We start from the raw sequence: 72,089 nt of genomic DNA, 5'->3' as shown, positions 1-72,089 counted from the left end.
TTAGATATCATGTTGGATTTCACAACAAAGCCAACCCCAGTTAAATCTGTGTTTTTCTTCCCTATCAAGAAGGTGTGTCCTGCACCAACCTCATTTGGCTGATCCTTTTCAGCTAAATGGATTTCCCTGAGAGCAGCAATGCCAGTATTATTTGTTAGTTTCTAATTGATCAACATGCTTCTTTCAGGACTACTTGTTAAGCCAATGTCCTGGAGTGTTTTTACATTCCAACCTGCTATATTTAAGTGTTTGGTTCACTTTGGCAACTTACCAAGGATTCCCATCAGCTGTAGTAAACTGGCCAGGATTTCAAGAAGCAGGTGATATTTTGGACACTTTTTCTAGCCCCTTCCTCATGCTATGAAGCTGAGCAATGCAATCCTAAGAGGTCTGGCCTCTTTAGACATGAAAGGACTTGGATTTTACAAAGACCTTATAAGTTTTGGAGAGGAAAGGAAATGCTAGGAATTAAAGAGCTTTTTGGAAGCAGCTTCAGCATTGAAGTAGATGTAGGTTCATTTGAGATCATTTAAATATTTGGCATCAGAGAAGATAATGAGACCAAGAAGATCTAGATGAAGAAAGACTAACAGTGGAACTATCAAAACCATCAGTAAGAGCTGATAGCTGTTTGTTAGACTTGAGCGATGTGTAGAAACTGGTCTTGACTTTCCACTTTTCTGCCTACCAGCCCACAGTTATCTGTCCATTGACCTTAATGGTCAGAAAATCACACCCTGGCGAGTACAGAAGCAAAAAACCCTTTGCATTATGTCTTGCAAATTGGTACTGTTCTTTTATTGTTCCTTGAAGGATACTGAGGAATTTAAAGTTTACTTATTCAATTATTCCATTGTAAGAGGAATATTGAAGACACAAAACCTAAAGGAAGTTGGATGTAGAATGAAACCATCATCCTAAGTATGAAAATGGTTGGATGATATGCTAAGGTGGACACTGGTACAGAGCAGGAACAAAGTGAGTGAAAGAACAGAGCATCATAAGGAATGCTTAAGTTTTTAAGAAAAGAAAGAACTAGATAACTATGAACATAATTATGGTGGAAGATCATTATTTTGTAGATTATTTAGAAATGCATAGTACCAGACCTTTTGAGATATCAAGGTTATGACAAATGTGACCAAAATTATTCATGAACTGAGTTCCTAAGGCATGTAGTATAGGATAGACCACCAGTGTAAGGGCCATTTTGAAAATTACTGATGATCATGGAATAAACAGAACCTTCAATTAATTTGAAAGTTAACAATAACTTCTACAACTTCAGAAAGCACAGATGTAAGGACAATATACTTGTAGTTAAAATATATATATTAAAAATATAAGAGTGATCATGTTTCTTGAGGATAGAATGAACATGAACAAATACTACCTATTCCTAAGAAAGGTGATTGCTTACTCTTCAACTAAGAGAAACTGAAGTGAAAGAATAAGGGTGAGTCAGTCTAAGGAACATATATTAGAATTTAAAGATCATCAGAACTTTGACCATGTGGTTGCATTTGATAGCTCTATTATACATGATACTACAGTAAAAACAAAGGATGAAAAGGCTATTTAAGTCTCTATTTCATGTTCCTTTATTTAATAAAAATGCTCCCATAAAACAGCAATTTCAAGGGTCAATGTGGCGCAAAATATTCTCCTCTGTACTACCTTCAGTTTTTGTTATCAACAAGGCTTTACTCCCTACAGAAATATTCTCATTAAAAACGTCACTGGTTCAAAAATTCAACAGGCAAAGTTGTGTTTCTTGTTATCCAACAATGCAAAAATATAATCGGCATTGAAAGCTATATTAAACTGTAAAAACATTGTTACCTATCTGTAGTGTTCATTGTATCAGTGTTGTTTTAATCTTCCCCATGCAAAACATTCATTTTCTTTCTGAAGCAATGCTAAATTACAAATAATGCTGGGCAAATTGTTGGTAAATGCATTGACAATTTCTTAGAGCAAACACAATTGCTGGAATGAGTAGTAACATTAGTGTGTATCAACAATGGGTCTGATACACATTTCAGCAACAATTTAACATTTTAATTTTTTTCCAAAGGGAATTAGGTGAAAATGATATCACTTCTATCCAAGAAAGTAATTGGTTACCGTACAGATGGGCGGAAACCTTGTAAGTCTTTTATTGTATTTATATCCATGCATTTTGTTTTGAACATGTGTAGTACTAAGTTGTATAAATCAACTACAATGTTAGTGAATTGATGAAAGAGTTGGAGGACAATATGTGTGGTCAACAATGGTGCCCATTTACAACCAACTGGTACTGTGGCTCCTTCTCATGGATGGTGTTAGGCATTTTGTCGGTTTAATGCTTAACCAAATAATGCTGCTGAGGAAGGGATTTATATGTATACTACTTAGACAGATAGTTGGCTGTCTTGGGAACGCAGCAGTTCTGCTTCAACTGGCAAAATTGCAGCCAACATTTACTAGGTTGAAGTTGAAGGTTAATTGTTGGTTTAGGTGGGGTAAAACAATCTGGGAGTTCCAGTATCATGCATGAAACTGTGAGTGGGAGTGAATGAGAGCTTCAAGTTTGAAGTGCATGGCAGGTGTGAACCTAGGAAGGAACTAAAAGGTCAGAGGTGAGGTCTAAGGAGAATGAAACCTAGGATATGGTGTAAAAAGAGTCAAATGAACAGAACCTTATGCTGGAGTGAGTAGTGGCTGCTGCTCTGTGAGAAACTGGAGAGATGGTGTTGTGAAGGCAGGTATGGCAATATATTGTACCGAGTTAACATAGTGCACTTTGCATTATTACTTAATGCGTAGTTTGTGAGCATTATGTTCCTGAGATATAGCTTCTCTGATCTTTGATTCTTGGTCACATTTTTGGACTAAAGTTGCAACCTTATGCTGAATTTAAACTTGGTTTGAGTGCAGGCTTACCAGTCGGAAGTTGCAGTATACTTGGTGAATGGCCAAACTTGCTGTCGATCATTAAAAAAAATCCTTTGTTTATTCCCAATTCCAAAGTTTTGAAATGTTGGGAACGGAGCTGAACTGAAGCCTCCAGATCTAAAGAGAGGCATACTTGTCCAGTGAAACTTCTTGGAGGCATTTCTAACGCACAATGGCTAACTTTATGGGAACATTTAGATATTTTTTCAGATTTCTTTTAATGTTCCTCATGTTATAAATTTACTGGTTAATAATGGAATGGGTGAGCAAACGATATATATCCTTATATAGAATTTTTAAAAAGTTACTGATTTTATGACTTATGTTTTTTGAGACCTATAACTTAGTTTATTGACTTATAAATTGATGGAAATCCGCACATCAGAAGTCATTGCTTTTTATGGATATTGGACGTATCTTTGCTGATAAATAATTTAGCAAATTAGTGTATTTAAGTTGTTTATTTGAGCCAGTAAGAAAAAAGCGACATCTGGTTTTTTTTCTACCATATTAAACAGGATTAATGTGCCACCAATATGTGACCAGTTCAGTGGTTCTCAAACTTTTTTGGTTGAAGGACCCCTTTTCCAATGATTAACAATCATGCTGCCCCACCCACCACCTAAATTATATTGCTATATAATACTCATACAAAAGTGCTGCATGTGTAGAGTGTATTAATAATGCTTTTAAGGCAGCGGTTCTCTCAAACTGTTTTGCTCTGAGTCATTTTGAAATGGATTAGTAATCATGGACCACCCGCATCTAAATTATAGTTGTATATAATTCTTGTAATATGAAAGTGCTGCATGTAAAGAATGTTTTAATATTGCTTTTAAGAAAACAGGTACATACTTACAGATATCAGTGAGATGGGTGTGTCTGCTTACTGCTGAGTCTGTCTATCATTCTGTCATTGTAAAGAGCATGTGGAAAGCAGGAGCACAGAGAGAGCAGGAGCATGGAGAAAACATATGGGGAGCAGTGAAGAGCAGGAGGTCTTTGGAAGCACAGCATGGCAATAGTAGAGCCTGGACTGAGCATAAGCCCAGAGAGAGCAGGAAGCCCAGGGAATGGATTAGGGCAGCAGGAGGAGAGCAGGAACCTAGAGCAAGCAGGGACCCAGAGAAAGACTTAGGGAAACAGGTGGAGAGCAGGAGCACTGTGGAAGCAGAGTATGGATAGTACAGGAGCCCAGAGAAAGCGGGAACCCAAAGTGAGGAGGGCACAGGGAAGGCAGAGTACAGAGAAAGCAGGAACCCACAGAAAGCATGAATCTGAAGAGAGCAGGAGCATGGAAAGCGCAAGAGAGCACAGGGCAGGATGGGGTGAGAGACTTCAGAAGCATGAGGGCGCAGGAGCATGGGGGGGAGCAAGAGCATGGCGGGGGGAACAGGAACTTGAAAAGAGCAGGACCACGGAGAGAGCAGGGCACAGAAAGAGCATTAGAGGAGCAGGGGAGAGCAGAGCACTCCTCCAGCCACTGCTTGCCCGCTTACATTTGATCACGTCACCCAGCCGTAGGGACTGCCCTGCATTGTGGACCTGCAGGTAGGTCTCTCTGGACCTCCAGGGATCCGTGGATGTCAGTTTGAGAACCATTGGATTAATCGATCTCCTGTTGAATTTTACGTAGAGAGTGAAGACTAATTGTACTGTTCAAGTGAAGCAAGTTCAGAGGGTAGTGTATAATTCAGCCAGGGCATGCAGGCATAATTCAGTCTCCATTGTAAAGTCATACGTTCTGTCCTTAATTTTATATAATTCTTGGATTTGATATTATTTGTAGCTAAATTGCAAAGCCTGTGTTAATTTGGAAAGCAGAGAAGTAGAGTTATTTGTAGAAATATCTCTGCAATACAATCTCAAGAGCTGGGAAAGTAACCTCTGGCGGGACAAATTTGCATTGACACATTGCATTATAAATATGGATACAGGAATTTAAAATGGAAATGTACACAAATGTAAAATTTTAGTATACAATGGATGTATTTAGTGTGTTTAAGTTGTTTATTTGAGCCAAGTTATAAACATTTTGAACAATTTCATTGGTTGCCTTCTGCGTGGGTTTTCTCCGGGTGCTCCGGTTTCCTCCCACAAGCCAAAAGACTTGCAGGTTGATAGGTAAATTGGCCATTATAAATTGTCACTAGTATAGGTAGGTGGTAGGGAAATATAGGGATAGGTGGGGATGTTTGGTAGGAATATGGGATTAGTGTAGGATTAGTAGAAGTGGGTGGTTGATGTTCGGCACAGACTCGGTGGGCCGAAGGGCCTGTTTCAGTGCTGTATCTCTAATCTAAAAAAAAAATCTAATCTAGTGGTTGCAGTTTATACATTGGCTGAGTTCCAGTGAAGGCAAAACTAGAGATAGTGAAAAAACAGTTCTGTAGTTTGTGTTTTTTGGTAAATATGAAATCTGAGCAATCAGGATACTTTTTGGAATATGATCATCTGGGTTAGGATGGGGAAATTGTAATGATAGTGCATGTGTGGGCAACAGATTAAAATGGGAACGCAAATATCTGTTACACACTTCATGGTTGAATAACCTGCCATCAACCACCGTCAGAGCTTACATGATTAATGTCAACTTGAGTGAGGTATTAGAGAATTACCCAACATCCACTGGACCATACGTCTGCAAAGCTTCACTGCCTTCAGAAGGAGAAAATCGGTGATTTTTTAAAAAAAATTCACACAGAATGAATGACTATTGCAAGTTGAATGATAACCAGATCTGAAGCCATTTCTAGATATTGTACAATACTAAAGTCAGTTATAGAATGCAAGGATATTGTTTGTAATGAGAATCTTCTTCTTTGGCCTACTTGTCTCGAGAGGTGGTCACTGGTTTGTGAAGCAGCGCCTGGAGTGGCCATAAAGGCCAATTCTAGAGTGACAGACTCTTCCACAGGTGCTGCAGATAAAATTGGTTGTTGGGGCTGTTACACAGTTGGCTCTCTCCTTGCGCTTCTGTCTTTTTTCCTGCCAGCTGCTAAGTCTCTTCGACTCGCCATGTTTTAGCCCCGCCTTTATGGCTGCCCGCCAGCTCTGGCGATCGCTGGCAACTGACTCCCACGACTTGTGATGAATGGCACAGGACTTCATGTCGCGTTTGCAGACGTCTTTAAAGCGGAGACAAGGACGGCCGGTGGGTCTGATACCAGTGACGAGCTCGCTGTACAATGTGTCCTTGGGGATCCTGCCATCTTCCATGCGGCTCACATGGCCATGCCATCTCAGGCGCCACTGGCTTAGTAGGGTGTATATGCTGGGGATGTTGACCGCCTCGAGGACTTCTGTGTTGGAGATACGGTCCTACCACCTGATGCCAAGGATTCTCCGGATGCAGCAAAGATGGAATGAATTGAGACGTCGCTCTTGGCTGACATACGTTGTCCAGGCCTCATTGCCGTAGAGCAAGGTACTGAGGACACAGGCTTGACACACATGGACTTTTGTGTTCTGTGTCAGTGCGCCATTTCCCACACTCTCTTGGTCAGTCTGGACATAGCAGAGGAAGCCTTTCCCATGCGCTTGTTGAATTCTGCATCGAGAGACAGGTTACTGGTGATAGTTGAGCCTAGGTAGGTGAACTCTTGAACCACTTCCAGAGTGTGGTCGCCGATATTTATGGATGGGACATTTCTGACGTCCTGTTCCATGATGTTCATTTTTTTGAGGACGATGGTTAGGCCAAATTCGGTGCAGGCAGCCGCAATCCTGCCGATGAATCTCTGCAGACACTCTTCAGTGTGAGATGTTAATGCAGCATCGTCAGCAAAGAGGAGTTCCCTGATGAGGACTTTCCGTACTTTGGTCTTCGCTCTTAGATGGGCAAGGTTGAACAACCTGCCACCTGATCTTGTGTGGAGGAAAATTCCTTCTTCTGAAGACTTGAACGCATGTGAGAGCAGCAGGGAGAAGAAGATCCCAAACAGTGTAGGTGCGAGAACACAGCCCTGTTTCACGCCACTCAGGATAGGAAAGGGGTCTGATGAGGCGCCACTATGCTGAATTGTGCCTTTCATATTGTCATGGAATGAGGTGATGATACTTAGTAGCTTGGTGGGCATCGAATTTTTTCTAGTAGTCTGAAGAGACCACATCTGCTGACGAGGTCAAAGGCTTTGGTGAGATCAATGAAAGCAACGTAGAGGGGCATCTGTTGTTCACGGCATTTCTCCTGTAGCTGGCGAAGGGAGAACGGCATGTCAATGGTCGATCTCTCTGCTCGATAGCTACACTGTGCCTCAGGGTAGACACGCTCAGCCAGCTTCTGGAGCCTGTTTAAAGCGACTCGAGTGAAGACTTTCCCCACTATGCTGAGCAGGGAGATTCCACGGTAGTTGTTGCAGTCACCACGGTCACCCTTGTTCTTATAGAGGGTGATGATATTGGCATCGCGCATGTCCTGTGGTACTGCTCCCTCGTCCCAGCACAGGCAAAGCAGTTCGTACAGTGCTGAAAGTATAGCAGGCTTGGCACTCTTGATGATTTCAGGGGTAATGCCGTTCTTCCCAGGGGCTTTTCCGCTGGCTAGAGAATCAATGGCATCATTGTGTTCCGATTTTGTTGGCTATACGTCCAGCTCATCCATGACTGGCAGAGACTGGGTTGCATTGAGGGCGGTCTCAGTGACAACATTTTCCCTGGAGTACAGTTCGAGGTAGTGTTCCACCCAGCGGTCCATTTGCTTGCGTTGGTCAGTGATTGTATCTTCTGATTTAGATTTGAGGGGGGCGATCTTCTTGATGGTTGGCCCAAAAGCTCTCTTAATGCCATCATACATTCCTCTGATATTTCCGGTGTCAGAGGCCAGCTGAATATGACTGCATAGGTGTTGCCAGTAGTCATTTGCACAGCGCCTGGCTGTTCTTTGTGCAGCGCTTCTGGTTGCTTTAAGTGCTACGGATGTTAACTCGCTGGTGGCTTTCTTGTAGTTCAGCAGTGCAATGCGCTTAGTGACGATGACAGGTTCCAGCTCTTCAATGTGAGATTGAAACCAGTCTGCATTCCACTTCACACGTTTGCCATAGGTGGTCATTGCTGAGTCATAGATGGCGTCTCTGATGTGGGCCCACTTGGTCTCAGCATCCCCTGTGGGAGTGTTTTGAATGGCTTTTTCAAGTGAATTTAGAAACTTACGTAATAGCTGTGGATGAGAAATTCTGCTTGTGTTGATGCGCGGGCGGCCCTTCTGCTTGGAGTGATGCAGCTTCTTTGGTTTGAGGCTAACCTTGCTGAACACCAGGGATTGGTCAGTGTCACAGTCTGCACTGTGGAAGCTGCGTGTGATTTGAACGCTGTTTAAAGAGGCTCGCCTTGTGACGATGAGGTCCAGCTGGTGCCAACTACCAAGAAACCTGGTGACAGGGTTCAGTGTGAAAGAATGAGTTGGTGATGCAGAGATTATGATAGGTACACAACTCAAGCAGTCTCTGTCCATTCTCATTCATCCTACCAATGCCATAGCACCCAAGGCAGGAGAGTCATGGTCGGCCCCAACCCTGGCATTAAAGTCCCCCAGCAGTAACAGGTGTTCGGTGTTGGGGATGCTACTAATGATCTTATGGAGTTCCTCGTGGAACTGGTCTTTAGCTTCAGGTGGGGAGCAGAGTGCTGGAGCATAGATATTGAGTAGGTGTACTGGACCAGAGGCGGTGAACAGTTGGATGGACAGTAATGAGAATATTTAGTAGATAATTGTCTGACTTGAAGCTCCTCTGGGAGAAGACCTGTCTACAGGGAGCGTATATCTGAAGTACAGGAATACGTGACATGTGATTTCCCAAATATTTAAAAGGAGATCATATAGAGCGCACTCCCTAAATCTTGATATGTACTCTGGGTAGGTAAGGCTGCCCTGGAAGCACGAAGTCAGAAAATTACTCACTATTGTTTGTTGCATGGATTTAAAAAGATCCATGCAAGTGTTTTAGTTTGCCTTTGACAAGCCTCGGTTTAGTATAAGTGTTTTCATCAAACATCATTTGACAAAATTGTCACTATTTGTAGTAATTCTATAAGTATGTTCTTGAAGATCTCCTCTGTTTAGTATTTTTAGAAAATGGTGGTGATGATTTTGCAAAAATGCAGATTGAAGAGATCTTCCTGAATGTGGTTCTACGCATAGCAACCACAGAAATTATCATCCTATATAATTTGTTTAAATCGTCCTTCTCAGAAATTGATCAGTTTGATTTTTAGTATAGAAATTGATATTTTAATTATTCAACAAACTGTTTTAGAGATCTGCATGGAAATCAACTTGATACACTACAGAAGGATTCATTTGAAGGGCTCATCTTAGTAAAGAAATTGTAAGTAAGCAGTTAACTCTTAAACAGATTAGTTTCAATTACTTATTTCAAACTTCTCATTTTGCTAATTGCCGATAATATTTCACAGTTAAAGAGGCCAGATGTAAAATAAAGGTGTAAGTTTTCTAAGGGAATTAAACGTTTTCTCTTAAAACAACTGCTTCTAGAATTCCTATGCCAGTGATTTGATGCTACTTTCCTAGCAGTATAAAAGGAGCATCCAGGACAAAGCAGCCCGCTTGATTGGCACCCCATTCACAAACATTCACTCCCTCCACCACCAATGCACAGTGGCAGCGGTGTGTACCATCGACAAGATGCACTGCAGCAACGCACCAAGGCTCCTTAGACAGCACCTTCCAAACCTGCGACTTCTACTACCTAGAAGGACAAAGGCAGCAGATGCATGGGAACACCACCACGTGCAAGTTCCCCTCCAAGCCACACACCATCCTGACTTGAACTATATCGCCGTTCCTTCAATGTCGCTGGGTCAAAATCCTGGAACTCCCTTCCTAACAGCACTGTGGGTGTACCTACCCCACATGGACTGCAGCGGTTCAAGAAGGGCAATTAGGGATAGGCAATAAATGCTGGCCTAGCCAGCGACACCCACATCCCACGAGCGAATAAAAAAAAAAATGGGGAGCTGTGTCAGGATGGCTCCCCGACGCATTCCCACTGCCTGGGAACTTTGCAATTGGCGGGCTGTGAAATGGATCGGCTGTCCGCTCCACAGATATGGGAAGCTAATTTGCATAGTTAAGGCTCCAATTAGGGGCAATTTTGTGGGCCTCTCCGCCATTTTGCCGGCTCAGTGGAGACAGCTTCCTTGCGGCAGGCTTGGGATTCATCAGTCAGAGGCTCCATGCAGCTAATAGGGGGCTATGTGCACAACATGCCGCAATCATGGCTGAAACTGATGCAGCAGAGGGTTTCCCCTCCATGACGACTCACCTACTAGTGTAGATTGCGGCTTTGTAATATTTCATGTGTGGGCCAGAAGGGCGCCTCCATGTTGAGATGGTCTCGCGGTTCCTGACCTACCGTAGCAGCACCCACCTCTCCTGGTGGTGCTGCCAAGGTAGTATAGCTGTTGGCCCTCAGATGGGGCCAGCAGCATCCAAATCCCACCTGCCGTCCTTAATAGGAGAGCAAGTTCAGAGGTGGCCAATTTGGAGGCCCTCCTCCCAAAGATTGCGGCAATGGCCTTGCTGCAGGCAAGTGTGTGCTCGGTGGGGGGCCCCCATTTGGTCTCAACATTGGGATCTCAAAGCCCTAGGGAAAATTCTGCCCAACATTTCTTGGGAGTACTTAATATAATACAGACTTATACATGCAACCATCATCCATTATTTTGGGTGCAGGTAGCTCCAGAAGGTACAAGGTGCAACAACATTTGCAATACCATTGTGTATGATGCCATAAGTATGTAGTTACCATTATCAGGCTCGCTGGTTCTTTCCAATGGGACAACATAGCTCTTCTATCTAGAACTTTGGAAGTGACTTCAGTCAGATCAAAGGTTGGTAGATATATATTCTTGCTATGACCATAGCTTTGTCTAAAGTAATAACCCACATGAACTTATCACAGAATTATATAATGAGTGTGCACTGACTGTTATGGAGCATTTTTGGATTTTCTGGTGCAATATTATTGAACAGTTTGTTGTTATTTCAACATAGGAATCTTTCTGCGAATGTCATCACGAAAATTGCAGGGTATACATTTCAAGCTCTACCTTTCCTGGAGACTCTGTGAGTTCTAGTATGTTTGGAAATATCTAAGAATCTAGTACAGTATTGAAATTGTCATGTAATCTTTGAGATTCCAGGAGTATAATAGTCCAACCCATTTCTAGATCCTAATCTGTGCTACCTTGTTCTTGAAATAGTTATGTTTATTTGCCTTTGGCTCAGACAGGGGAATCACTGAGTCTTCATTATGAATGAACATAATAGGCAGAATTTTCCGGACTTAGAAAATTTTCAGCTGTTGGGACCGTTTTTGGGTCCCAACCCCGTTCACAGCAGCCTTCCGGTTCAATCTTCCGGAAGATAACCAATTAAGACCCCACCTCTGGGACCATTGTCCAGTTAGGGATGACGGGTGGCCTGAGGAGATGGGAGGTCAGTTTGGTGCGCCCTATTTCAAGAGTGGCCAGTAGCCTTCACTATATCAGAAGTGAGAGTGCTACTGAGGGGAATGCAGCAGGAGCAGGAGGGACACAATGGAGACATGATCAGTCTGATGGGAACAGTTGCTATTGCATCACCCCCAGCACTATCGGAGGCATTAGTCTGCAGGAGCTCCTCACGCAATGGCAAGTCTCTGCAGTGGAAGACATCAGCCTAGCTATTTTTTTGCTGTTATTGGTTAGAAAGCCTGAACTCACATGGCTGCACCGATCTCCCAGTGTGCACCCACCTCATCTGAGTTGCCAAGCTGCTGATACAAAGTGGGGCCCATGCAATGTTGGTGTAAGATTGCAGTTAATTGCCTAATTATCCATCTCAATTGGCTCCCCTCCGCTGCCAGGTAGGTTGCCGATATTGGACTGAACCCACCTCTGGGAAAAGAGGTCGGAGGCATTTTTCTGTAATTTTGCTTGCCCCTCCCACCTCCAAACATGCCTCCAAGGGCCTGGTAAAATCCCCCCCCCCCCCATTGAGTCTGTTGAAACAATCACAGTTTTTCTAAAATGGTTATCATTTACAGAATATATTTTTATAAAATGTTTTTGAGTGATTTTTCGTTCTTATTAAAATGAGAGACAGCAGTTCTGACTACATTGGCACACTATTGGTATCCAGGTCTGGCATACTATAGTTTAGATGCAGAATAAAACCCCCCTTTATTCTCCTCAACAGTATGCCCTAACTCCAATTTGAGGAGCCTACTCCCCACAAAGTTTTCCATTTTTCACACCTTGTAGTCTCTCTAGGGTCAATTTTAACTCTAGGGTTGGCTGTCTAGTAGAGAATGCCAACAACCCACCCACTCCTGCCACAAAGAGGCCGGAGTTATTTTGAAGCCCAAGCCTCATTAAATACGATCAGTATTTAAGGTGAAGGTGCCAAAAGGCATCCCAATGCAGTTCATCAGACTCCAGCTGGCGCAGTATCAGGCAGCCAGGAAGCAGCCCAGCCAGCAGCAAGGTGAGTCCGGTGATGACGAAGGGAGCACTCCTGTTCTTCCTGGTCCCACAACAACTATCTCCTCAGGCCCTTTTCAGTTCTGTCATCAGTGAAACAGGTTGTAGTTTGCAAGATATGCTCTCCGACCAGTTCCATCTGAAGTGGCAACTGGGATCCTCGGTACGTAATGGGGCCTCAGCGTGCATATTAAATGGGGCTTGCTGCCTGAAACAGAATATTCATCAAATGAATCTGCATGGACTGGATTTGAACCCAACCACAGAGTGAAAGGACATTCTTCTTTGAGAATGCATTTAATAGTGTTGTATTTTCACCTTACTTAACCACAAAGATGAGCAATCTATATCAAGGAAAATTTTGTAATACTCAAGGAATTAAAGTTGTTTTCGTTTTTTTGCGGTTTATTGCACAGCGATCTTTCTGACAATAAGGTGGCAACGCTACTCGATGGAACATTCAAATCCTGGCATGGATTACGTTTCTTTAGACAATTGTAAGTGTAATATCAGCAACTTCAACCATTTCTCCAACAAAAAGGCATTCTGTTTAAAATAAAAGGATGCATTGTAACATAGTAGTCGCAGTTCTGAATGCAATATTCAAAATTTGTAATTTAAAATTTACTGTATCAGCTAGTGGTAAAGAACCTAAATATTTTCCTAGAACTTTTTCTGACACTATTTCTTGCATTTTTCCTTTTGTTTAACAGGAATTTGAAGTCCAACCCATTAGAAGTAATACAGAATGATGCATTTGATAAATTGCCCTCAATGCAGTACCTGTGAGTATCTAGAATTGAAATAGCCGTGAGTAACAAGACAGCTAAAACAATCTCCATGGCTTTGGCGAAAGGATTTTCCTGGAAAATGTAATTTACACCTTTCGCCTGACTCTGTGTTCACCTTCATGGGGCAGGTTTGTAAAGCCCTACCAAATGATTTCCAATGCAATTTGCAAATGTCATGCCTCGAATCCACTTCTTTTTCAACAGGCTGGGACCGGGATTTTATCCTGGTGACGGGAGGGCGATGGGGGGGGGTGCGTCTCCACGTCCGGAAAAAGCGATGCCGAGAACCCTGGGTCGCCTCTTCCTTGGGAGGCTCGCCGAATCGAGTACCAATTCAGCACTTAAATGGACAGTGGCGGGCCTTCCATGGGATCATGGATTCCGGCGACAGAGGTCCCAACCTCGGAGAGTTGCCGGCCAATCTGAGTCTGGCAGCTTGTTCACTGAGCAGCGCCACCGTGGAGGTGGTGGCTGTTGCCGGTGGAGCACCCACCCGAGGCCCAGGAGTGGCGGTGGACCCAGGCCACTAGTCGGTCAGGATGGGAGGGGTCTCACAGGGTGGGGATCGTGGGGGAGGGGTTGTGTAGGGGGGGTCAATAGCAAGAACAGGGGGAGTGGCTCTCAGTGGCGCCCCCCCCCCACTTCCCGATGCTGGGTCCCTCGTTCAGGCACTGTTCCTTTTAATGAGGGTCTCCCCCCCGCCCCCCCACACCCCCACCCCACCCCCGGAGCCAGAAAGCAGCCTGCATGATTTTTTGTGCCGTGCTTTTTGTGCGGCAACAGGGCTGCCCACTGCATGGCTAATTGAGCCGGCAGCGAGATGAGGCCCTTAATTGGGCATTAATTGCCCAGTTAAGGGCCTCAATTGGCAGAGGGGCAAGAAGGCCATTCACAGGCCTTCCAGTCGTGGACCTAATTTTGCCAGCACTGGGAAGGTGGCCTGGTCCCACCCCCGCCACCATCCTACCTGATTTTATGCTCTCCTTGCTCCAACCCTGCCGCAGGGGAGAGCATAAAACTCCCCCGTGGATTTTTGAAAACTTCTTGAGTAAGTTTCTGCTCTTTTCGGCACCTTGCACAGCTACAGTACCACGGGGAGTCCTGCAGTAGCAAATATTGCAGAAATAATTTCTAAATGTAAATTAAATTGTATTAATATGGAACTAATAGTAGAAAAATAAAAAGAACCAACTGGTATGCATCTCAAAAAGTTAGAAGAGGTTGTGGAAAACATAGTGTAGTCACTAATTAAAAGTTATTTGGAAACAGACATTGCACCAAAGGGATGGAAGTTGGCAAATTTATGCCCCTATTCAAAAAATGGGAAAGGAATAACTCAAGACTTGAAATTCTATTTTATGAAGGCTTTTAACAAGGTAAAAACGTAAAAGAAAATTTCCGCTGGTCAGTGAGTCAGTAACTAGAGGGCATAAATTTATCGTCACCTAAAAGACTGAAGGAAGAAACGGGGAATTTTATTGTGACAGAATTCTGGTGGAAATATTGGTGCAAACAGAATCTCTAATAGTATTTAGAAAGGAATTGGATAAGTATGTGGAAATGAAAAAAAATAGAAGTGTATAATGAATTGTCAAGGGAAAAGGGACAGGGGAATTGTGCATTCCTTTTTTTTTTCTAAAAATATACTTCAGAATTGTGTATCTCTTCCAAAGAACTGGTACATGGTGCAATGGGCCAAATTGCCTCCTTCTGTGCTCTAAAGGTCCATGGCCTCAATATTAAACACACCCCGCAGCGGTTAGAGTTAAAAATGACAAAAAACAGGGAACGCATATCCAACACGTACATGCCTGTTACCATTTATACGACGGGTAGATTACGTGGCACCCGAATTTCCGGTCATGGAAAGATGTTAAACTTCATTAATATATTTATATTGTGCTCCCACAGTACAGTTGTGAGCCTGATTTAAATTTTACAATTGCTGCTCGGGTTTTCTAGGGGTCAGGGGTCCTGCTACCTAAAGTAAGGGACTTTTACAGCGCTCCTTGTGGCTAAGAGGAGCAAGAGTTCACCCCTCTGTCCCCTTATGAAGGCCTACATCCTCCTCCCATTGAATGCAGCTTCTCTCTCTCTCTGCACCCTCCCCCCTCCTCAATTGCTGCCTCCAACCCCAGACCTGATACCTCTCACCTCTCTCTCCAGCCTGTTGATAGCAGCCAAACCACCCCCTCATCCCTTTTTTGGGGGACAATGCCCAAGGCTGTTGCCTCCTACCACTGGGTTTCCTACCTGCCAGCTGGCAAGGTTGTCAATTTAGCGGGCTTCCAGGAAGGCAACAGAAGGAAAAAATTACGATGAGCAGTACTTTGATTGCATCAGAGTGATCGTTGAAAATTTTGGCTCACACAGTGATATGCAGTAGACCCACCACTGATTTCCATTCAGAACAGGGTTGGATGCTACTTGCCTTTTACCATGACGTACCCTGTTGGAGCTGCTCATTATTGGTTGGGCTTGTTTCGATCTGTTGGCCCAGCACAGTTATTCTGATTGGTCAAGTTGATTACGATGATAGCTCCCATTTCTGTACAGTGTTGCTGGTGTTTCAATGGTTCTGCAGTTGAGTGGTTTCATCATTTTAACAGAATACCCTTAAGCAAGGAAGTAAAGCACACACAACAATTAAAAACACTCACATGCTGTTTTCCCCATACCATTTTGCCACCAAACACACAAGGTTAAAGTACACATGCATGTGCTATGCAAATGAGTATTGAGATCACATGCCCAATGACTGTAACTATTCATTTTTTATTTACTAATCAAAGCTGCAATTAGCTACATTTAGATTTCCATTTAACCACATATGGCTAGTGGTTAATGTATTGGATAACACTGAATTAAAAAGGTATGGGCTACATAAAGATAGTCAACAGGATTTGCAAAGTGTTTGACCAATTTAATTGAATTTGTTAAGGAAATTGGACAGTATAGATAAAAGATATGTGATGGGTGTTGTATATATGGATTTTTAGAAGGAATTTGAGAAAGTGCCACATACAAGGTTTGTTGCGAAAATAATATCACATGCATTTAAAGGAAATGTGGCTTCGTGGATGTCGAAATGGCTAGGGGACAGAAAGCAAACAGTAGGGGTAAATGGCTGTTTTTTGGTTTGGTGATGTGTGTCTGGTAGCTTGCCCTAGGGATTTATGCTGGGACCTCTTCTCTCCATTGATATAAATAACTTGATCATAAACAAAAGAGAAATTTGCTGGTGATTCCAAATTAGGGGACATGTCTAATTAAATTAGGTTGGCTCAGGTGGTAACTCTCTAACCTCTAACCAAAACAGGTTAACTGGTTATTGCTATTTATGGATTTTGGTGTGTGCAATTTTGCTATCATATTTACTTACATAACAACTGAAATTGCTAGTAGAACAACTACAACAGCATAACTACCAACAACGAACTACAACAACGTCACTTCAAAAGTAACTTGTGTGAAGTAATTTAAGATGTTTTGTCAGAGATGTGATATGGGTGCCTTTCAAATGCAATTTTTTTTTTTCTATGGCAAATTGAGGATGATTACAGGAGATTTGAGGTGGACATAGGTTATCAGAATGGGCATAAAGGTAACAGATGCAGTACACTTAGGGAGAAGAAGCACTGAAATTACATGTACCTAAACGTGGAGGAACGTGGTGATCTGGGGTATGGTGCACAGATTTTTAAAGATGTGTTTGCTGGTGGGTTGCATTGTTTAACATAAAGCATTGAAATGTAACAACAAAGAACTGATCTAGAATTTATACAAGGCAGTGGTCAGGTAACAGACAAAGTTTTGTGTACAATTCTGGGAGTCCCATTATAAGAAGCACATTAAAAGCATGAGAAGTGTACAGTGAAAATTCCCTAGAACAGTATCGGGGATGAAAGGTTATAGTTATGGAGAAAGTTTGAAAAGTTGCTTCTTTTTGTCTATTTAAATAGTGAAAGATTAATTCCACTAGTTGCTGAATCAGTAATAAGGGGGCATAGACTCAGAATTGTCACTAAGATAATGAAGAGGTTGGAAGAAACTTCTCATGCGTCGTTTGTAGACTTTAGAATACTTTATCAAGTTGTTACTGGGGTAGAAAATATAAAACAATTTAAAAGAGAATTGGCTAAGTATTCGAAAAGAAAGTATGTAAACAACAACAGCATGTATTTATATTGTGCCTTTAATGCAGTAAAATGTCCAAGGCACTTCACAGAAATGTTACCAGATGAAAGACCTAAAAGGATATGGGGAAATGATTGAAAAGTGTAATTCGTGTTCATAGCTCTACTTGGAGAGTTAGCAGCAGCATCGGTCCAGTGGACCAAATTGCTTTTTTTCTGTGCGGCAATATCTGCGGGCTATAAATTCAGTTCCATAGCGCAGCTTGTGATGGCATTATAGAGGCATTACCTGGCTTACCGGGTGCGGCCTGTGCTGCCTGCTGCTTCTTGCACAACATGATGGCAGAAGAAGAGCACACAGAGGTGCATCTCCTGCGTGCGCCGGAACAGCTTGATCCAACGCTATCCTGATGTCAAACAGTGGAACTGGCTGATGTGATGCCAGGATTGGAAACTTCGTTCACAAAAGTCCAGCCCACGAATTTGTGCATCACTCAGCAAAGCTCAGGTGTGCAATTACAATGTGGGTCCTGAACCCATGCAAATTAAAGAGCCACTCGACAAGTTGCAAGTGAGCTGGTTTTAGTAACATTTCCTTACTTGGTAGCTCTGTGCTGGCTTCCTAGAGATGTTTTATGCCACTTCAGGATAGCTGCCAAGAATGACAGATGACTACCTGACCCAGGGTGTGGCCAGGTCTGCAACAGCAGAGGCCAAGCCCTGTGAGGAGGGAGGGAAAAGGAGGTACAGGAGAATGTAGGGAGGAGGCATCCTGGACTCTGTGTAACTGGACAGAATGTCACACAGTCGATTGTCAGGTTCCGCTTCCACTTCAAACAACTTCCCCACCAATCATCACCTTCACATCCATTTCACACTCCACGCCACAATATCCCCTTGTCAAATATTTAGCAATAAAAGCTACCATCAAAAACCTTACAAAATATTTTTATCCAGCAACACATCTAGTTATACAAGTAACAATGAACTATTCACCCTTATGCATTCCCTTAGTACCTGTATTGCAGGTGCCCTTGCCTGTCCTAGTGCTCCTGTGCAGTGCTATCATATCACATTGTCTGCTTGGTCAGAGTGCAAAAATAAAAGACAAGACAAAATACACTTTTCAAATCAAATTTATAAACTGAATCATGCCATATTCTATACAAAATTAAACTAATCACTCATATGCATCTTTCCCTTAGTGCCTGTCTTCTGTGTGCCTTTGCCTGTCCCAGTGCTCCTATGCAGTGCTACCCCAGTGGATGCAGCATGGCTGGTGGAAGGTTGCTGAATTTCATTGGTGGAGACTGCTGAAGGCCATGGATGACGCCCTCGAACCACACGGGGCCTAAAAGGCCTGGCTTCGGACTGCACTACCTCAGCAGGGGCAGTTGGCTGGCTGAGGGGTTACAGCAAGGGCACTGACGGAGTGGTAATGGTGAGAGCATGAATGTTGTCATCCTGAGAGGGGACAGCCGACTCGTGCTCCATGGAGCCTTTGCCAGTCCCATGGGGTAGCGCCTCAGCTATCCTAGCACAGATTGCTGGACTGCTGCGAGAGCCTGCATGCCCCATTGAGCACTTTTAGATCTGCATCTATGATGGCAGCAATCTGAGCCTGCATGGCAGAAATCATGGATTTCATGGCCTCATGACAGTCGAAAATGAATCTTTCTCCATCCTTAAAACTTTCCCTTCGTGTTCTGCCGAAGGCATTGGATCCTAGCTGGGGTTTCATTGTCTCTGGCAGTCCTCTGGTATGTCGTCAAAGCAGCAATTCTCCATATGTGAACCTGGGCAATAAGTGCTAGCAGAATAATGTCACAGAATAGTCAGAGCTGCTCATTATTCTGCTATTAATACTCTCTCTGGACTAACACTTTGTCTTGCACTGCAAGCATTAATACACTCTTTGCCTTTGTCCCAGGACAGCTTTGTTATTTAATCTCTCCTGCCCTGAAACACCTTCCTCTTTGTTCTCTCCCCCACCACCCCCCCCCCCCCCCCTCCCCTTCACTTGCTTGAAACCTGATTCTTTTCTAACCTTTGCCAGTTCTGATGAAAGGTCACAGACCTGAAATGTTAACTGTGTTTTTCTCTCCACAGATGCTGCCAGACCTGCTGAGTATTCCAGCACTTTTTGTTTTTATATGCTAAACCTGTATCGAAGCTTGGTTAGACCACACCAGGAGTGCTGTGTACAGTTCTGGTTACCATATTATAAACAGGATATAGAGACACTAGAGAGAGAACAAAAATGATTTACGAGGTTGTAACTATCGGCAAGGATGAAAAGGCTGGGACTCTCTTCTCTTGAAAAGGGAAGGCTAAGGAGTGAGAATGTGGAACTTACTACCACAGGGAGTTTCTATGCTGTAAAATTCTATGTAATTCGATAAAACGTTCACTGCCACAATTGAAAAGCTCTATTTTAACTTCTCATGCTTCCTAAATCTCATTTAATTGTGTTGTGTAGAAAATTGTAACTTGAAGATGAATTATGGGGGAAAATTTAAAATAATCATTAGAAAAGCTTAAGGTTTACAATCTGAATTGTAGGCAATTAAGAGGGTTTCTTATTAAAGTATATAAAATTCTAAATGCTACAGGTAAGGTGAAATAGTGCTACTTAAGAGTACTGCAAGAAGGTAATGCCAAGAACGTAAATAAGAAATTGGGGAAAAATAAATCTTGAACAATCTCTATTCAAAGAGCATTGTAATTTTGGAATAATCTGACAAATAAAGTAATAAAGTGGAATACTGTTATGATCAGCAGTTGTAGTAATCAGTGGCTCATAATGATTAAAATCTTTTCTCCAGACCATAACCCATCTGATATCACCGGCTGGATATTAGTTCAGAGAGAAAGAAGTAATGTGGGAGGGGTGGGGGGGGGGGGTGAAGCTGTTTTGAGGACCGCAGCCCGCAGCACATAACCAGCAATGGGCAGGTACAGCTGCATGTCCTCGCCCTGATGCAGGAGACGGTGCTCGCCATCATTGGAGCAGCCATGACTGAAGCCGTGGTCAACGGCGGAACTGAAAGCATTGAAGATGCCGGGATGCTCATGCCTGATCCTCCTCACATCCCACTAGCCCCTCATCACACAATTTCTGGTATACAATACAATCCGGTCTAAGCATGCACTTCATGGTTTTCCCTACTCCCCTCACCACATTCCTACCCTTGTGCCTTTCTCCATTCAGATACCCAAGAACTACTACAGTGATGCAGGAGGAAGGTGTGGAAGAGGAAGAAGAGGCTAATGATTAAGTTTAGTTTAGTCTAGTTTAGAGATACAGCACTGAAACAGGCCCTTCGGCCCACCGAGTCTGTGCCGACCATCAACCACCCATTTATACTAATGCTACACTAATCCCATATTCCTACCTCATCCCCACCTGTCCCTATGTTTCCCTACCACCTACCTACACTAGGGGCAATTGCGAATGGCCAATTTACCTATCAACCTGCAAGTCTTTGGCATGTGGGAGGAAACCGGAGCACCCGGAGGAAACCCACGCAGACACAGGGAGAACTTGCAAACTCCACACAGGCAGTACCCACAATTGAACTCGGGTTGCTGGAGCTGTGAGGCTGCAGTGCTAACCACTGTGCCGCCCAGCTTCCATCACAGTACAAACAGAAGCTACCCAATATCTGAGTGCAATAGTGGAAGTTCGGACTGATGTCATGCAAGCTCAGTTTGCTACCACAACTGCTCAGACTGCTGCCATTATGGCTGCGGATACCAGTGTTCAAAGGGGTTTGCTGCTTCTCACAGCTGTCCAGCAATTTGTCCTCCAAAAGATTGCTAGAATCATTGATGCAAGGCTGGGAAAAGTAACATGAAACATGAACCTGCTATCCTCTCTCTGGGTGGCATCATTAGTCCTCCCACTGCTGCCACTCTGCCAGTGCCCTTGTTGTCTGTCAGCCAGCCAACCCAGAGACTTTGCCCATGCCGAATGTGTACAGCTAGAAGCTGGGCCTTCTAGGGCCACAGCTGCGTGACATCATGCTGCAAGGCCATTTGCAGTCTCCACCACTGAAAGTCAGCAGTCTTCCATCAGTCCTGCTGCAGATACTGGGGTAGCACTGCTTAGAGGCGTTAGAACAGGCAAAGGCACTAAGGGAATGTACAAGGGGGATTAGTTAATTTTTGTATGGGATATTGGGTGGTTTGATTGATAAAGTTGGTTTGGAATGTTTGTTTTGTGTTGGCTTTTATTTCAGCATAGTGACCAAGAGGATGCTGTGATGGTCAGTAACAGAGAGAAGGCAAGGGTAAGGTGTGAAACTGTTGCTGAATGGGAATTCTGGTTGCATTCACTTGAACCACAGTTGGATGAGGTGATCGCAGACATTCCCAAAAGGAGCTGTGTTGGTTGCCTCCTCCCTTCCTCCTCCTCCTTCTCCTCCTCTTCAGCTGCTTGCCCTATACCTGATGGCCAGGGATGTGCCCTCACGATGGTAAGGGTGTCCAAGATGCTGCAGAGCACAATGAATCGTAACACGCACTCTGGAGAGTAATTCAGGGCCCTTCCAGAGCTATCCAGGCAGTGGGCGTGTCTCTTAAGCACCCCAATGGTCAGTGCAATGATATTTCATGTGGCAGTATGGCTCTGCTTACACGAATTCTATCCACTTATGCATGGGTGGTGCACCAGAGTCATAAGCCAGTTGGTCAGCAGCCATCCTCTGTTTTTTTTTGTGGTGGCTCAAATGCTGATGGTGCAGTGGATTGGAACAGAATAAAGGCATCATGGATAGGTGTAGCATCAGCGGATAGCTATTGTCATCAGCAGCCACCCTCTTTTGTGGTGGCTCAAATGCTGATGGTGCTGTGGACTGGAACAGAATAAAGGCACCTTGACTGCTGCTAGGTTACCCAGCACTGACCTGCAAGATGCTCTGAGTATGTTCGCACACCAGCTGCACATTGAGGAATGGAACCCTTTGCAGTTGTGGTACATCCCTGAATTTACATGTGCCGCCAAAAGCAATGTGTGTGCATTCAGTAATACACTGTACCATAACCTTGCGAAGCCAAATGCTCGCTGCACCTGCTTCTCTCTAAAAAGAGAGAATGCAATGTATTCCCCTCTTTGCATAAAAGCAGCAGTGACTTCCCTTATACAGCAGTAGATGTCAGCTGTGAGATATTGAAAGTATTGCCTGCTCGTGCCTGGAAGGAAAGACATTGAAGGCTATTGTTGCTTTTACAGCCATCGGCAATGCCTTCTTTGCCTCATAGGTCTGCCTGCAACAGGTGGCAGATCTCAGTGAGCACATCCTTAGTGAAATGGAGTTGGGGCACGCACTGTTCCTCACTGAGGTTGAGAAAGGACAAATGCTTCCTGAAGACCCTGGGTCGAATTTTGTGTCTGCAGTCTAAACCAGGAAGTGTAAGTTAGAATGTAAAGAAAGCAAAATAAAGAGGGGGAAGGAAAGATGGATTAAGAGATAAAGAGAGAGATAGAAAGAAAATGTTGAAAAAAATTATTTTAATTTTCAATTTTTTAAATATCTCAGACAATAATTCAAATCTGAAGGAATAAATCTTCACATTTGTAAAAATTCTCAGTGCCAGAGACTTACCACACCATTAAACATTCACTTAAACTTGAATGGACAAGCCCTAATTTTTTCTGGCGTGTTTAGTGGATATCTAGTAGGTAAGCAACACAACTTCACACCTTCATGAGTTTGAATGCCAACTCTTTTGGCAAGTTACCGGTATAGCTCAACCTGTAGAGGAGGAGGGCAACTTGGACTGGCACTTCTTGATTTCTGTGTTTAGCTGTGCATGTGCGGACACTGGAAGTTGCTGTGAGATTTACTCCATCATAATGGTGAACACTGATAACCTCACCACCATTTCCACTGCAAAATCCAGACCAGTTTCAGGTGAGATCCTTTGTCAATTACTGTATTTTAAACATCCGAGCAGTGTTTCAAGCAGAATACCAGTCTTAGGTTGAGAGCAATGAATGGGACAAGAGTAAAACAGTAACATGCATTTCAGTGAGTTGCCAACTCTCCCAAACTGTCTGGTAGTCTCCCAGAATTGAGGATCTAGGCACTGCTGCTGGAGAAAATGCGGAAGTAGAGTTTACAGTTTGCACGCACGGGATTTCTCACCATTTTGGGCCAAGAGCCATTGATTGTGGGCTCCATTATAATTAAGTAAATGAGCTGTCAAAATTAATCCTGTTGTTGATTGGCAACTCATCTAATCAGGGCCTTCAATTTCTGACCTTTCTGGCACTGTTTAAAGGCAGCCTGCACCTCTTAAAGGGAGGTCCACTTTGGCTGCAGGCAACCTGAAGGCAGTTCAGGAGATGCAGGTACTTAAAGGGCACTTTGCTTTTCCAAAACCTAATGGAAATTCCACTGGAAGAACTTGGCAGGAGGAAGGGTGCGCTCTTCCCACAAGTGGCAGGTAGGTATCCCACCAAGCTGCTTGACAGCAATGGACACGTGTGCAGTTAATGAGACCCTGCACCTGAGAAAATCCAGCAATATAGGCAAATCTATGAGCTTTCCCCTGATCAGCGGCTTGCATGGGAAGAGGGCATCTGTCATCTGCTTGATGGCCATGCGGACAGCAAACTGACTCTTGCTGAAGTCAGCTATTAAGCCTGGAATGAGCTGTGGAAGTTGAAAGCTACCCTTCACAGCAACAGGCAGTTTTGCACTTACTCTGGTGTTTGGCTCCAGTTCCTACTGCAACAGGTTACATAGGCCAGTGATTGCCTGCTGAAGCGCAGCCTGCTCATGCACTGTTGCTTGATATGTTCAGGTGCAATATCCTCTTGCGGAAGAACCACCTCCTCGGCTCTTAGCTCCTTCTCTGTCTTCTTTGACCCTCCGCAGATCTTTACTGATGGACTTGCTGTTGCTGTTCTTGGCACTGCATGGCAGCTTCAGTCATAATTCTAGCAATGTTCCGATCTTTTCAGGTATTCCTGCAGTTGTCAGCAGTCTTGACTGTGAAGTTTGTACATCCAGTAGAACAGAATACAATAAACATATGTGTAACTACTAAACTGCTCTACTCTTTTATTTTCCATTTAAAGCAATTAATAAAATTAGGAATTATCAACAAATTTTTGTTCAACTTCAACAAACTTCATTTGAAATAAGTTTCAGTCAACATAACATCTTTTTATTTCAATAACTACAAAGATCAACATGTATATTATTCAATTAAAGCACATAGGGGATAAAACTGGACGAATGATGTTCTCTTTTGCTAAAATAATTGCTGTAATATGTAGTACACAATTCCTATGTTCTAAATTATGTATAGTTACTTGGACTGATGTAACTTCTAAGCTTTCCAAAAGAACACACCTAAAAATGTGAGGTGACCTTACAAATCCTGCCATTACCGTCGATAAGATGGTTCCAAAAATACCCAGACTTCATGACAATCTACTTTTACACAAAGTTGACTTGAACTTTTATGTGCAAGCAGTGATATTCAAACTACAGGGACCCAACTTTTATAAAATAAATGCAATAACATTTTTAAACTGCCATCAAATGCCACATGATCAAGCCTTCAGGAATACATCGAACCAAAGTTGACAACCCTCATCAGTGGGGCTAGGCTGACCAGCAGGTAAATGTTGAACAGTGCTACTCAGTTGTGCAGGACACTCTGGGGAAGATGGGATCAGCAAAGTGGTCGTGTTTGACTGTGGGCAATGTGTGTACAAGGTTATGTCAGGTCATAGGGAATTGGCCTGGCTCATGGGAATGGTCCTTCGTGTGGGCATGAGAGACATAGCTAATGAGAGCATGAAAGTTGTAATAGTCACATCCTGTACACCTTGAGATTACTGGGAGAAATCAGAAATGACTGCAATATTATGATTTGGTGCTCTGCTCAGTTACATTACACAACAGTTGGCATACTGTGTAAGCTACTTCCTGTGTAAGCTACTTCAAGCAGCCAGAATAGTGATCGCAATAGATCAGTTTATACTTAGAAAAAAAGTACATTTCAGATTTCCAGCATCTGCAGTATTTTGCTTTTATTGCAGTGAATTTCTGTTCACTGCCATTTTATGCACAGCAAGGTTTCACAACCAGCAATGTGATGAATGACTAGATTTTTTAAAATTGTGTAGGTTAGAATCAGAGAGAGCTTTATGATTGTGAAGGAAAGCTTATTTTTTCTGTATGACTAGTGACTTTTGTTTAGGATTATTGGCATAAATTTCTAATTTGCAAGATGATAGAAATTGGAGATGAGACATTTTCAAAATTAGTATTCGCATCTGCAATCCTAACACTATAGAAGTAACAAAAGCATTTGAAGAAAGGATACTCCTCATTTTTTAAAAATTTATTTTTCATAATACAGTAAATCTATATGCTGTACATAGTTTGATTATCAAATATCAAGGCGGCATTGGTATGCTGCTATGCTGTACTGTAGAATTAATAGGCTGGAGGTCTATACCTAGCCTGTGCTTTGAATTCACAATCTTTGCTGCTTTTGCAGGGGAGGTAATGATTAGAGGGTAGGTATTTATCCATTTACCTGACCAAGCCTCAAACATCTTAGTGTAGCTAACTTTAGAGTGACATTAAAGGGGTTCACTCTTAGATACAGAATGGAATTTATGCAGGGAATCTAAAGACACATACTTTTATTCTGATATTGTATTCTTAACAGTCATTTCTGCTTAACTAACTTCATTTTCAGAGACTTACGTGGAACAAAGCTCTCTGTTCAAATGATGTACCCAGCTTTTATGGCAGTTCCAAACATTGTACAGCTGTGAGTGTTTTTCCATTCTATACAAAGGTACTTAATTTACATTACTTTCCTTATTATTTGATTACTACCTTGTGTTGCTTCATTACTTTTACAGTGATGTGCCTGATGCAGTGAGGTGCTGTCTTTGCTATGTTGCTCGAACTGTTGAAATTCTCTTCAATACTGTGAAGATACAGTGTTCAGATCCGTGTGCTAATGACACCTCATGTGGTAGGTCATGTCTGCATATATATATACATGAATTTCAACTGTTAAGTGTTTGTATGTACGAGCACCATTTGAGTCATAATGCAATCATGCCATCTAGTGAACATTAGTTACTAATACAGTTAGTAAAAAAATTAAATGCCTCCAGCTGCCTGAAGTAAACAGTGAAGTTCTGTTTCCTGTCAGCTCATTGATCCATTAAATGAAACCGCTAATAAAGTCCATTTTTTAATATATCAAATTTGTTTGTTAGTTGAAACCTATAGTGAAGTCATAGTTGGTGTTTTAAATGACTTATTTTAAAGGGATGGTTCTTAAAAGCAAAAAGAAGTAAATTTGCACTGATTAAATAATCTGAATATAACTCTTTTTATTAATTCAGGGTTCTAAAGGGTTTTGTTTCAGAATTCAGCAAAGGAGGACAAAGGGATTGATCAAGAAGGGGAAAATAGAGTATGAGAGTAAGCTTGCAGAGAACATAAAAACTGACTGTAAAAGCTTCTATAGATATGTGAAGAGAAAAAGACTCGTGAATTAGTGGGTCCCTTATCGTCAGAAAGGGGGAATTTAGAATGGGGAACAGAGAAATGGCAGACCAATTAAATACATACTTTGGTTCTGTCTTCACAAAGGAGGACACAAATTACCTCCCAGAAATGTTGGGGAATGTAGGGTCTAGTGAGGAGGAGGAACTGGATGAAATCAGTATTAGTAGGGAAATGGTGTTAGGAAAATTGATGGGATTGAAGGCCAATAAATTCCCAGGGCCTGATAATCTACATCCCAGAGTACTTAAGGAAGTGGCCCTAGAAATAGTAGATGTATTGCTGGTCATTTTGCAAAATTCTATAGACTGTGGAACAGTTCCAACGGATTGGAGGGTAGCTAATGTAACCCCACTATTTAAAAAAGGAGGTAGAAAGAAAACAGAATTATAGACCGGTTAACCTGATATCAGTAGTGGGGAAAATGCTAGAGTCCATTATAAAAGGTGTAATAGCAGAGCACTTGGAAAACAATGACAGGATCGGACAAAGTCAACATCGATTTACGAAAGGGAAATCATGCTTGACAAATCTACTGGAGTTTTTCGAGGATGTAACTAGTAGATTAGATAAGGGAGAACCAGTGGATGTGGTGTATTTGGACTTTCAGAAGGCTTTTGTTAAGGTCCCGTATAAGAGATTAGCATGCAAAATTAAAGCACATAGGATTGGGGGTAAGGTACTGACATGGATAGAGAACTAGTTGGCAGACAGGAAACAAAGAATAGGAATAAATGGGTCTTTTTCCAAGTTGCAGGCAGTGACTAGTGGGGTACCGCAGGGATCAGTGCTAGGACCCCAGCTATTCACAATATATATTAATGATATAGATGAGGGAATGAAATGTAATATATCCAAGTTTGCAGACGACACAAAGCTGGGTGGGAGTGTGAGCTGTGAGGAGGATGCAGAGAAGCTCCAGTGTGATTTGGACAGGTTGAGTGAGTGGACAAATACATGGCAGAAGCAGTGCAATGTGGATAAATGTGAGGTTATCCACTTTGGTGGCAAAATCAGAAAGGCAGATTATTATCTGAATGGCGATAGATTGGGAAAGGGGGAGGTGCAACGAGACCTGGATGTCATTGTGCACCAGTCGCTGAAAGTAAGCATGCAGGTGCATCAGGCAGTTAAGAAGGCAAATGGTATGTTGGCCTTCATAGTGAGAGGATTCGAGTACAGGAGCAAAGATGTCTTGCTGCAATTATAGAAGGCCTTGGTGAGACCACATCTGGAATATTGTGTGAAGATTTGGTCTCCTTATCTGAGGAAGGATGTTCTTGCTGTGGAGGGAGTGCAGCGAAGGTTCACAGACTGATTCCTGGGATGGCAGGACTGACGTATGAAGAGAGATTGGGTCGAATAGGCTTGCATTCGCTAGAGTTTAGAAGAATGAGAGGGGATATCATAGAAACCTACAAAATTCTAACAGGACTGGACAGACTAGATAGATGCAGGAAGGATGTTCCTTATGATGGGGAAGTCCAGGACCAGGAGTCACAGTCTAAGGATAAGGGGTAAGCCATTTAGGACTGAGATGAGGAGTGATTTCTTCATCCAGAGAGTGGTGAACCTGTGGAATTCTCTACCATGGAAAGCAGTCGAGGCCAAATCATTAAATATATTCAAGAAAGAGTTAGATATAGTTCTTAGGGCTAATGGGATCAAGGGATATGGGGAGAAAGCGGGAACAGGTTACTGAGTTTGGATGATCAGCCATGATGGTATTGAATGGGCCAAATGGCCTACTCCTGTTCCTATTTTTTCTATGTTTCACCGCATTCAGTTCCCTCTTTACATCAATGGCACCTATTTGTCATCTACCCTTCAACATCCTTCAAATTGTACATGTGTGTGCTATTAATCTCCATTGCCCTTGCAGAGCAGGAATGAATCATTGCATCTTGGCATCTTCCATTTTCTTCAGTGAGAAAATAAAAATATTTGCTATTCTTCCAGTTCTTCTCGCCTCATTTCTTTTAATCTAACAATATTCTAGGCCTGGCTGTCCCTACTGACCTCAGATGGAACTCTTACATCTCCTTTGGCTTCATGAGCTCAGATTCTTCTTTTTTGTAACCTTTGTTCATCTTTTCTGCTCAGTAGCTCTTAACTCAGTGAAGTCCAGTTATGACAGCACTCTGTATATTGCTCATCACTGAGAAGGCTCGCCTAGTATCTCCTGGATGGGATAATCAAGTAAGATTGTCATTATATAAGTGATCCTTCTCTAGCTTCCTATTTTCTCTCTCACAGCCACTTTTGTCTTTCTCTATTTTATTGATGTATTATATTCAATGCTCATTTAACCTTTACTGTTATTTTCATGAAGCTGGAAAGATGTCATCCTAAACATTCTTCTTCCTACCCATGCCGCTCTTGTGTTCTAATCAAGATGCGTACCAATATCAGGTCTTTAAAACTCACACTTGGCATTACTTCATCACAATTTCCACATTTGTCACTTTTTTTTTTACTGTTTTCAATTTTGTGTTCTGCACAATGGACTGTAGGCCATAATTTTGGTTTCTCAAGAAAAATAAACAAAATATCATACTTACCAGGAATATGCTTGTTACAAAATTAATGTATGGAGATGAATTGTTCCTAAATACTGTTTTTTTCAGTTACAAAAATCAGTAGAATACTGTTTGCTAAAATATTTAAAAAGCAAAGCATAGGCAGTGTGGGAGTTATATACTGGTCTTTTGGGACTGGGCTTGAATTCAGACTGGAGTAGTAGGATAACATCTCATCAATCTGCTTGCTTTAAGGCTACATAAAAAATGTTCTAGCCATCTTACTGTACATCTAGTGGACAGAGGTCCAAAGCACAACATTCTCCCAACTTCAGAAGTAATTGGCAATCTTACTTAAAGAAACTACAGCATTAAAAACTGTCAAGAGTGCTGCAGCAGGAGGTTAAAGCTCTGGGTCTTTGTAGGCTGAGAACAGTTCCCTTAGTGGATTGATGTAAAATTGTATCTTTTCAATATTGCAAAGTTTGAGTGCACCAAATAACTAGTAATTCCACTTGTAGTGCTGTTACTGAATTAAATATAGCCATGTGCTATGTTACATCAATGCTTCCAGAATAGTTGATATTCACATATCTGGAATATCAGATATCTAACAAGCAGCAAATATATCAGAAACATTTCTCCAGCAGATGGAATAAAATCCCATTTGGTTAAACAGGGAGAATCCTGAGTACTGGCACAGGAGAAGCCAACGTTTCAGTTTCCACATCATTTTGGTATCAAATTAATATCGAGAATTGTTGCCTCAGGGTAGTAAGTTTCATGTTAAAATAAGTAAGTTGCTTGTTTATGAAGCCCTTTCATCTTAGCAATCTTCAGCATTCCTGCAAGGATTGTAACTGATGCTTAGGCTCACAGTTGAATTTTCATGACCGAGAATACATAGCACTAGAAACAACAACATTCCACACCTTAATTCAGGCATTTCCAGAATTTCAGCTGTCCTCAATATTTACCTATTCAATTTCTTTGAAATGGGTTAGCATTCAAACATTATCATTAACATTCAAGGACACAATGGGATGATACTTAATTGATTTGGAACAGATCACTGCTTACTTTACTGACAACTATCATAACCATTTTTCATATATAACTTAGAACAAAGCTACTTTGGAATCTGACTTTAAATCTTAACAAAATGCATGCAACCACTTCCAGGCATCTGAATCTTATTGGCTGGAGAATTTCAGAAAGGAATGTCCATTGATACTTGCGAAATGTAGGAGCATAGAAATTTGATGGCACAGTGATGGAACTTCTCTGCACCCTCCTGTCTTTGCCAGATCTTAGTGACAGGATCATTCACATATTCTCGATGGGTACCTGTGTCAGTGTCAAGTCACTGGGTTGCCCATCTCATGGAACTAATAGGATTTTGGAACAGCACTATACTGCTTTGGCGGGTGGAGGCAAGTGGGTGGGACACACGGGCCAATCTGTCCAAAGATTCCAAGGCTATAACCTTCTGCTGTTCCCTTGTTGATACGCCCTTAATTGATGTACCAATCTCTCTGGGATTAGTTGTTGTTCAAAAATGACTTTATGGACCGTGCAGGCAGCATATAAGAGGCAGGATTACTGGGAACCCAAGGATCCTTCAATGTACACCCCCAAAAATGATGTTGGAATTTTGATCAGAATATGTGATTTCTCTTTTTCATCTAAACTGCCATTGGGTATGAGTCCAATTCTAGTGGGTAGCCTCACATTACTTCAGCTTTGCAAAGCCTTATATTGAACTTCACGACAAAGGTTTTAAAAGAACCTCGGCCTTCATTTAAGTTTTTACATTTAAAAATTAATTGATTATTTCATAGGCTTTTTTGTGATATAGAACACCAGAAGGCAGTTGGAGGCCAGTGAGCAGAGCCCTGGACATACCTTTTAAATGAATTTGTGCAGGAACACTCAGAAATCGAGTTTCTTTGGATGATTGTGACTGATGCTTAGGCTCACAGTTGAGTTTTCATGACCAAGAATACACAGGCACCAGAAACAACAACATTCCACACCTTAATTCAGGCATTTCCAGAATTTCAGCTTTCTTCTTTGTTGCCCATGACAGAAATAGCCATTGCCATCTTGAAACCAAACAATGTAAAATTCCTATAGTCTGTAGTGGAGTATCAGTGATTGTTTTGGTACAAACAAATAAATAAAAAAAAATCTCCATTCCTGTGGAAGAGCATCAATTTCTCCTGAAGAATGTAAAAAGGCGAAAAAAAAGGGTTGTATGGTTGGCCTGGAGGTCAAAATCATGTGGGAAGGAGGGAAATAGGAAGGCCTGGAGGTCAGGACTGGGAGGGGAGAGAGATTGGGTGCCTGGAGGTTGGAATTAGTGAGAGGGAGATCGGGTGGTGTGGTGGTTGGAGGTTGGGATCTTGGGAGTGGCAGCAAGCAGAATGCTGATTTTAGTGAGTACCGACATATCTTTTATTTAGGCAATGCTTAATGTTGGTTTTCCCTGGCGCTGGCTGCCTCAGAACAAGCCAAAGTTGCAGAAAGGACCTGAAACGGGTGTTAGACCCTTATTTGCAAATGCAAAAAGCCTAACGCCTGTTTCAGACATGGATAAAGGATGCCTCTTGTTTGTCCTTACCCAGTATGGCAGACAGCACACTTCTAATCAGCGCACTTCATGTTGGAAGTGTGCACACTTCCTGCCTGCTCTATGAACTTAAGAACATAAGAAATAGGAGCAGAAGTAGACCTTGCGGCCCCTTGAGCCTGGTCCGCCATCCAATACTATCGTAGCTGACCTTCGGCTTCAACTTTCCCATCCGTTCCCCATATCCCTTGATTCCTTGAGAGACCAAAACTCTGTCTATCTCAGCCTTGAATATATTTGGCAATAGAGCATCTACAACCCTCTGGGGTAGAATTCCAAAGATTCACAACCCTTGGAGTGAAGAAGTTTCTCCTCATCCGAATCCTAAATGATTGGCCCCTTATTCTGGGACTGTGCCCCTGTGTTCTAGATTCCCCAACCAGAGGAAACTCTTAGTGTCTACCCCTCAAGCCCCTTCAGAATCTTGTATGTTTCAATGAGATCACCTCTCATTCTTCTAAACTCCAGAGAATATAGACCCAATTTACTTAGCCTCTCATCATAGGACGACCCTCCCATCCCAGGAACCAATCTAGTGAATCATCGCTGTACCATCTCCAATTCAAGTATATCCTTCCTTAAATATGGAGACCAAAACTGTGCACAATACACCAGGTGTGATATCACCAAAGCCCTGTACAATTGTAGCAAGACCTCTTTATTCTTGTACTCCAATCCCCTTACAATAAAGGCCAATGTGCCATTTGCCTCCCTAATTGCTTGCTATACCTGCATGATAACTTTCTGTGTTCCTTATAAACTCAAGTTCCTCTGAACATAACGTTTACACGTTTCAGGCCTTTTAAAAAATATTCTGCTTTTCTATTCTAACTAACTACCAAAGTGAATAATCTCACACTCCCCCATATTATACTCCATCTGCCATCTTGTTGCTTACTCACTTAACCTGTCTATATCTCTCTGCAACTTCACAGCTTGCATTCCCGCTTATATTTGTATTGTCAGCAAAATTAGATACCTTTCTCTGTCTGCACCTAAGTCATTATTATAGATTGTAAATAGCTGAGGCCCCAGCACCGATCCTTACGGCACTCCACTAGTTATAGCCCGACGACTTGAAAATGCCCATTTATCCCTACTGTTTGCTTCTAGTCCATTAATCAATCCTCTACCCATACTAATATATTACCCCCAACTTCATGAGCCCTTATCTTGCGGATTAACCTTTTGTGTGGCACCTTATTGAATGTCTTTTGGAAATCTGTTCACTACGTCTACTGGTTCTCCTTTGTCTACCCTACTAGTCACATCCTCAAAAAAGTCTAATAAATTTGTCAAACATGATTTTCCTTTCATGAAACCATGTTGACTTTGTCTGATCATACTATGATTTTCTAAGTGCATTGTTAAGACTTCCTTATTAATAGATTCCAACACTTTACCAATGCCTAATGTCAGGCTAACTGGCCTGTAGTTCCCTGTTTTCTCTCTCCCTTCTTTCTTGAATAACATTTGCTAAGTTCCAATTTACTAGGATCATTCTAGAATCTAGGGAATTTTGGAAAATCAGAATCAGCGCATCTACTATCTCTGCAGCTACCTCTTTAGGAACCCTAGGTCGTAGGCCATCAGGTCCTGGGGATTTGTCAGATTTTAATGCCTTAAGTTTCCCGGTACTTTTTCTCTGTTGATATCAATTACCTTAATTTCCTCACTTATTAGTCCCTAGGTTACCCTCTATTTCTGGTATGTAACTTGTGTCTTCTACTGTGAAGACAGACACAAAATATTTGTTCAGTGTCTCTGCCATTTCCTTATTTCCCATCATAATTTCCCCTGTCACTACCTCTAAGGGATCAATGTTTAACTACTCTCCTTTTTATATATTTGTAAAAGCTCTTACAATCTGTTTTAATATATCTGTCTGGTTTACTCTCATTTTTTTTCCCTTTTTCTCAATGTTTTGATTGCCCGTTGCTGGTTTCTAAAGCACTCCCAATCCTAAGGCTTATTACTATTCTTTGCAACATTATAAGCCTTTTCTCATAATCTAATTAAACTTCCTTAGTAAGCCATGGATGGATCTTTCTTGCTGCGTTTTGTTTTTTGATGGAATGCACTTTTGTTAAACATTTTGAATTGTTTTTTTAAATGTTTCCTACTGTTTATTTACCGCCATACCTCTTAATCTATTTACCCAATCAACCTTAGCCAGCTGTATCCCATACCTAAGTAACCGGCTGAATTACAGGCGATATGCAGCAAATTTAACTCCCATCACCTTTACGACTTCAGTTATTCTGCTTTTCTTAGATTATATGAAAATTAAATTATCTCATTCTAATCATGTTGATTCTGCTACATACTTCCCTGATCTTCGTATTTATACATTCCCCTCCCCCTCTACATAAGACTGTCAGGAAGTCTGTAGACAACTTACACCAGAATCTTGCATTCTCTACTGTTTCTTTGTTCTGCCTGTAGTTTCCACTATCTATCATTGTCATTCATCCACCTACATAGGGGCTTGAGTGGCTCCTTTATATTCATCATCAATCTGCGACGGCACTGCATTTGGAGGGACATTACAATAAAAAGATGCAAGTCAATTAATTAAAGGAACATAAATGCTCAATTACTGTCAGTTTTTAGCTATGTACCTTAGCTCATCAGAAACAGTAGGTAAATATAATGGACTTTTTAAAGATTAGCTAGATTAAAGTTCGGGTCCGATATACAGGACAGTGTTTTTGCTCACAATTTTAGACAGTCTCCACAAAACAGCATAGGCTGAATTTTAAGTGCTCGCCGCCATTCTCGTCAGCGAGCTTGAAAATGTGTGCAGCGCACACACGAGCCGTGCACCGTGGAGCTGCTGCGATATTATGCGCAGGGGCTCTTTAGCATGGAGAGGGCATAGTGCCCGCCCCCGATGATGTAAAGGAGGCGGGCACTCCATCCCCGGCAACGGCGTCCGGTGCCACCGTGCAGGCACCTGCGCCATTTTTAAAGGACTTCAAGCCCTTCAGTCTCATTTAAATTTTTAAAGGTCCCATTTCAATAAAACCTGCAGAAAAATTTTATTTCAACTTTGATTCCCCTCTCCCACCCACCTCCCCCCCCCCCACACCCCACTGAGTCCTGATTTAATAAATTGACATATCCCTTCAAAATAGCAACCTTTGACCCTCAACCCCTTCCCATCATCCCTACAACCAATGAGTCTTCCCACTCCCCCACTCCCGTCCTGGAAATTTCACTCGTCCTCCGTCCCCATCAGTGTCATGCCTCAGATCTGAAGCTGTGGGAGATCCGGCCACCGGCCAGGATATTGGTGTGGGATAGCCGTAGGGACAAGGTATGTTGGTTTGAATTTATTAAAATTTATTTACATATTTAATTGAAGGCTCCACCACCGAGTGGCAGGTGGGGGATGGGGCCGCACTGAGGTCTCGCCACCGCCAGTAAAATGCGACGGAACCTTATCAGTGTCAGGGTCATGGTGTGCCTCTCCCAGAAGTATTTTCCAGGCCCCCCTCCATGACACCCACGTCGGGGGGGGCTGGTAAAATTCAGCCCCATGTTTCAATATTTTGCCGCAGTATTAGACAACTTTCCTACTGCTTTGTATCATTGGAATTTTAAATACTGCAGCAGTATTAATAATAAAATTAAAAATGATTAGGAGATGGAATTTAAGGGCAGGACATGACTCTTTTGCCAGTACTTAATGGTGAGGCCAAAAATGATATGTATCGATTGTTGTGACATTTAGGGTATCATCCTGAGGCTCGTCCTCACCAATCTGCCTGCCACAGATGCATCTGTCCATGACAGTATTGGTAGGAGTGATCACCAAATAGTCCTTGTGGAAACAAAGTCCCGTCTTCACATTGAGCATATCCTCCATTGTGGTGTGTGGTACTACCACCGTGCTAAATGGGATAGTTTGCGAACAGATCTAGCAACGCAAAACTGGGCATCCATGAGACACTGTAGGCCATCAACAGCAGCAGAATATTACTCAACCACGATCTGTAACCTCATGGCCTGGCATATACTCCACAAGTGCCAGGCAATGAGCATATCCAACAAGAGAGAATCTAACCATCTCCCCTTGACATTCAATGGCATTACGATCACTGAATCCCCCATTATCAACATCCTGGGGGTTACCATTGACCAGAAACTGAACTGGAGTAGCCATATTAATACTGTGGCTACAAGAGCAGGTCAGAGGCTAAGAATCCTGCAACGAGTAACTCACTCCTGACTCCCAAAGCCTGTCCACCATCTACAAGGCACAAGTCAGGAGTGTGATGGAATATTCTCCACTTGCCTGGATGGGTACAGCTTCAACAACATTCAAGAAGCTCGACACCATCCAGGACAAAGCAGCCCGCTTGATTGGCACCCCATCTACAAACATTCACTCCCTCCACCACTGACGCACAGTGGCAGCAGAGTGTACCAACTATAAGATGCGCTGCAGCAATGCACCAAGGCTCCTTAGACAGCACCTTCCAAACCCGCGACCTGTACCACTTAGAAGGACAAGAGCAGCAGATGCATGGGAACACCACCACCTGCAAGTTCCCCTCCAAACCACACACCATCCTGACTTGGAACTATATCACCGTTCCTTCATTGTCACTGGGTCAAAATCCTGGAACTCCTACCCAACATGGACCTCAGCGGTTCATGAAGGCAGCTCACCACCACCTTCTCGAGGGCAATTAGGGATGGGCAATAAATACTGGCCGAGCCAGCGATGCCCACATCCCTTGAACGAATAAAAAAAGGGAGAGATTCAAATCATGGCCTTCTGTTTTATCTGCGTTACACCGCTGATTTTTATGTTGTGATCTGCTGAGCTTGAAGTGCGCTACGCACCATATTGTCTCGAGCAACGTTGAGTCATCCAGGCTGACTGCCTGAAAGCAATATGGGCCTAATAAATGTATGTAAATTAGGAGTAAAATGGAAAGTGCTGGAAATACTCAGCAGGGCTGGCAGCATCTGTGAAGAGAGAAGCAGAGTTAACATTTCAGGTCTGTGATCTTTCATCAGAATTGGCAAAGGTTAGAAATGTTATAGGTTTTAAGCAAGTAAAGTGGGGGTGGGGGGAAAGAGAACAAAAGGGAACGTGCATGATAAGACAGAGGGTCGGAGAGATTAATTGACAAGGAGGTCATGGGCATAGGCAAAGAGTATGCAAACAGTGTGGTGAAAGACAAAGCATTAGTACAGAGAGAGTGTTAATGACAGAATAATGAACAGCCCTAGCCAAAAGTGCAAACATGAAAAACCCAGTTTAAGGCACATGGTAAACAAAAATGATGAAGCAAAATAAAATAAAATAATTTAAAAAAGGAGCCAGTCATGCTCTGAAATTATTGAACTCAGTGTTCAGTCTGGAAGGCTGTAGAGTGCCTAATCGGAAAATGAGGTGCTGTTCCTCGAGCTTGCATTGATGTTCACTGGAACACTGCAGCAGGCCAAGAAAAGACAAGTGAGCATGGGGGGGTGGAGGGTGGAGGGGGGGGGGGGGTGCGGCGCGTGTTGAAATGGCGAGCAACCAAAAGCTCTGGAACATGCTTTCGGACTGAGCGGAGGTGTTCCACAACGTGATCATCCAGTCTGCGTTTGGTCTCCCCAATGTAGAGGAGACCACATTGTGAGCAGCAAACACAGTATACTAAATTGAAAGAAGTACACGTAAAATCGCTGCTTCACCTGAAGGAGTGTTTGGTCCCTTGGATGGTGAGGAGAGAGGAGGTAAAAGGGCAGGTATTACGCCTCCTGTGATTGCATGGGAAGGTTCCGTGGGAAAGGGATGAGGTGTCGGGGGTAATGGATGAGTGGACCAGTGTAGCGCGCAGGGAACTATCCCTTCGGAATGCTGACGGGAGTGGAGGGAAAGATGCGTTTGTTAGTGGCGTCACGCTGGAGGTGACGGAAATGGCGGAGGATAATCCTTTGGATGTGTAGGCTGGTAGGGTGGAAAGTGAGGACAAGGGGAACCCTGTTGCATTCTGGGAGGGAGGGGAAGGGGTGAGGGCAGAAGTGTGGGAAATGGGTCAGACACAGTTAAGGGCCCTGTCAACCACAGTGGGTGGGGTGGGGGGGTGGAATCCTCAGTTGAGGAAAAAGGAAGCTCTGTCGTGGAAGGCTGCATCAGCAGAACAAATGTGTCCGAGACGGAGAAGTTGGCAGAATGGAATGTAGCCCTTACAGGAGGCAGGGTGTGAGGAGGTGTATTCGAGGTAACTGTGGGAGTCGGTGGGTTTTTAATGAATATTAGTGGACAGTCTATCCCCAGAGATGGAGACAGAGAAGTCGAGGAAGGGAAGTATCATTCCCCACCCCCCCGCCACTAATGTGGCAGGGGGATGGGAACCAAATGAGGAGGTCAGTGGACAGTAAGGAGGTAGTAACTAAAGCCTGTAAGGAACTAGATAATGAAGTCAGCGTGACTAAGGGAAAGAGTAGACAGGGAGCAGATGATGAACGCAAAGGGACTGGTGGTCTGAGGTGCATTTGTTTTAATGCAAGAAGTGTAGTAGGTAAGGCAGATGAACTTAGGGCCTGGATTAGTACCTGGGAGTATGATGTTATTGCTATTACTGAGACTTGGTTGCGGGAAGGGCATGATTGGCAACTAAATATCCCAGGATATCGATGCTTCCAGCGGGATAGAGAGGGAGGTAAAAGGGGTGGAGGAGTTGCAGTACTGGTCAAAGAGGATATCACAGCTGTGCTGAAGGAGGGCACTATGGAGGACTCGAGCAGTAAGGCAATATGGGCAGAACTCAGAAATGGGAAGGGTGCGGTAACAATGTTGGGGCTGTACTACAGGCCTCCCAACAGCGAGCGTGAGATAGAGGTACAAATATGTAAACAGATTATGGAAAGATGTAGGAGCAACAGGGTGGTGGTGATAGGAGATTTTAATTTTCCCAACATTGACTGGGATTCACTTATGTGTTAGAGGTCCAGATGGAGCAGAATTTGTAAGGAGCATCCAGGAGGGTTTTCTAGAGCAGTATGTAAATAGTCCAACTCGGGAAGGGGCCATACTGGACCTGGTGTTGGGGAATGAGCCCGGCCAGGTGGTTGAAGTTTCAGTAGGGGACTACTTTGGGAATAGTGATCACAATTCCGTAAGTTTTAGAATACTCATGGACAAAGACGAGAGTGGTCCCAAAGGAAGAGTGCTAAATTGGGGGAAGGCCAACTATACCAAAATCCGGCAGGAGCTGGGGAATGTAGATTGGGAGCAGCTGTTTGAAGATAAATCCACATTTGATATGTGGGAGACTTTTAAAGAGAGGTTGATTAGCATGCAGGAGAGACATGTTCCTGTGAAAATGAGGGATAGAAATGGCAAGATTAGGGAACCATGGATGACAGGTGAAATTGTGAGACTAGCTAAGAGGAAAAAGGAAGCATACATAAGGTCTAGGAGGCTGAAGAAAGACGAAGCTTTGAAAGAATATCGGGAATGTAGGACCAATCTGAAACGAGGAATTAAGAGGGCTAAAAGGGGTCTTGAAATATCTTTAGCAAACAGGGTTAAGGAAAATTCCAAAGCCTTTTATTCATATATAAGGAGCAAGAGGGTAACTAGAGAAAGGATTGGCCCACTCAAGGACAAAGGAGGAAAGTTATGCGTGCAGTCAGAGAAAATGGGTGAGATTCTAAATGAGTACTTTGCATCGGTATTCACCGAGGAGAGGGACATGACGGATGTTGAGGTTAGGGACAGATGTTTGATTACTTTAGGTCAAGTCGGCATAAGGAGGGAGGAAGTGTTGGGTATTCTAAAAGGCATTAAGGTGGACAAGTCCCCAGGTCCGGATGGGATCTATCCCAGGTTACTGACGAAAGCGAGAGAGAAAATAGCTGGGGCCTTAACAGATATCTTTGCAGCATCCTTAAACATGGGTGAGGTCCCGGAGGACTGGTGAATTGCTAATGTTGTCCCCTTATTTAAGAAGGGTAGCAGGGAAAATCCAGGTAGACCGGTGAGCCTGACGTCAGTGGCAGGGAAGCTGCTGGAGAAGATACTGAGGGATAGGATCTATTCCCATTTGGAAGAAAATGGGCTTATCAGTGATAGGCAACATGGTTTTGTGCAGGGAAGGTTATGTCTTACCAACTTAATAGAATTCTTTGAGGAAGTGACAAAGTTGATTGATGAGGGAAGGGCTGTAGATGTCATATACATGGACTTCAGTAAGGCGTTTGATAGGGTTCCCCTTGGTAGGCTGATGGAGAAAGTGAAGTCGCATGGGGTCCAGGGTGTACTAGCTAGATGGATAAAGAACTGGCTGGGCAACAGGAGACAGAGAGTAGCAGTGGAAGGGAGTTTCTCAAAATGGAGACGTGTGACCAGTGGTCACACAGGGTCACACAGTGACCACACAGTGGTCACCCTGTGTTCCACAGGGATCCGTGCTGGGACCACTGATATTTGTGATATACATAAATGATTTGGAGGAAAGTATAGGTGGTCTGATTAGCAAGTTTGCAGACGACACTAAGATTGGTGGAGTAGCAGATAGTGAAGGGGACTGTCAGAGAATACAGCAGAATATAAATAGATTGGAGAGTTGGGCAGAAAAATGGCAGATGGAGTTCAATCAGGGCAAATGCGAGGTGATGCATTTTGGAAGATCCAATTCAAGAGTGAATTATACAGTAAATGGAAAAGTCCTGGGGAAAATTGATGTACAGAGAGATTTGGGTGTTCAGGTCCATTGTTCCCTGAAGGTGGCAACGCAGGTCAATAGAGTGGTCAAGAAGGCATACGGCATGCTTTCCTTCATCGGACGGGGTATTGAGTACAAGAGTTGGCAGGTCATGTTACAGTTGTATAAGACTTTGGTTCCACCACATTTGGATTACTGCGTGCAGTTCTGGTCACCACATTACCAAAAGGATGTAGATGCTTTGGAGAGGGTGCAGAGGAGGTTCACCAGGATGTTGCCTGGTATGGAGGGCGCTAGCTATGAAGAGAGGTTGAGCAGATTAGGATTATTTTCATTAGAAAGACGGAAGTTGAGGGGGGACCTGATTGAGGTGTACAAAATCATGAGAGGTATAGACAGGGTGGATAGCAAGAAGCTTTTTCCCAGAGTGGGGGATTCAATTACTAGGGGTCACGAGTTCAAAGTGAGAGGGGTAAAGTTTAGGGGGGATATGCATGGAAAGTTCTTTTTGCAGAGGTTGGTGGGTGCCTGGAACGCGCTGCCAGCAGAGGTGGTAGACGCGGGCACGATAGCGTCTTTTAACATGTATCTAGACAGATACATGAATGGGCAGGAAGCAAAGAGAATCAGACCCTTAGAAAATAGGCGACATGTTTAGATAGAGGATCTGGATCAGCGCAGGCTTGGAGGGCCGAAGGGCCTGTTCCTGTGCTGTAATTTTCTTTGTTCTTTGTTCAGACCGTGTAAAGGTGAGAGAAGGGTGGAAATTGGAAGCAAAGTTGATGAAGTTTTCCAAATCGGGGCGACAGCAGGAAGCGGCACCACTACAGTCATCAATGTACCAGTAAAAGAGTTGGGGGAGGGGTCCTGAGTAGGACTGGAACATGGAATGTTCAACATCCCCCATAAAAAGACAGGCATAACTAGGACCCATGCGGGTACCCATAGCAACACCTTTTATTTGAAGGAAGTGAGTGGAGTTAAAGGAGAAATTGTTCAATGTGAGAACAAAGTTCAGCCAGGCGGAGGAGGGTGGTGGTGGATGGAGACTGGTTGGCCTCTGTTCAAGGAAGAAACGGAGAGCCCTCAAGCCATCCTGGTGGGGGATGGAGGTGTAGAGAGATTGGACATCGATAGTGAAGTGGAAGCAATTAGGGCCAGGAAACTAGAAATTGTCAAAATGACATAGAATGTCAGTAGAGTCACGGATGTAAGTGGAAAGAGACTGGACCAGGGGAGAAAAGATAGAGTCAAGATAGGAAGAAATAGGTTCAGGCTGAAATGATGAGTCTCCCAGGACAGTCCCGTTTCTGGATTTTGGGAAGAAGGCAGAAGCGGGCTGTCCAGGGTTGCAGGACTGTGAGGTAGGATGCTGTAGAAGGGTCTGGTCCCTGGTTAAGGACCCATCTGCCAAATTGAACTTCGGGAGTGCTATATTACTTCACTCTAAAATCCTTGGTGGCAACAGTTGGGAAAGTGGCATCATTCATAGGGGTCCTCAGCTGCATTGAGACATTCTATGCCATCAGCTTAGATTGCCTGTGGACTTTTAAGCCTATTTTTGACTGTGTTGGCTGCATTAGCTGAGTTCAAAAAATTGTGAATAACAATTTTTTGAAGATGTCGGACAGTTTCTACCCAGGGGCTTGTGTGCAAAATTACTCTGCCAACATGGGTATGCTGTCTGGTCTGCCACTGGGGCTGAGGATGACGAGGAAGAGGAGCAGCAAGTCAGAATCAAGAGACCTACAGCTGCTGGGAGAGGAGGGCGAAGCAAGGAAGGGCACAGGAGGCCTTGCATAAAGCAAGTGCATTGGAACAGAACATCTTGGGGGAAAGATTAGATATTCCCTAGAAACAGGTGTGGGGATCACCATGCGTGATTAACCTGCACCTCTTCCTTCTGATGCAGGCAACACACAAACTTCATGCTGCCTGCTCATTACCATGATTGTACTGTGCAGGCAGCACTAAGCACACTGTTGAATGGCTGCATGCCTGAGCAGAGGGTACAGATTGGTGAGAGTCTAGCACAAGTTCACGCTAACCTGCTCCACTTAAAGCCAGCCCACACCTCTTAACAGGGAGGTGCATTTTGACTACAGCAAGTGCTGGAAGTCATAGAGTCGTACAGCATAGAAACAAGCCCTTCGGCCCACCGCGTCCATGCCGACCATAATATCTATCTATTCTAATCCCACCTGCCTGCATTAATTCCATGTCTCTCTATGCCTTTCTCATTCAAATACCTGTCCTGATGCTTCTTAAATGTTGCTACTGTTCCTGCCTCCACCACCTCCTCTGGCAGCTCATTCCAGATACCCACTATTCTTTGTGTGAAAAATATACCCCTTTGATCCCCTTTAAACCTCCTCCCTCTCACCTTAAATCTATGCCATCTAGTTTTAGTCGCCCCTACCATGGGAAACAGACTCTGGATATCTACCCTATATATGCCTCTCATTTTATATACCTCTATCATGTCCCCTCTCAGCCTCCTTCGCTCCAGGGAAAACAGACCCAGCCTATCCAATCTCTGTTTAGAACTCAAGCCCTTCAAACCAGGCAACATCCTTGTGAATCTTTTCTGCACCCTCTCTAGCTTAATCACATCTTTCCTTTAATGCAGCGACCAGAACTGCACACAGTACTCCAAATGCGGCCTAAACAACGTTATGTGCAACTGGAACATGAGGTCCCAACTCTTGTACTCAATGCCTCGGCCGATGAAGACAAGCATACCATACGCCTTCTTCACAACCCTGTCTACCTGTGTTGCCACTTTCAGGGAATTATGTACTTGCACCCCAAGGTCTCTCTGCTCAACAACGCTCCCCAGGGCCCTGCCATTCACTGTATATATCCTGCCCTGGTTTAACTTCCCAAAATGCATCACTTCACACTTGTCTGCTTTAAATTCCATTTGCCAATCCCTTGCCCACTTTCCCAGTTGATCTATATCCTGTTGTAACCTTAGACAACCTCCTTCACTGTCTACTATACCACCGATTTTGGTGTCATCTGCAAACTTACTAATCATGCCCCCTACATTCACATCTAAGTCACTAATATATATGACAAACAACAGAGGGCCCAGCACCGATCCCTGCGGCACACCACTGGTCACCGGCCTCCAATCTGAAAACAACCCTCTACGACCACCCTCTGCCTCCTATCACCAAGCCAATTTTGTTTCCAATTGTCTCGCTTACCCTGGATCCCATGTGTTCGAACCTTCTGGACCAGCCTACCATGCGGGACCTTGTCAAAGGCTTTTCTAAAGTCCATGTAGACAACATCCATCGCCCTGCCCTCGTCAATCCTCTTGGTCACCTCCTCGAAAAACTCAATCAAATTCATGAGACACGATTTCCCACGCACAAAGCCATGCTGACGATCCCTAATCAGACCTTGCCTTTCCAAATGCATATAAATCCTGTCGCTCAGAATCCCTTCCAATAACGTTCCCACCACTGTTGTAAGGCTCACCTATTCTATACGTAATTTTGATCTGGGCACAAGAATGCCACACCATGGCAGGTAACGTGCTGCAGTGTTCTCCGATGCAGCATTGGAGGCCTTGATGCAGGAGGTGGACAGGGTAAGTGAGGTCCTCTATCCACACGGGACCAGGAGGCCCTGTAGACAGACAATGTAAAGGCAGTGGGAGCCCTGAGGACCAGGATGCAGTGTTGCAAGAAGTTTGATGACCTCACATGAGTGGCCAACATCAGTGATTGCATCTTCGTATGCCACATCCCACCAACTGCACCACTGACCTCACACACTGCTCAACTCACCACCACCTCCCCTTCACTCACCCACTAAGAAACGCTATCAATTCGAACCTAGACTTCACATTCACAGCGACACCTCACCATCACAAATGTAGCACCGCTGCAAGCCTCAGACCCACATTTCACAACTTGCATACAAAGAACAGTACAGCACAGGAACAGGCCATTCGGCCCTCCAAGCCTGCGCCGATTTTGATGCCTACCTAAACTAACACCTTCTGCACTTCCGGGGCCCATATCCCTCTATTCCTTTCCTGTTCATGTATTTGTCAAGATGTCTCTTAAACGTCGCTATTGTATCTGCTTCCACCACCTCCCCTGGCAGCAAGTTCCAGGCACTCACCACCCTCTGTGTAAAAAACGTGCCTCGCACATCCCCTCTAAACTTTGCCCCTCGCACCTTAAACCTATGTCCCCTAGCAACTGACTCTTCCACCCTGGGAAAAAGCTTCTGACTATCCACGCTGTCCATGCCGCTCATAACTTTGTAAACCTCTATCATGTCACCCCTCCACCTCCGTCGTTCCAGTGAAAACAATCCGAGTTTTTCCAACCTCTCCTCATAGCTAACGCCCTCCAGACCAGGCAACATCCTGGTAAACCTCCTCTGTACTCTCTCCAAAGCCTCCACGTCCTTCTGGTAGTGTGGCGACCAGAATTGCATGCAATATTCTAAGTGTGGCCTAACTAAGGTTCTGTACAGCTGCAACATGACTTGCCAATTTTTATACTGTATGCCCCGACCGATGAAGGCAAGCATGCCGTATGCCTTCTTGACTACCTTATCCACCTGCGTTGCCACTTTCAGTGACCTGTGGACCTGTACGCCCAGATCTCTCTGCCTGTCAATACTCCTAAGGGTTCTGCCATTTACTGTGTACTTCCCACCTGCATTAGACCTTCCAAAATGCATTACCTCACATTTGTCCGGATTAAACTCCATCTGCCATTTCTCCGCCCAAGTCTCCAACCGATCTATATCCTGCTGTATCCTCTGACAATCCTCATCATTATCCGCAACTCCACCAACCTTTGTGTCGTCCGCAAACTTACTAATCAGACCAGCTACATTTTCCTCCAAATCATTTATATATACTACAAACAGCAAAGGTCCCAGCACTGATCCCTGCGGAACACCACTAGTCACATCCCTCCATTCAGAAAAACACCCATCCACTGATACCCTCTGTCTTCTATGACCGAGCCAGTTCTGTATCCATCTTGCCAGCTCACCTCTGATCCCGTGTGACTTCACCTTTTGCACCAGTCTGCCATGCGGGACCTTGTCAAAGGCTTTACTAAAGTCCATATAGATAACATCCACTGCCCTTCCTTCATCAATCATCTTCGTCACTTCCTCAAAAAACTCAATCAAATTAGTAAGACACGACCTCCCCTTCACAAAACCATGCTGTCTCTCGCTAATAAGTTCATTTGTTTCCAAATGGGAGTAAATCCTGTCCCGAATAATCCTCTCTAATAGTTTCCCTACCACTGACGTAAGGCTCACCAGCCTGTAATTTCCTGGATTATCCTTGCCACCTTTCTTAAACAAAGGAACAACATTGGCTATTCTCCAGTCCTCTGGGACCTCACCTGTAGCCAATGAGGATGCAAAGATTTCTGTCAAGGCCCCAGCAATTTATTCCCTTGCCTCCCTCAGTATTCTCGGGTAGATTCCATCAGGCCCTGGGGACTTAATGTTTTGCAAGACACCCAACACCTCCTCCTCATTTAGCACCTCGCCCATTTCCTCTGGCTCCACACATAGATTCCCATCTCTGTCCTTTAGTGGGCCAACCCTTTCCCTGGTTACCCTCTTGCTCTTTATATATGTATAAAAAGCCTTGGGATTTTCCTTAATCCTGTTTGCCAATGACTTTTCATGACCCCTTTTAGCCCTCCAGCTATTCACCGTGACAGGTACATCACCCAAACACATTGCATCGCACTCACTGGCACACTTCCCTCTCCCTTGCAGGACAAGATGACACACGATCACAGGTAGCAGCACCTAACCGGTGGGGACAGGCATGGCTGCATGTCCTCACCCCGATGGAGATGACAGTTCTTGGAGGAGCCATGAGTGAGGCTATAGCCAGCAGCAGGGCTGAAACCATCTGAGATGCATCTGCCCATGCATATGCTGCAGATGCATCTGTCCATGACAGTATTGGCAGGAAGGACCACCACACAGTCCTTGTGGAGACTAAGTCCCGCCTTCACATTGAGGATACCTTCCATCTTGTTGTGTGGCACTACCACCACTAAATGGGATAGATTTTGAACAGATCTAGCAATGCAAAACTGGGCATCCATGAGGCGCTGTGGGTCATCAGCTGCAGCAGAATTGTACTCGACCACAATCTGTAACCTCATGGCCTAGCATATCCCCCACTCTACCATTACTATCAAACCAAGAGACAAACCCTGGTTCAATGAAGAGTGCAGGAGGGCATGCCAGCAGCAGCACCAGGCATACCTCAAAATGAGGTGTCAACCTGGTGAAGCTACAGCACAGGACTATCTGCGTGCCAAACTGCATAAGCAGCATGCAATAGACAGAAATAAAAACAAGAAATGCTGGAACCACTCAGCAGGTCTGGCAGCATCTGTGAAAAGAGAAGCAGAGTTAACGTTTCGGGTCAGTGACCCTGACCCGAAACGTTAACTCTGCTTCTCTTTTCACAGATGCTGCCAGACCTGCTGAGTGGTTCCAGCATTTCTTGTTTTTATTTCAGATTTCCAGCATCCGCAGTATTTTGCTTTTATGCAATAGACAGAGCTAAGCGATCCCATAACCAATGGATCAGATCTAAGCTCTGCAGTCCTGCCACATCCAGCCGTGAATGGTGGTGGGCAATTAAACAACTAACTGGAGGAGCTGGCTCCACAAATATCCCCATCCTCAATGATGGGGGAGCCCAGCACATCAGTGCGAAAGATAAGGCTGAAGCATTTGCAACAATCTTCAGCCAGAAGTGCCGAGTTGATCCATCTCGGCCTCCTCCTGCAGTGCCCAGCATCACAGATGCCATACTTCAGCCAATTCGATTCACCCCGCGGGATATCAAGAAACGACTGAAGGCATTGCATACTGCAAAGGCTATGGGCCCTGACAGTATTCCGTCAATAGTACTGAAGACCTGTTCTCCAGACCTTGCTGTGCCCCTAGCCAAACTGTTCCAGTACAGCTGCAACACTGGAAAATTGCCCGGGTATGTCCTATACCCAAAAGCAGGACAAATCCAACCCGGCCAATTACCACCCCATCAGCCTACTCTCAATCGTCAGTAAAGTGATGGAAGGTGTCATCAACAGTGCCATCAGGCGGCACTTGCTTAGCAATAACCTGCTCAGTGTCGCTCAGTTTGGGTTCCGCCAGGGCCATTCAGCTCCTGACCTCATTACAGTCTTGGTTCAAACATGGACAAAAGAGCTGAACTCGAGGTGAGGTGCCCTTGACATCAAGGCAGGATTTGACCGAGTATGGCATCAAGAAGCCCGAGCAAAACTGAAGTCAATGGGAATCGGGGGAAAATTCTCCACTGGTTGGAGTCATACCTAGCACAAAGGAAGATGGTTGTAGTTGGTGGAGGTCAAACATCTGAGCTCCAGGACATCACTTCAGGAGTTCCTCAGGGTACTGTCCTAGGCCCAACCATCTTCAGCTGCTTCATCAATGACCTTCCTTCAATCATAAGGTCGGAAGTGGGGATGTTCGCTGATGATTGCACAATGTTCAGCACGATTCGTGACTCCTCAGATACTGAAGCAGTCCGTGTAGAAATACAGCAAGACTTGGGCAATATCCAGACTTTGGCTTATAAGTGGCAAGTAACATTCGTGCCACACAAGTGCCAGGCAATGACCATCTCCAACAAGAAAGAATCTGACCATCTCCCCTTCATATTCAACAGCATTACCATCGCTGAATCCCCCACTATCAACATCCTAGGGGCCACCATTGACCAGAAACTGAACTGGAGTAGCCATATAAATACCGTGGCTACAAGAGCAGGTCAGAGGCTAGGAATCCTGCGGTGAGTAACTCACCTCCTGACTCCCCAAAGCCTGTCCACCATCTACAAGGCACAAGTCAGGAGTGTGATGGAATACTCTCCACTTGCCTGGATGGGTGCAGCTCCAACAACACTCAAGAAGCTCAACAGCATCCAGGACAAAGCAGCTCGCTTGATTAGCACCTCATCCGCCACCTTCAACATTCACTCCCTCCACCACCGATGCACAGTGGCAGCAGTGTGTACCATCGACAAGATGCGCTGCAGCAACGCACCAAGGCTCCTTAGACAGCACCTGCAAACCCGCGATCTCTCAACTAGAAGGACAAGGGCAGCAAATGCATGGGAACACCACCACCTGCAAGTTCCCCTCCAAGTCACATACAATCCTGACTTGGAACTATATCGCCATTCCTTCACTGTCACTGGGTCAAAATCCTGGAACTCCCTTCTTAACAGCACTGTGGGTGTACCCACCCCACATGGACTGCAGCAGTTCCAGAAGGCAGCTCACCACCATCTTCTCAAGGGCAATTAGGGATTGGCAATAAATGCTGGCCTGGCCAGCGATGCCCACATCCCATGAATTAATAAAAAAAAAGATAATGGTATGCTGACACCTAATCCACCTTTTCACATCGTACTTCCCCTTCATCCCACAATCTCTTCTGATTTACTAGCTGCAGATAGTCTAAGCATGCAGTTATTGTTTTTCCCACTCTCCTAACTACAACCCCACCCTTGTACCTTGCTTCTTTGAGATAACCAAGAACTGTAACCTGGCCTGGCAAGGGTGCAGGAGCAAGAAGTAGATGAGGAAGAAGAGACTGAAAATGAAGAAACGTTGTCACTTCATCTCACACCAGAACAGATATTGTGCATACTTTAGAGGTTAGCTGAGAGGTATTATCTACACATGGTAAGATGCCAGATGCATGTGGTCTACAGCCAGCGTGTGGAAAAGGGTAGTTCAGGTGCCAGCTTGCCAGAGGGCGAGGTCGTACACAGGTTTTGTTGCGGAGGATTCAGATGAGGACTTTGATGGTGCGATGTACAGAAAGGGCTGATAGGTGTGCATACAGAAATGCTTTGTGCATTGGCAGATTTGCCAGAAAGCCTGCGGTCACTGTCAAGAAGCGGGAAGGAGTTTGGCACCATCCTTGCACATGTCCTTGTGCAGAGCTTTGTGCCCATCCTTTTCAGCATGGAAGTGGTGGTCAATTCCATTACCATACTTGTGGACCCAGCCATGATGCAGTGTTTGATGACCACAGTGTCTTAGCTACCATTGCAACAGAAGCAGAAGCCACCCAACATCTGAGTGCTGCAGCGGAAGCTGAGACCAAAGCCTTGCAAGCACAGCTTGTTGACATGCAAACTCAGACTGCTGTCTTCATGAAGGTGGTTACCAGTGTTCCAAAGAGCTTGCTGGGTCTCACAGCATTCCAGCAATCTGTCCTCCAGCGTATTACTAGGATTGCTGAGGCACCGTCCGGGGAGAGTGGCAGTGGCTCTGTGGAGCACGACTCTGCTGTTCCCTTTCAGGATGACAGCTTTCATCCACTCTGCCAGTGCCCTTACTGTTGCCTGTCAGCCAGCCAGCTCAGATGGGTGCCGCCCACGTTGAGGCCATGCGGTCAGAAGCCCAGATGCCAGGCTTTCTAAGCCCAGAGTTGCTTGAGGTAGTCCTCCAAAGTCATCTGCGGTCACGACCACTAAAAGTCAGCCTTCCACCAGCCATGCTGCAGCCATTGGGGTAGTACTTCACAGAAGCACTAGAATGTAGAAAGACATACAGAAGACAGACACTTAACGGAATGCACAAGAGTGATTTGTTTAATTTTGTATAGAATATGGCATGAATTAATTTATAAATTTTGTTTAGAATGTGTATTTTTGTATTGTCTTTAATTTTTGCTTTGGTGCCTCCATGCAGAGAGTGATGAATTTGTTTATCTTAGCGAGGAGTACAACTGTCTAATTACTGCAGCAATAAACTTCAAATCCACTAATGTCACCTGTTTTAGGCTTAACTGACTTTGAGGCATGGCTTCAGTAACCTGTAGAGCCACAGGCAATAAAGTATGTGGTCTGGTGCAGGGCTAAGGTTGGTGCTGCAACAGGTGATATAGCTCTGGCTCAGCATCCCTGCTGAAGCAGAGCCGGTATATACACTGTTTCTTAGATAAGGGCTACAAAACTCAGTTGCATAGCACCCATACTTTTGTTTGTTTTGGGATCAAAATGGCATCCGTGCCATACGCACACAAACTTCTGGCGCGACCCTCGCCAGACGACATTCTGGGTGGGTCGTTAGCAAGAGTGCTGAGAGCATGCAGAGTAGGCAGGTTGTGATGTCGGTCAGTGTGTATGCTGATTTGAATCTAGCCATGCCATTCTCGACCTCAATGCACCGCCAATGTTCTCTGTTAATCTCGCACAACTGAATATTCATTCAGCAGCAGGAAGCTGCTATTTAAAGGGATCATCAACCACTTTCAGGTTAGTTGCTGATCGATTTCTTCTGGCTGTTGCTGAGTTAGTAGAAGAGGTTGGAGGTTTGTACTGCTACTTAAACTTTCTGAAGTATACAGGGAGTGGTGTGGGACATGGTGAAGGCTTGGTTCTCACTTCTACGGTTCTTCTATGACCACTTGCTTTCAATCATGGGTGCAGTAGTTTCAATCCCCCTTGACTTGCAGCATGACACAGAGAATGCACAGAGGCAACACAGAGCAGGAGAGGCTGCTCAAAAAGGAAGGAGAGGGAGTGGGAAGACGGGGCTCTCAGCATGAAGCCAGATCTGCTCCGAGTCTTAAAGGAGCAATTCTTTCTTCTCGAGCTCAGCAAGGAACAGTGTGTGCACCATCTCCATTCTGCTAAGAAGGTGCTCACTGAAATCTACCACCCGTTGCAGTCAGACCTGCAATCGAAGAGCAGGGAAACAGTGGCATTTCCAGTGGCTGTGAAGGCGACCATAGCCATGTTTATTTTTGGGTTGGGATTCCTTTCTGGCTGGGGCAGATGATATTTCAACATCTCCTATTAGCCATTCACTGCTATATCAGGGACATCACTGAGGCTCTGTATGCAAAGAGAACTGAATACATTTCATTCTTGCCAGAGATAAGCAGGCAGAGTGAGTATGTGGTTTCACCAGAATAGCAGGCTTCCCCATGGTGCCGTTGACTGCAGGCATGTCGCTCTGCGGGCACCGCAACTGGAAAAGGATCCACTCTCTCAATGTGCAGCTGGTGTGCGGACATACTCAGTGCGTCATACAGGTCAATGCCCAGAAACTTGGCAGCTGTCATGATGCCTTTATTCTGTGCCAGTCCACTGTACCATCAGCATTTGAGCTATCCCAAGAAACCAGAGGGTGGCTAATGGGCAACAAGGGATATGCGCTGACCATCTGATTCATGATTCAGTGCACAACCCATGCACAGGTGGGCAGTATGCATATAAAGAGAACCATGCTGCTGCAGGAATATCATCGAACAGCCCATTGCGGTGCCCAAGCAATGCTTCTGCTGCTTGAATCATTCCAGAGGAGCACTGCAGCGGAGTACTCTCCAGACAGCATGTCATGATTCATCATGGTCTGCTGCTGTATCCTGCACTATCTGTGCATGTCAGGATAGAATAGTGCCATGGTGCATGATGGATGCCATAGTTGTTGGGAAATCAAGAAATAATTTTGAGGACAATAATAGTCACAGAATGTGCTAGTAGCAACTGACGAAAGTTCAGTGAAGTGTGCTGCTCTAATTGAATCAAAGTGGTGGAAAGCAAGAAAGGGAAGGTGTTAGAATGTTTTATGATGATTTAAAACATCAATCTATCTCAGCATTCCTTTTGGCATTTTTAGCGGTAGAGCAAATGTGAGAGAAAGAGATACCTTGTCTCTATATGAACTACAGACAGTTTGGAAATGCAAGGGCAGAGAATAAAAACATCCACGTCTATGGAAAGGCATCTACATTTGGCCTAAGCACTTACTATACTATAAACAAAGCTTGTAGCACTGAGCAAAGGCTGAACGGTACAAGCTGGGTAAACAGCTAAAAATGAGGTCTCAGCGACATGTGCAGCCTACATATTATGTAAGCAAAGCCAAGGTTGTTTTATAGTATAAGAATAAAACCAAGTTCCCTTTAAGACAGGCATTCTCGAGGGTCTGGAGCAATGAAATGCAACTGGACAGAGGGCCTGGAAGGCGGGAGCTGCTCACTCCAGGTCTTATGTGTTCAATGAAATCAGTGACCATTCTCAGAGGTAGTCTGAGCCTGGGAACTAGTTTGTATTATTTGCATGTCATTTAATATAAACGGACGATCAAATCAGTCATTGTAATAAAGCTTGTTGTGTGTGAATCATAAGCGGAGTTATTGTCGCCGGATTAACAACCCTTTGTTGTGATGGTAATTATGAAGAAATCATTAATATTGTTTTCCTGGGTGGGCTCGAGTTAAAGGTTTGGAGATGGCAGGTGTTAACAGATTCTGGTTTCCATGGGAGAAGGGATAGGCTCAACCCGAAAATAGGAAGGGGAGAAAGGAGGTCAATTAGTTGTGACCGAATTACCAAAAGGTAGCCAGCCCCTCATGAGCTGCCAAGCCTAATTTGTGGAGAAGGAATAGATAGTTGCCTCCCAAGATTGAGCGCCTAGCCATGATGGGTGCACCGGCAGGGATCTGCTGTACAATCCAGACAGCGTGGAGGTAACAAAAAGGAAAATTGGAAAGCTCTGGTTGTGCCCTGGTAAGAACAGCAAATTATAAAACTAAAAAGATGATCAAAAACAGGGAGCAGTTGCAGCCAGAGCCTGGAAATTCAATTCGACCAAAACACCAAAGCACAATGGCATCAAAAATTTGAAAATCCATTTAGGAATAAAAGAAAATTAACATGTATATCCAACACAAAGCGCAGATGGGCTTAAATAAAACTTTTTAAAAAAAAGTTAGAGCAGTTAACTAGGGGCGGCGCAGTGGTTGGGGCGGCACAGTGGCGCAGTGGTTAGCACCGCAGCCTCACAGCTCCAGCGACCCGGGTTCAATTCTGGGTACTGCCTGTGTGGAGTTTGCAAGTTCTCCCTGTGTCTGCGTGGGTTTCCTCCGGGTGCTCCGGTTTCCTCCCACAAGCCAAAGACTTGCAGGTTGATAGGTAAATTGGCCATTAGCAATTGCCCCTAGTATTGGTAGGTGGTAGGGAAATATAGGGACAGGTGGGGATGTGGTAGGAATATGGAATTAGTGTAGGATTAGTATAAATGGGTGGTTGATGGTCGGCACAGACTCGGTGGGCCGAAGGGCCTGTTTCAGTGCTGTATCTCTAAAACTAGTAAAACTAAAACTAGTGCCTTAGGCAAGGTCCTGAAATAATAACGGGAACATCATCTAAAAACATCAGTTTCCACCTGTACACTGATGATACCCAGCTCTACCTCACCTCCACTTCTAAATTATCAGACTGTTTGTACAACTTCCAGTACTAGATGAACATAAATTTCCTCCAACTAAATATTGAGAAGACATCAGCCATTGTCTTCTGTCCCTGTTACAAACTCTGTTCCATTGCCACGGACTCCATTCCTCGCCCTGGCAACTATCTGAGGCTGAATTAGGCTGCGTGCAGCTTTGGTGTCATATTTGACCCCAAGATGAGCTTCCTACCACACCATTACTAAGAACGCCTATTCTAACCTCTGTAACATTACCCAGTTCCACCCTTGCCAGCTCATCTGCTGCTGAAACCCTCATCCATGCCTTTATTATCTCTCAGGAAGCTCAATCAGAGGGCCCACAGCAATGGATGGACGGCAGCCCCGCTGGGGCCATCAGTGTGGAAGAGAAACTCCACCACAGAAATGGTCATGGCCCAGGCTGCAGCCGTTGGATTCATGCAGCTCAATAATGAAGCCAGAGAGATGAGGGACCACTGGCCCTTCAGCTTTCCAACGAATGCTGGCCTTGTTAGTGATGCTCACATCCCATGAAAGAATATAAAGAAAACTCACCACCACCCCTCCCCAATCTGCCGCCATTGCCAGAGCCTGCCTGACTGGCCCCGGCAACTCTGACCCAGTTGGCAGTTCATTGGCTGGTCGCTGTGGAATTGTAACAGAGGTCTCCTCTCACCTTCCGTCCTGCCACTGGGATCCCATTGCAGGGGTAAAATCCCGGCTATAGTTTGCCCTTTATTGTCTCTCCATTAATTTTAAAGGTCAGAAAATCATGGGCAATATGGTGATTTCTTAATATGCACAACTGGCAGGTGAGGTTTCCCACTGGAAGCACAAACTCAAAAATACCCCTGATCAGTCTGTGCAAGAGACAATCACACTTGAGTATTTTGTCATCACATGATATACAGACATTGAAAGGAAAGCAAACTGATACATAGCTTAAGGCAGCTGAACTATGAGATTATGTTGAAGATCTGTGGAGAGATTGTTCAAGTATTCAAAATTCTTAGGGGAATAGAAAAATTGAATCCTGTTGTTAAGTCTCTGATTGTCACAAATGTCTAGAATCAGATTACACTGGCTCAAGTTGAGAGATGGAGGTGCACAGTTTAAATTTCATTACTTTACACAGGAAATGCTTTACTTGTGGTGTGGCCTGTTGTGGGAGGCAGTGGAGGCAAACTGTGGAAAAAAATTCAAAGAGAATTCAACACAAACTTGAAGGATTATTGAGAGATTTTTGATATTGGGATCAGCCTAATGAACTGCAGAGTTGTTTCTGGTTATTTCTAGACTATGGTCTGAAACTATAACTACATCGAATTTTACAAACGAGAACTAATGAGTAGTGCAAGTTAATATATTTCATTTTAGCATAAAACAAAAGGTGGACTATTGTTCTTCATATTTGTTTCTTAATTCAGCAGAATAAATTGATTTTTATCTTCTAAATCTGGAGAATCATTCATGAAAAAGTAACTAATAAAGTTACTTTTGAAAATAGAACAGGAAATACAGAAATGTTTGTTATTTCTGATTTCACTTTTATTTGTATTACAGATGTAAGTGAAACTTTTCTGATGATCAATGGAACTGTGCTAAGATCTCAAATGTCCCTAAAAAACCACAGAATATTGGAATCATTCCTTAATCATAAAGTTGATACTAGTAAGGATACCAGTAAGAACTTGCCCCATGAAAACAAGTTAGCAAGATCTTCCAAATTAGGTTTGCTTCATCAAATAGAAGAAAGTGAAAAGAACATGTATATTGGAAATCATTTAGATCCACGTATGGCTGCCTCAAAAGCAGCCAAAATGCCTCATTTAAGTAGAATTAGACAAAGGCCATCCTTTGGCAGTGATAATAGATTTAGTTCACAGCTTGGCAGAGCAAGCCATCTTCAGTTGAACATTAATGGAGGGAAAAGTGGCAGACATAGTCCTCTAAACATATTTGGTTCTGATAAAATTCCATTACATCAGTTCAGCCATCGTCCACCTGATCATCACAATCATGGACCTCCTCGAAGCACAAGTTCTCCTAAGTTTGATAAAAATTTTAAGCTCAAAAAGCACAAAGTTATAAAGAGAGTTAAGAGGGGGCATCTAGAAGATCAGATAACAAATATAAAGCAGGAAGTGAAGTCAACTACAATTTTTACATTCAAAGAAACAACTACAGAAGAACCAAAAGAAATAAACAAATTCCCAGAACTGAATAGTTCCTCTTCAAAGACTGAAAAGCCACACACTACAGCCATAGTGGAAGTCCCACTAAAGGAAATTTCTATATTTGAAATAGGAGGTACACCTCCAGAAATCAACGAAGCCATCATTGAAGTGGAAAATAAATCAGACGATAGTTATTCTAAAAGTCTCAAGGTTAATTTTATTAAAGCTGAGCAAAAGCCACTGCTAAGGAAAGCACTTGATCCTGGACAGTTAAGTAGGACTATGCAAGAGACTGAGATTATTGATGTTGGTGATAATGAAGCAAGTAAAGCTAATGTTTCAGATGGGTCTTGGCACAAACCGCTAGGTCAGTTCCTAGATAATGCTGTGCAGAAAAATGTCGAGGCAAATTTGAATACAAATCCTGTAACACAACCCAACACTAAACTTTCTCAAGCTGAAATTGTTAAACTACTCGAAGCTGCATATAAGAAATCTGCCACAGAGGGCAATTACAGTCAACAGCAAAATGCGGACATGGTTTCTGATCAACGGACAACCAAGCTTCCAGCTGTAGAGAAAAAGGAAGGTAATAAAGATTTAATTCCCCCAGTACATCCCAAGAAAATAATAAAGGAATCAGTTAAAACTTCTTCATCAAATAATTCTAGAATCAAAACAAATGTTGATGATATGTTTGAGACTAAAGTTAATGAAGAAGTACGAGCAGTAGAACCCAACAAGGATATACAAACTCTATTTGCTCACGTAATAAGAATAATTAAGATAGATTGTCTGAAACCTAAATTAAAGGCTGCTTGTTCAGACCTTCTTACCAAAATAGGACACCTAATGAAGCAGTATGAAGGAAAAGAGTATTTACCTGAACTAGGGTCTTGGAATCCTTCTCTTTTGCGTCCAGACGATAAAGAAGAAGCAGGGGGTAAAGAAACAGAAGTGTTCCCTCCACCAATATCGCGACCAGGACCACGGCCGCGACCACACAAAGGACATGAAATGGGAACGTATGTACCAAATTATGCTGAAATGCTTACAGAACAGCCAAAGGTAATTTATCATATTCTTTCAAAAATATTTGATATTTATCTTATGTGTGAATATGCATCTGGTTTATTGATCTTGCCAGTGGCTACTTTATTTTTTAGTTCCAATTCCATGTCTTGTTTTCATATCCTTTAATATTCTTATCTTCCCTGTAAGGATCGATCCCTATTTTAAACACCTCACTTGACTTTGCATCTGTGGCCTTCTTGATCAGTGCAATCAACATTCTCAAAAGCACTTGTGTGAAAAGTTTCATATCTATATATTATTTAGAATTTTGTATATGGTACACACTTCCTGTCCATAAACTTTACTTCCTGTTGTCAAGAACTTTGAATAATTCTTTTATGCACATATTTCTAACAGAAATGACCTATATCAACCTTTTGTCATAGGAATTTTCGTTATTGGTACTTAGCTGTCACTGTGTAGTTATAAGCCGTCCATGATTGGTGGCACCGTGGCAGCTCACCAGTTCCCTCTCCCATTGACCTCAGCCTTCAGTGAGTTTCTGTGGCCAATGCTCAGTTCCTAATGCACCCTTAACCTGACTCTTCCCACCCTCTTTGGCTATTTCCATCACCATGGCCAGCCCATCTCACATCCCTCATAGGTTCCCAGCTTTGCTGTCTTTGCCAGCCATCCCCACTCTCCACAAGTTGCTGCCTCATTTCCAACTCTTCTTGGCTCTGATTCAGTTTTTCTTGGTGCACTTCCCTACTGTTATAATTCCAAGCTCAAACATAAATGTCCGCTTCCGCTCAAGCTATTATCCCAGCCTAGTTCAGACAGTATTACTGCTCCAGTCCCACCTCTTCCCAGCATCAGTTCAATTTTTCTGCTGCAGACCTCCCTACAGTTTTCAGCCCCTGGCCCCAACTCTTATGGTTTTCTCCACACTGATAACAAGCATTTGTTAGTCAGCAATGGGGTCAAGGGATAGGGAGGGAGAGATGTAAACTGATGGCCACAATGGTACTGTTGTGAGGCGGGAGGAGTGCACTGTTTATTCTAGTCCCACTTACCCACAGGTCACAAGATATTATTTTAAATTTTCCCACTTATCGATACGGTCAATCATATACTCTATTTTTCCCACATTAACCACGTTTCTTTAATGAACAACAAAATTATCAGTTTATTATAAAACAAGTTTAATCAGTAATGAAGTAAAACATAAACACACAAATTAAGTTTTAAACTTCCCTTTTTAACTTAGTCCCTTCATACTCACTCACACACATATAGATTAGATTAGATTAGAGATACAGCACTGAAACAGGCCCTTCGGCCCACTGAGTCTGTGCCGAACATCAACCACCCATATTATACTAATCCTACACTAATCCCATATTCCCAACAAACATCCCCACCTGTCCCTATATTTCCCTACCACCTACCTATACCAGTGACAATTTATAATGGCCAATTTACCTATCAACCTGCAAGTCTTTTGGCTTGTGGGAGGAAACCGGAGCACCCGGAGAAAACCCAAAAATACATAGGTTAACCAAAAAAAATTGATTTTTTTTTCAAATTCAGAGCTCTGTTACAGACAAAAAAATACTTGGGCAGATTACTTGCTCATTTTTGAAGTAAACAGCAGATGAGATATGTTGTTCTAAAACTGGCATACAGTCTAACTTCTGAGTACATGTAGACAGGCCACTGGCATCTTTTCGAACAGTTCTTTTCAGGCAGCGTTGAGAATTAATTTTAGCGGCTTTCTTCAGAGACAGGAAACGAGATGAATTGACACAGTGGACTTCTCAGGGTCCTTCAGAGATTTTCTGGAAAGCGAGCTGGGTTGTGGTCTTTTGTCCTTCCTTGACACTTCTTCAGCAGACTTGACTTTTTAAACATTCAGCAAGAATATGGTCTGTTCCTCCAGAAGGTAAAACACACACTGACCAACAACCAAAAAGCTTGTGAGTTTTTTCTGCCCATCTCAGCTGCTCTCTGCTGCTGCTGGGCTTGTTCAATCAAAGGGGCGCTTGACACTTCTCTGCCCATTTTACCAGGGTTTCTGTTATATCTTTAACTTGAGTCATGTGACACCCAGTAACATTGTTGCCAAACCGGCTCCCTCAGTGTCCTCTTGATGGCTCTCTTTTAAATAAAAAATACTGGTCCAATATTTATTCAGTTTAACTATATATTCCTTTAAAAATATTTTTAACAAAAACCGAATCACTTTCATAACAGTTCAACATGAATATTTCCTCCCAATATCTTTCTTTAGTTTCTGATCAGGCTTGTGGCAGATAGGAAGTGGCAGGCAGCATATTTGAGCTAAGGTGCTGAGAACCACAAGGGCAGAGGATAAAGCTCAGGAGTCAGGTGATATGGATGAGAAGATGATGGGGGTGCGAAGTGGAAATGGATAAAGTAGAAGAGACTGTCACATGATCGCAAAGGAAGGGACAGTATGTGTTATAAATGTATGGTGTGGCACCGTCAAACGGTGCAAACACAGTCGTTCAGTGATATAATGGCAATGTGTGAGTTGTGCTAAACTGGACGTGTAATTGACAGATGATAGTAGAAAAGAAATGGGTAATTGGGCAATAGAGTACAAAATAGATAGAGGGGTGGTGGTACTTCCAATTGAAGCAGTTAGGAACCTAATGGGAGCACTGGGTTTGCAAAAAGCAAAAAGCATTCAGTGCACAGGTCTTTTAAACTGGCATTCTCCCTGCATCCATCTCCTCAAAATACACTTGCCTGCTTGTTAACTCCCTTCCCCGCTATACTACCCATTCCTTCTATCCAAAAAGAAAGAAAAAGGGATAATCAGAAGACTACAGAGATATAAGCAAAAAAGAAAACCAAAGTTATGAGAAAAACAAAAAGAGAAACGTAGCAGACCATGAGAGAAAAACAGCAAAATAGACAAGAGAGAACCCCTATCCTCTTTCCAGATACAATGTCACAGAAGATCCACTAACCTAAAAGAAGTTGCAATTACCGTGCGTTCGTCGTACTGTAGATGTCACACTCACTTGTGTAAAACATCAACACATTGCAATAGAAAAATGTTAAAAATTGTATAAAAATAAAAAGCACATTTATTCTTTGCTATTCTTCTGACTGTGAGGCCATCTGGAAATGTTATAGAGATAATGAGAGGATCGAAGTAGCTGTCAATGTAGAGAAATTCCCAATTGTCTCTACGTTTTTTTAATTCGTTTTATCTGTCTTAGCAGTCTTTTTGTGCCAGGTTGCAATCACACTCCTATTAGTATTGGAAGGTAATCATTTTCAGGCTGTTTCGACACTTTGAAATAAAAACTAGATGGATTTCTTTCAGAAGATATCATTTGAGATTCAATGGATAAGTAATTTGAGACATAAAGTTGTAAGTGTAGCATACATGGGAGGAAAAAGATGACCTTGGACCTGCGGTTCTCAAAGCTCTCCACCACTGGGATTTTGTTTGTGCCTTTCTGGGTCTGTTGTAGACTGATTGATGGTGATTATTTGCCATGATTAGTCAACAATTACATTACCATTGTATCATGTGACTAGCAAGATGGCAAAAGACTAAAGGTGGACCTTTGTCTTCTTCATCCAGCAATTCCTATAAAAGCAGGGAAATCACTTCCCATTGGTTGTTCCACTGTCCCTGATCATTATGGATGGGATAGCTGGTTCTATACTTCATGGATCCAAGGATGTTTGTACAGTTCACAACCTGCTCACTTGTTCATTGGACTGGATTTTACCAAGTCCTTGATGTCATGATCCGTGGCGGAGGGGAGCCTGAAGATGGCTCTGGATGAGGCCTGCCACAGACCTCGACGCTAGGAGGGCCCGGCTCAATCCTCACGGTGGCAGCGAGGCTGTGTAGCGGCCCCGACCCGCCGCTGAGTAACGGGACACAATTTAAATATGCAATTGAATAAAATGAATCAATTTACATACACTTACCTCCAATCTTGAGGGCCCGCCGCGATCTTCGGTGCAGAGATCGGCACTCCTGCGCCTTCAGATCCGTGTCCAGGGAAACGCAGCGCCACATTGGCGGGGAATGGGGAGGAGATAAGTTTGTCAGTGAGGGGTTGGGGCGGGGGAACGGGGTCAAATAAACATAATAGGTATGGGGATGGTGGGAAGGGTTGAACCTTAAACTTTGTGCAGTTTGGGGGAGGAAAGGTCAGATGTTAAAAGTAAGTATTTGGGGAGGGGAAAGGCAAACAGATATTGTAATTGTTATGGGGGGGGTGGGAAAGGGGCGTTAGAAATTTATTTATTTAATTTTGGGGATTAGGACTTTAAAAATTTAAATTGGGCGGCAGGGCTGGCTGCCCTTTAAAAATGTACAGGCAGCTGACACCATTGCCAGGGACAAACATGCCGCCCCCTCCATGAGATTGTGGGGTGGGCGGTGGCTGGGTTGGGGGGAGGTGGGGCGAGCCACCCCGGCTATTAAAGTGAGCCACTGCACTTGAGATTGCAGTGAATTTTTGCATGCACAGGCCGCCATTTTTTAAAATCCAGCCCATTATCTCCTTAAAGACCAATTAGCAATTCCCAAACACAACTGGGTTACAATGTCCTCTTCTTCTGCTTGTTCTTTGTAATTTTTTCTTAGTTTTCCTTTCTGTCTGTTTTTCTTTCTTACTCCACTCTTTCTTTCCATCTCTTATTCCTCGTTCGGTCTCGATATATCTTGTTTGACTCTTAATTTACCCTAATGCCTTCTTGATCATCCAATCTGTTTCTTTTTTCATTGGCTAAGGAGAAAGGCCATTGGACCAATGTTCACAAGGTCGCAGATGTGACATTGACATTACTGTGCTGTTATTGGATCACCTTACAACAATTTGCAGCGCATATATAGTGCGATGTTAATGGTGAGCATTAAAGTCTAATTATCATTGTTCGCCGCCAACTTTCCATTGCAGCAATTTCTGGCCCATTGAGTCTTGAATCAACAGCGAAGCTAGAAAAGTAAATCTTACAAACCAGTTGTCCTTTCATCTTCAACTCCACCATTGCTGCCATCTGTGTTGGAGAATTGACTTTCATATTTCATATAGGAGAGGTATTCCCAGCCCTAAATGACTCCAAATAGTTTTTTGATCTGATTTTAAAAAGTGCTTTGTTCGTACAGATAGTTAAACTGCAGCTCTTTAATTATCTGTTAACAGCTACTTAAGCAATCAATAGTCCCAGATTCCATTGCTACCAATTTCACAGACCAACAACAAAATTCTCCCCATTTCAAGGGCACTGAGACAAGATAAATGCCCATAAAATGTAGTATTGCAGCAAGTAGAACTGGAGTGGTCAGAAACAGCTGGATAAACTGTGAATGAACGAAAATAATTGATCATCTGCACACCATAAGCTGATCTGATGTGGGGCTGGAATTTTAAAGCTGCGCGGGGTTCGGGGACGGTTGCGAGTGTGATTTAAAGATCGTGTTCTTGGAGGTTGGCACTGGGTCCCACCACCTTTGGAACACGATGCCGTTTTTAAAGGGATACTGGGAGGGAGAGAACGGCAACTCCGCACGCCTCTTTGCTGAGCATTTGAGGAGTTCATTAATAGGCTTGTCAGCAGCAGTTTTGAATTTTTAAAGGAAGGAAAGCTGTGAGAATTCCATTTCTGGACCGTGGCAGGATTTAGGAGACGTGAACAATGTGGAGGGCCATGAAGGCTATGTAGAGGCACAAAATAAAGCTCAGCTGCTCTAAAAGTGCCACTGAGGAGCTATTGCTGGAGCTGGAAGACTTGCCTTTCTCAGTGGTGAATGCTAGGAATCTGGAGGAACATGAGACCGCTGGCATCACTGGGGCACCTGGGGTTGGCAGGGGAAGGCCTGGCGAATGCACAAAGCCCAGCTGAGGGAGTTCAGATGAGAACAGGCTACTCAGACATTGGACAGATAGGCCAGGATGATCTTCAGGAGATGTAACCTCCTGAACAGCAGGAAGCCAGAGGAGCACAGCGGAGCAGGGCATGGTGAGGGGGCGGGGGGTGGGGGGGCTGCTGCCGCAAGGGGAGGAAGGCGCTACCCAAGACATTGGGTCTGCCGCCCAAGAGTCAGCTACCTGCAAATGACAGAGTGCCCGTGCCTTAGGCGACTGCATCTGTCCAGGCAGATAGTGTTGGACCTTTGCACTCTGATCCAGAATGACCAGAGGTCTTGTGTCCCCCATGGTAGTCCCTTACCTGCAGCCGTCAAGGTCACTGTCACCCTGCATTTCGGTGCAGCCAGCTTATTCCAGGGATCAGCTGTAGACCTAGGTGGCATCTCACAGTCAGCAGCTCATCATGCCATCAGGCAGGTCACGGATGCCATATTGAGGAGGACAGGGGGTTACATCCACTTTGACACAGATGGGCCTGCGCAGGCACAAAGGGCATTGGGTTTTGCCTCCATGACTGGATTCCCCCAGGTGCAGGCCATCATCGATGGAACCCATGTGGCCATCAAGGCACCAGTCACTGGCCAGTGAGATCTACCACCGGGAATGGGCTTTCATTTCCTCAACGTCCAACTGATCTGTGACCACAACAAGAGAACAGTGAGGCCCTGGAAGGAGTCAGCTCATTGGGGGAGGAGCAGGAGGTAAGAGAGGAGGAGGAAGAGGAGGCGTAGAGGGATAACACTGAACAGAGAGGTGCTCCTGCTGCATGACAAGGTGACCTCCTCCTGCCACCTATGGGAAGAGGAGCTCCCTCCTCACGACCTCCAGCTTTAGATCCAGGTCAACATTGATGAAGCAAGGGTCTGCCCTGCTCCTAGTGCCAAGCTTCCATCTCCCCTGGGTTGTCTCAGTTCCTCCTGCAGCTGTGGAAGGTAGATCTCTCCCTCAGGACAAGCAGTGACCTCACTGATGGTTGCCGTGAAAGTCTACATGAGTCCCACTCTTGACCTGACTCACTCCCATTCCAGGCCCCACTGGCTCTAAGTGGACAGGAAACCTGTTTCCATACCAATTTAAGCACTTAGCCATTTGAAATCTGAATCTGAATTAGTTTGCCACTGGATGCAGGTTTCTGACCCAACACCAGACCCAGTTCCTGTTTCCTACCTCCATAATGAAAATCCAGCCCATGGAATCAGTGGAGTTCAAGTTGACCACACTCATTTTATAACTTGAAGTCCATGGGCAGCACAGCAAAACTGTATGCAAAGGTGTCCATAGCATATCCTGCCAATGCCTTTGTCTTGAATGTACTTTTTCATGAGCTGATTGATCAGTTGAACCCAGGTGGTATTTTCAGTTATGCAGTTCATACAAGCTAAACAAGAAGCAGTCATAACAATGAAAGTGGCCATTTTGTGGTCCCGGGCCAGCTCTGGATTCAGGCTCCAAATTTCTGACTGCTCTCCTCATTCTCCCCATCCTTCAACTCCTTCCTGAGTTTCCCTTACCTCCCTAATGTTAACCCCGAGCCTCCTTGTGCTTGCTCAGCTGCATGCTGGGCTGTCTCTACTCCTGTAGATTCTGTGCCTATGGTCTATTGCCTAAAACTAAATCCAGACTTGACTGAGAAGCTACCAACAGTGGTAATCTCTGCTGGCTATGAGATATTCTCATTACAGTACAAAAACATTAGCCAGATGACCTCCAGGGCTGAGGGTCTAATGGAGACCTGGAAAAATTGTTTTACTTACCTTTTAAAGCCTCCCTGCCCTTGCTGACTGCCACTGTCAAATCATCCTATCTGACAGGGCCAGGTACAAAGATACCATTAGCTTCCTTGTGCACCTCTCTAGAAAGATGCCTCCAAGATGTACCTGGCGTACGGTGGGATGGAATACCTCATTCCCTGGCTGTCTGATGCTTGCACCTACTCCAGGAACAAGCCCTACCCCCCAAGGGAAGCTTGAAATCCCTGGGTAACACAAAATAAGCAGGGTAATCAGCTTCCACACAATTTTGCATCTGCTGTGCACCTCAAACTGGATCAATACTGTTTCAGGAGCTGAGACGGCTGCATCTAATGATGCCAACGGTTGCTTTCATAGCATGAATATTTCACAACATGCAGGTAAAGGAGAAGATAATGGCTATCAGGAAACCCTATAGTGTTTCAGAAAGACTGGCTTTTTAAAATTTGGTGTGGGATATGGACATCGCTGGCAAGGCCAGCATTTATTGTCCATTCCTAATTGGCCTTGAGAAGGTGATGGCGAGCCACCTTCTTGAACCACTGCAGTTCTTTTTGTGTAGGAGCAGTCACAGTATTGTTCATAAATTCTAGGATTTTAACCCAGTGACAGTGAAGGAACGGCGATATACTAAGTTAGGATGGTTCATGACTTGGAGGGAAATTGTCAGGTGGTGGTGTTCCCATGCGTCTGCTCCCCTTGTTCTACTAAGTGGTAGAGGTTGCGCTTTAGAAGATGCTGTCAAAGGAGGCTTTGCGAGTTGCTGCAATTCATCTTGTAGATGGTACACTCTGCTGCCACTGTGCACTAGTGGTGGAGGGAGTGAATGTTTAAGGTGCTGGATGGGATGCCAATAAAATGGCCTGCTTTGTCTTGGATGGTGTCGAGTTTGTTGACTTTTGTTGGAACTGCACTCATCCAGGCAAGTGAAGCATATTCTATCACACTCCTGACTTGTGCCTTGTAGATGATGAACAGGCTTTGGGAAGTCAGGGGGTGAGTTACTCGCTTCAGAATTCCCAACCTCTGACCCGCTGCTGTGGCCACAATATTTATGCTGCTGCCAGACCTGCTGAGTGGTTCCAGCATTTCTTGTTTTTACTTCACATTTCCAGCATCCGCAGTATTTTGCTTTTATTTATGTGGCTGGTCCAGTTAAGATTCTGGTCAATGGTGACCTCCAGGATGTTGATGGTGAAGGATTCTTGACATTCCATCAGGATCCTGTCAGGGGAAAATGAACTGTCAGTTCCAGGAAAGTATTTTTTTTAATTCATTCACGGGATATGGGTGATGTTGGTAAGGCCAGCATTTATTGCCCATCCCTAATTACCCTTGAGAAGATGATGGTGAGCTAATTTCAAATAAAACTGAGTTGCTTGCTATGCCATTTCAGAGGACAGTAAAGAGTCAACCACATTGCTGTGGATCTGAAGTCACATATAAGACCAGGCAAGAACAGTAGGTTTCCTTTCTTGAAGAACATTAGTGAACCAGATGGGTTTTTATGACAATCCATTAGTTTCCTAGTCATCATTACTGATGCGAGCATGTATTACATATTTTAATTAATTAATTGAAATTAAATTCCTCAGCTGCCTTGATTGGATTTGAACACATCATGCTGAGCAGATCATGCTTGACTAATCTAACTGAATTGTCTGATGAAGTAACAGAGAAGGTTGATGAAGGGAATGCGGTGGATGTTGTTCATATGCATTTTAAGAAAGCATTTGATAAAGTAACACATAAAAGGGCGATTAACAAAATTGAGGCTCATGGAATAAGAGGGTCAGTGTCAGCTTGGATAAAAAATTGGCTTAAGGACAGAAAACAGTGAGTCGTAAGGGGGACAATCTTAAAATTAGAACCAGGCCATTTGGGAATGAAATCAGGAAGCATTTTTTCATACAAAAGGTAGTGAAAATCTGGAATGTTCCCCCATAAAAGGCTGTGGATATTGGATCAATGAAAATTTCAAGAGTGAAATCAACAGATTTGTATTAGGTGAGGGTATCGGGGATAAGGATCAATGGCAGGTGATTGGAGGCCAGGTGCAGATCAAACTTAATCTAATTGAACATGGAACAAGCTTGAAGGGTTGAATAACCCACTTAGGTTCCTACGGGTCCTGAAAAATAAGTCAGCTTTTAGCAGGCAATGATGGCAACAGTATTAGCATCATGATAAACCTAAAAAGCCATTTTGTCAGCTAGCATCTTGACCACTAGTTGAACTGAGTAGGCTGTGGTGTATCATTGATTCTTTCTATTGAAAATGCTGCTATATGAAGAACTCCACTCAAACCTGCTGAGATTGTACTCTGCTGCAGTTTCTGCTCAGATATGTGGCAGCACCTGACAACTATGACTCTGGAGCTCACAGCCATCACATTATTGATAGCAGCAACAGCGTTGCTTTTCTTCATTGCAGCCTTCAACAGAGCATGTCGCAGATTCACTGGAATCTGCAGCAAACGCTCATCTAAGACTTGGTCAAGGACCAGTCTGTCCCTTCCTGGAAGTCCTAGTGACAGTTGGATACAGAATGGACAAAACCAGTTTCTGGACCCTGGCAGCTGGGAAGCATGATACTGTCTCTCAAAGCTTCCAAGATATGATAGCTGCTATCAGGCCAATGACACAGATCCAGGGCCCAGTCGGATGGTAATGGCTGGGGTCGACCAGCCTGAGCCTGGCATCTCTCAGGACAGTAGAACAAGCCAAGTCTCCGGCCTACCGCCTCCCATCACAAGCAGCATAACAATGGCATGCCAGAAGCAAAACAGATGTCCAGGAATGAGCTCCAGAGCTGCAGCAGAAACAATTCCCATCACAGGAGTAAGCTAACATGGGTAGAAGGCCACCTCAGACCCATAAGCTTTTTGAGCAGCCAATCAGCCCTCATGATGCTGGACCTCAGGTTGTACCTAGGACAGGCACTGGAAAGAAAGGCATGATTAGCTACCCAGAAAACATAGTGATAACAAGATAAGGTTGGCATGTGTTCACTTTGGACTTAGTTGCAATAAAAAGAATGTGCATTTATGTCTTGATATTCATGGAAATTACAGAGATACAGGAAAAGGTGCACTTGTTAAAGCAGCCAATTATTATTGACTGTCACATAGGGACACAGAGACCTAGTCTGTTGGCACATTCTAAGATAGGTACTGGGTTGAAGGATTAGTCCTTTATTTGGAGGTAGGGAAGAAGGAGTTAAGACATGGTTAAAGGTTGGCTGCGTTAAACAAAAGGGAAGATTTCAGTAATCAGTTGTGCTGTGATGCCACTTCCACCAGTAACTGAGGATTTATCTCAGTGCGTCTCATTGTGATGCCCTCGTCCATGCACTTTTGCCTCTAACTAGGGCAGCCTCACCAATTTGTGGTCCATACCTTTCGGTATGGCAAATCTGTGCAGGGCACAGCAGGCTACATTGTTCATGATGTAATGTATTGCAGAACTCCATCCAACCTTCAAGCGAAAATGTCCCTTTAAGATTTGACCTTCCTCTTGATGACTACTCTGGCAGAGGTATGTGCTTTGTTGTATTTTTTCTCTACTGCCATTTAAGCAACTCTTGGAGGGATCATAATCCATAGCAGTAACCTTGTAACTTACAAGCTATCCATTGACTTGATTTTCTTCCCTAGAATGGCCATGGAGGGCTGCATTTCACCACAAAGGCGGGATACGGGAGCTGTTTTTTTTTGGGGTCAGAAACCCGCTTCTGGGAAACTGATTCAGGTTCACATTTTCTTACGGGTGACCCCTTAATTGATATGGAGATGGGTTTTTTGTCCAATTAGAACCCTTGGAGGCGGGAATGGAGGAGGGTCAGATGAAGTGTGGGACTGATTTAAACACCTCATGGCAGCCATCACGAGGCTGCTGATTGTCCTAAGGGAGAAATCTGCTGATTGTGCAAAGCCTTCCACAGCACTAGAGGGAAGCGAGATGTCACAGGAGAGCCGGAGACCTGGCACCCAGGACAGGACTGCTCCTTTATTCATGCCAACCTGGATCTAATGTTGGAGGCTATGAGGGAGAGAAGGGAGGCCTTTTTCCCAAGAGTGGCAGAAGGAGGCCACCACATCGCGCGGAGCACTAAGTGGGTCATTAGGGTGTTTTCTTACTGTCTGTATCTACTGTTTTCCTCTATTTCCACTGTATAAAAGATGTCACTTTAAGCCACACATCTGGGACACCTCTTATTGCTGCTGTGACAGGAAAAGTGGTATGAGGTGGTGAAAGAGGTAACGGGATCCTCGACGGTGAGGGCAAAGCCTCTGAGCAGATGTGATTCCTTCAATATTGGTAAGTGATTACATGTTCCAGGCTGCATCTTCCATGAATTTGTTCGCATGGGTATCTCAAACTTCCTTCCATGCCATGCCCCTCAACTTGGTTCAGAAGGGCTCAGTTGAAGCATTCCTGGATAAGGAGATCCCTGACATTCATGGTATCTTGACAAGCCCTTCACACCCTGAGCTATGCCTGGCTACCTTGTTGTGCAGCGAGAGCGCCTCTCAGTTCAGCGCCATCTTAATTTAAATTCCCCTAGCTGCACTGGTGGGGTTTGAACTCATGTCTGTGGAGCATTAGTCTGGGCCTCTTGATTACTAGTCTCATAACATTACTATGCTACTATCCCTGTCCTTTTTCACACAATGGTCGACACTAAATCCTCAGATTTATCTTTACTCCCCTTGCATTATACATATCTCCCATCAAACTATCTCATTGGAAACTTATCCTGTATTAATAGGCTAACTTTCCATACCTCCCAGATGCTCCTGACATGTAGTATTACTCTAGAAAGAAGAGAAAGATCTTGCTTTTGTCTAGCATCTGTCAGGAGCTTTGGATGTCCTAAAGTTCTTCACAGCCAATGGAGTATTTTGAAGTGCAGCCACTGTTGTAATTTGGGAAGACTGCTGTTTAATCTGTTCCTGCTGAACACTCTAAACCCTTGTATGTTGTGCTCATCAGCATCATTGAAGTTACCCATTTTCTCAAATTCTTATTCTGACATAGTTCAAAATTGTTATAACAGTCTCGAGTTCAGTCATCTTGTTGAAATGGTTCTAACATTCATTGTAAGATTCTTTGTAGATTTAGACTGCACTTCACAGCATTCCATTTCTTCTTTATCTCTCTGGTATTATTTTCCTTTTTTTGTTGGTCTGTGTTGTTTAACAACCGCTTCACACCTCACTGGTTTAAATCCTCCTCCTCTGCCCTATTTACTCCCTCTACAAGGACCAAATCTGTTAGGTGAAGTCTGCCCAATCTGAACAGCTTTTCTTTGATCCAGAACCTTGTTTCAGTGTCCCAGGAATCTAAAAATTCTGTCTTTGACAAAAGGTTGTTAACCACAAATTTAACTATCTAATCTGTTTCTACCTCACTGCTGCAGCGCAGACCCCAGCAATAGTCCAGACATTTTTCCACTTTGGTCTAGAACTTAAATGTCAAACTCACTCTGCAATACTCACATTATACTCCTTTCTATGTCTCTGACATGACATGTAGCTGGTTTCTTTCCCTTTCCAAAAGTGTTTCCACCTGCTCCATTACATCCTTTACCCTGTTCATTCAGAATTCTCAGTTGCGACTACAGTTAAGCCTAATCCTCAATTGTGTTCCGAAGAAGGTACAGACAATCATGTATTCTATCTTCGGGTGTGAGGCATCATCCTCAACAAACTGCAGAGAGGGCCGCTTTGGAATAGGTAGTTGAGCCGATGAGTGAGGTCTCTGAAGTTAAGGGGAAAGCCTTCCAGAAGTGGATTAAAGACCTCGAGCTTACCATGGTACATTAGTGCTCTACTAATCTGCTTGCATTAGTCTACAGTGCCTCGCCTATAACACATACTTGCACTTTGACCTTTATCAGCCTCTTACCTGGAATTCCTTTTTGTCTTTATACACCTTTGCCTGGAACACTTTCACTGTTGGTAGATAGGCCTATTAAAGGCTCCTTTTTCAAGGGGAAATGTGATCCAAACATGTTTTACTGTGAAGTAATTCAGTGAATTTGGGTTAATCTTTGCCTTGCTACTCAAGAGATGCTGTCAAGTCCACATGTTCTGCTTCATCTCTGGCCACTTCTGTTGCTGCTGGCCCATTTCCTCCCCTTTGATCTTGAGCAGAGCTGGCAATCAAATTCCAGATTTTTAATTCCCACTGCAGTGTACCTGTGCTGACAGTGCAAAGGACCATTATTTCAGACCCACAGAGTGAAGTGAGTACTCATTGTTCATATTGTTCCTGAGGGTTCCCCAATTATCTCCACTGTGCCATTGAGAACAGTTGGCCTAGTTTTAGCCATAGCTCTCCTTTTTAGGCAAGTTGCTAGAGGGTAGGAGCTCTGGAAAAGTTTTTATTGAGCCTGTAACCCTTTATCATTAGGGAGCAGCCATTGAACTGAAAACACTGCCACGACCCACTGCCTGTCCTCCAGACACAAGTGCACCCAAGAAATTGCAAAATTGAGCTCCTGACTGCAGTGTGCTCTTATTGGAGCCAATTTTTCAAGCTTGTGTGCCAGCGGGCTATTTTGCCCACCCGCTGCATATCTGGGAAATCTCAATCATGCAGCCCTCCGCTTTCCAATCCATTATGAACAGAAAATCAAAGGCAGTGCATCCTTAAATTGTCTAATAGGCTTAATTGGCAAGTGAGATTTCCTGCTGACAATGCAAATTTGGGAGATTACCCTAGTTGCCTAAACACAATGTTAACCTCCTCATATCTTAACATGCTATTTTAACATATTCATTTAATTTTCTATATCAGCCCCAATTTCACAAAATTGAGTATGTACTTGTTTGTGGTGCAAATCAACTGATAGGTGCCAAACATCTGCAGGACTACAAGCTAACTGGCTGTCAGTCAGAAAATTGAGCCAATCCTTTGCATTTATAAGGAGCATTCATCCTGAAAGGGGAATCATTTTTTAGCTGTCTAAAGTCCGAGTTGCAGCGGGAAGGAGTAACATGAAAAAAAAAACCAACCCATTCAGTGATGAAGCCTTGGAAGGCCTGCTGTGGGAGATGGACCAAAGGAATCTACCTCTTTTTGAGTCACGGAAGGAGCCGGCAGAGCAGGTCAACCGGTAGACTAGGGAGCAAATGAAAATATATTTTCAGGCATCCGCAAGACATGTCAAGGTAAGTGGACTCCTTTTTGCACAG

This window comes from Heterodontus francisci, chromosome 33, assembly GCF_036365525.1.
Source record: "Heterodontus francisci isolate sHetFra1 chromosome 33, sHetFra1.hap1, whole genome shotgun sequence".
Lineage (NCBI taxonomy): Eukaryota > Metazoa > Chordata > Chondrichthyes > Heterodontiformes > Heterodontidae > Heterodontus > Heterodontus francisci.
The sequence above is the reverse complement of the archived record's forward strand: the minus strand, read 5'-3'. Positions refer to the sequence as shown.